The sequence below is a fragment of the Amphiura filiformis genome, chromosome 2, assembly GCF_039555335.1.
Source record: "Amphiura filiformis chromosome 2, Afil_fr2py, whole genome shotgun sequence".
Classification (NCBI taxonomy): domain Eukaryota; kingdom Metazoa; phylum Echinodermata; class Ophiuroidea; order Amphilepidida; family Amphiuridae; genus Amphiura; species Amphiura filiformis.
This window is the reverse complement of record NC_092629.1, coordinates 20,692,189-20,764,277: the sequence shown is the minus strand read 5'-3', so window position 1 is coordinate 20,764,277 and position 72,089 is coordinate 20,692,189. Positions and strand designations below refer to the sequence as shown.

Genomic DNA, 72,089 nt, shown 5'->3' with positions numbered 1-72,089 from the left:
ATGGAAATGACTTGATGGATTCATCCGTGAGGTCAATTTGGGCCAAAATGCTCATTTTTAGAAAAAATCCCCAAAACAGGTTTTTGGCCCAAATTTTTCGTGCAACGTAACAAAAAAAATTGTTTGGCCAAAAATTTTTTTTCATTAATTTTTAAAAACTAAATAAAAATATCTAGGGACCGTTTTTTCATTTTTTTGAATTTTGACCAACTTCACCAAAAATATTTGAAATTTGGGCGAAAATCAGGCTTTTTATGATTTTTTTGATAAATTTTGCATTTTTGACCATTTTTGGTGCAAATTTCTCAAAGTTGGTCAAAATTCAAAAAAATAAAAAAAAAGGTCCCTAGATATTTTTATTTAGTTTTTAAAATTAATAAAAAATTTTTTTTGGCCAAACAATTTTTTTGTTACGTTGCACACGAAAAAATTTGGGCCAAAAAACCCGTTTTTTTGGATTTTCTCCAAAAATGAGCATTTTGGCCCAAATTGGACCTCACAGATGAATTCAGCAAGTCATTTCCAGTCTAAAAATGTATACTTTTATATTCTTTAGACTAATAATTTAGCAGTTATGAAGCCCGAAAGTTTCCATAATTCCAGGGTTAAGACCACCCTTAAGTACTTCCCATCGTGCATTGTAAAAGTTTTATGACCAGAGTTTCAACTGCAACTTTAGTTTCAAATTATTACAAAAGATGTAGTTTTAAAATTGTGCGTTTTTCATTATTACTTGGTCGATTTCAGAAGAAAAGTGATGTGTGTATAAAGGATAATTCAAACATTCTGTAAATAACATGAAATGTGAAATCGACCAGCATATTGACAGTGTTTGTATTGTAAATATAACTGTACAAATTCAAATTTAACCATGTACCTCTATGCTGTAGAAGAGCGTCATGTTCACTGCTATGCTAGCTGCAAGTTAAATCAGTGGGGTGTTGGGTAGTACTAAAATCATCCTCTGCGCAAGCTCTATACAAACTAGAATTTTCCAGAAAAATAATGGAAAATAATTGACGAATTACAAAGATCCAATGGCTGCAGTACTTGACCCAGTACGTTTTGACGTGATTCACCAATTCCAACGATGACGTAAGGCAGAACAGCCAATCATTAACGTCTGTAACATTATACCCATAATGCTACGGGCCAGTGTTAAAAGCCTATATATACAGGCGTAAATACTGTGTTAGACAGCTCGTAGATTTCGGGACATCCGTGGCATAAACACGTGTTTTATTTCTTCATCAGCTAGTCCTGTCAGCAGAGTCAGATTAGACTTCGCACGGAATAACGTCAGTAGCAGCAATCATGTTGTTTCGTTGGATGCAGAACAATGGTAAATATGTTTCCTTTTATTGTTTATTTTCCCACATGTCGATTTTATCTTGTTATTTATAATCAGGCGATCGAGTAAGACAAACCTTGTGTGTGTGTGGGGGGGGGGGGCTAACACTAATCATCCATATTGTTATTAAAACTTTACTACTGAAATGTACAATTATAAATAACGGCTTTTAGAAGGAAAACCTGGAAACTATGAACAATTTACTGCATATATTAAGGGACAAACCATTAGATAGATATCGAGGGGGCTGGGTAGTTGGGTCGTCACAATTTTTGCAGTTGAGCACTTTCTGATCTCCGATCGGACTGACTCTGGGATAGACTTTGGCAGTGTTGACACCATGAAATGTATATTTATTCACATTCCAAAGAGATGGTAGTCCCTCCAAAGCATTTCATCGTGTCGTCTGACGATTGCCTTCTAGGCATGAAACTCAGAGTAACGACTTCCTATTCTGAAAGGTCTTTTCTTTGAATTCTTAATAATGCCAATAATAGAAATATTAGTAAGAGTAATAGAATCTGAAAAATAAACACTTGCCAAAAAATACGTTTTGAATAATTTATCATTTATCATGAATATTGACGTAGCTTTACACAGCTAGGACGAACAAACAAGACGTAAGACGAACAGCTATCATGGCTATAGGTACACAGTGTATTCGTCAATACGTATTTTAAGCACTTAAGGCTTAGTCTTTCTGATAGTATTTAAAAACACCATTCAGTTAGCAGCCTGGACAACCGATTCTTTAGAAATGCTTAGTCGCGCTGAAAGTCGATCGATACATGTTAAAATCAGCACAATTCAGAGATACACCTTTTTGCTATGAAATTAATTTTCTCGGTCAAATATAAAGCAATATTTTTTTTCTTCAGTAATGTCAGTTAAAAACTTGGTGCTTGGATATACATTTTTTTTACAAATCCTGGTGTTAAAATTAAGCATCAAATTGTGTCTTTTAGTGTGATATTTTTGATTTTTATAGGCCTTCAGTTCGCACGCGAGCTTTTTACGGAATTCATTTTTTAGCATCTCAAACTAATATAGTTTGCTAAAGAAAGATATTTCCCACCTCTGTAAAGCACATCGTGTGGGTCTATATATTATAGTTTTGTTAGAATTTCCGTTTTTATTTTACCCTTTTTCCCTTCTTACTCCGAAGATGTCTAACTCAGTACTTTTATCTCGAGAGCAACCAACAGAAATAGTCGATATTTCCTTTGTTGTTTATCCAGGTCAATTTTCCATTGAAAGCAAATTGCCCGACCAGCGATTTGGTAGCCCAAATCCCCAATTGAGTGTTCTGGTTAAACATGATCAGTAGGAGCGCTATAGGCCTGGGAATTTCTTTGCTATATTGAAGTTCTAGCAACACTGTAGCCATGCCGGTATTCCTATTAAACCCAGGGATATCGATCCACAATGCTAGTATTAGCCTTAGATTTCACTCGTTGATTTTGAAAAATGGTCAGCCGGCAGTTAAAATAGTGAAATGAAAACGCAAATTCTGACAAAACTATGATATATCGCTCACGGTGATGTGCGTTAGAAAGTTGGGAAAAATCCTTCATTAGCGAACTATCTTACTTTGAAAAGCTAAAAGGTTGAGCCAAAAAAGGCTCGCGGACAGAGTTTAAGCCTATCAAAATCGAAAATCTTACACTAAATGACTAAATTTCACGCCTAAGTTTAACACTAGAATTTGAAAAAAAATACAGTATCAAGCACTACAATTTTTCCTGACATTTACTGAAAAAATGAAAATGATTGCTTTTCATTTGGCCGAGAAAATTAATTTTACATCGAAAAGGTGTAACTAAAAATTTAGCTCATTTCAACACCAAATTCGATCGTTTGTATTGCCTCATTAAATGACTGAGTGAGCCTTGCCAAACAAAAGAATCGGTTGTGCAGGCTGCTAACTGCATTGGATATTACAGTCATGAAGTAACAATTCAATAAAAAGTAAGGGCGTCGCTGTGGAGCAAATTACGCATGGCTTTAAACGTATGCAAAATAAAAACCAGCTTAAAACTGCAGCGCAAAGAGAAATGTATATAGTTATTGTGAATTTTAGATGTTCATTTTGGTGCGATATTACCATATATCAGCATGAAAAATGCATCAAAATGAGTACAAACAAGCATAGTATTGGTGAAAAATCTTTCAAAAGACTTTTATGTTGAGGTCTATACGACTAGCACGCAGATCTAAAGAAATATATGCCCAATGAAAACTTTTTTAACACAAAATAATTCTGAATTGTTTTTGTTACAGCTTTCTGGGGCTTACTTTGTCTGTCAGCTTTAGCTACTATGGACTTGGGACATACAGCATCTACCAAGAGAGGAGTTGGATCTACCAAGAAAGGGGTTGGTATGTCTTCGCTTTACTACAATTGTAACGACGTGGAGCAGTTCACAAACATCGCATGGTGGTAAGAACAATAATTGATTTAATTAAACTAAGTTGAAGATTAAATAGAACTGGTTATACAATAAATAATGATACCATGCGTGACACTCAACAATTTTCAGGAATGATAAAGAAAGACAGGATTAAAAAGAGAAGTTTGCGTCTGACGTCATCTGTCAATTCATCTCGGGCACGATTTGTTTACGAGTGTCTTGATGGCAGAGTTTCTGAACGCAGCGGTAAAAAGTGCCTTATGGTTAATGAATAATACACAAACCGTCTCAAAAGTTTGGTCTTAGTAATAGGAAACTTTTTTCCTGTTGGCACCATATCAACAATGCCTAGAAAAAGTACCGCAATGTTTCGCCATTTTCTGCTATTCCTTTTCTCCTACCGGTCAGTGAATGTTTTATCAATATTCACCAAACAAACTGGTACAGTTAATATGTAAAGGAGTGTTTCGTGATCCTAGCGCACCCTTATTTCCTCACAGGGAGGATGGCAATTTATTTCTCGCATTTACGGCTCTAGCTAGCGCTACTATGGGCTATTTGCGGGGAGGAGATAAGTTTAAGTGACCGCTTATAGGTTCAAATTACAACCAGCCTAATCATGAAGCTCCCGTGGCCAAGTGGTTAAGGCATAGGTCTCGTAAACCTGAGGTCCTGGGTTCGATTCCCAGGCGGGATCATTTTTTCTCCTTGTCTCCTTTATTATTTGCGACGGCGAACCTGGTGAAAATTAATGTTTGTTTATTATCCTCTTCAACAATGGGATTATTGATTGGTTTAAAGGTGTTTAACTGGCGCTACACCACATTTCGCCATAATTAATTCTAGAAACGCTTGCTGTTAGAATAAGAAAAATTTTAATGCTAAATTATTGCACATTCTAGGGAAGCGTGAAGGTTTTCAAGAAAATATTTTTCCTGTCAAAACTGAAGCATCCTCTGTATAAAAGAAAATATGAATATTAACTGCACATCATATATAACTATTCGTGATACCCAATTGTGGCATATTTGAGGTCGTTTATGAGGCAGAGAATTTTATTTCAATTTTATATACGCCAAAATATTTTTTAATTGAGCAAGAATAAGGATAGAAAAACGTTAAAAATTCCATGTATAAATAACATTAGACCCGGCAAAAGATTACTGGTTCGTTTTTATGGTATTCTAATCTTTTATTTCCCGAAGAAACATTTGGGGTCTAAAATGGATTTTTATGTAATTGATAAAAACATCGAACGTGTATACAAGAAAAATGGTAGGTTCCTCTATAGTATTTTACTGACCATGCTAATGTACTGACACCGTGCGAGCACATGTCAAAATCGATATAATGTATTGACCATATAGACGCGCATTTATCATTTATTATTGTCGGATTAACAACAATTGAGCGCTATTAATACACATTAATGTTTTTAGGCAAATAAAATTCCAAAATATGGTACGTTTTCTGCTTTTGCTTGTCACGTGGTAGGCCTATATTGAAGTTGCGATTATATCTTCAAATAAGTTTCAAATGGATTCCATCAAGACAAGTAGCCGAGTGGTCTAAGGCGCTGGGCTCCAAAGCGGCGTGGTCCGCCGTGAGTTCGAACCCCGCCTCTGCCAAACTTTAATAGAAGTAATATTAAAATTTAACTTTTTTTAAATTTCATATTGGGGAAATGTGACTGGGAGAATTTATGTATGGCGTGGAGTGGTGTGAACTGGCGCTATCAAAATGAGATACATGTAGAATCTAATTGAGGTACCTATGAATACGACCTTCATGCACATTTTACACTGTGACTCAGAATACAATTTGCGACTTTACGGCTCATTCGTGGTGTACGCATTATGTCAATGTTTGCACGGGATTCTAAAGCTGACTTGACAATCCAGATGAATCAACCTTCATTTTACGCGCTACTAACCAATCAAGGGTAGTGGAATGTTTGATTAACAGTGACGTGTAGACGCAAACTATTTTTTAAAGTTATTTCTTAGACTATAAAAATTATCTCGTAGATACACGAGTAATGATGGGTAAAGTAGGGATCTAGCAGGTAGTCTGTAGATTTTAACGAATAATATAATTTAGATTTATTTCAAAAATATTCATTTAGGTATTATGACCTGGGGGTGTATCCGGAACGTATTAAATAGTAGCCGACGACATCGCCAATACATTTATCCATGATCAATTGATAGGCAATTATCCTCGATGCAATGTACCAAGTTCAACATAAATTAAGATTGAGCTGCATGACAGAGCACCACTGTACGAAATTGACAAACTTTGACACATAAAATATACAATATTACGATTTGAAATGAAATGTCCCCTAGCCGCTTTTTTCATAGGGGTGCACGGAGAGATTATAACATAGCCCAATTGGATAGTACAGCATTCGGCTCTGGCTCGGGTCATATCATGTTAAAGCAGTATGAGCCTGTCCGAGGCTGGCTATTATTTTTCGACGGAGGCCCTGACATGTTGCCACTATAACTAGCCGTGACGTACCGTCCGCCGAAATACGAGGACAAAATTGACCGAATCTGTGATGCTCAACTTCCATTTGGCCTTTTTAGACAACAAGTATCATTATTTCTGCATATTTCAGAATTGAAATTACAAATTCTCGCGCGCTTCGCATATACACGTCCAGGTGAAGTCATTTTTAGCGGATCATCTAACGGATTTTTCAATTTTGCCCAACTTAGAAATTTGCCCACTGCTAACTTGGACACTTCGGCTACGCCTGAACACCGATACATATAGTCTGTCAACTCCGAAGTACAAATTAAATAGACCTCGGAAACTGGAGGATTGAGAATAATTATTTCAGTGCAATGCGTATGTAAATGCTTCTTTGGCGCGCTAACTGCTGCATGATTTGTACTTGCCGAGGACATCATGCTCTTTATGCGTCGCGTTTTTCTTTTATCACGTAGTGCGTGTGACGCAAAGCGTCGATCCCCGATGCCACATATTTGGTTTGTACGTTTAGGTTAATGCAGTAGAGTACATCAAAACTAAAGTTACACAAATATATGGACTGGTTACTTTCTACATTGACATGCTACTTTTAGAAGCAGCCAGTCCTACGGACTAGTTGCTTTTGTGCTGAATTTTACACACTGTCAGTATAGTTCTTGACTCAATATACTTTGCTTTATTAACCGGGATTAGTATGTATTGAAAAACAAATGCAGCATTAAGATGTGATTTGAGTTTCCTATGATAAATTATATTGTAAAATACAGTGGAATTTGACGATGTTCCTTTTTCTAGGATGCTGGAGAAAAAATGTTTTGTTATCATTTTGTTTTTCGGGTATTTTTTTTACCACGGTGCAGGTACAGTTGGGGAATTTCGACCGCATTTCACTCAGACCGGGATCATATGTGTTCCAATGAATTACAACAAAAAGACAAATATATCCCAATGTGTTGGGGATATTGGCCACAACCTCCTACAAAGAAAGAGTTTAACTTCCTTGCACCCTCATCTGACATTAACAAACACGTCCTTGGTTTCTACGAGCCAAACCATATGAGACAAGCATTCATGAAACCAGCAGAGGCTGCCGATCGTTGGAGAGAGCTAGAAGCAGCAGGGAAAGCAAACGGTGCAACAAAGTTTGTGAGTCCAGCCGCGGCACCTGGAGGCATCTATGATCATTTCCAATGGTTCGACGAATTTTTTCAAAGTTGTTCAGATTGTCAAATTGATTACATTTCTACTCATTGTTATTATGAAAAACCCACTGAAGTTATGGATTATCTCAAAAGTTTATGGGAAAGATACAATAAGAAAATATTTTTGACAGAGTTTGCCCTTCCCCATACTGACGATGAAGACAAGCAGCTTGCATATATGAAGGAGCTGTTACCTATGTTAGAGGACGCGGAATATGTTGAAAAGTATGCTTGGTTTGCTAGCCGAAAAGGCACTGGCACCGGCTATGTAAAGTCCTCTTGCTCCCTTTTAGATCACAAGCTTACAACAGATGGAAAGTATGAGTCTAAGCTTACACCACTTGGAGAATATTACAATAATTTTTAAGTGTCATATATTGTCAACCAAATTTCAATTTGAATTAAAGAAAATATAAATCTTTGTGGACTTCGGGTGTCCCAAAAGTCATTAGAACGTGAAAGTCATAAAAACGTGAAACGTTTATTCCAATTATAAAAAGGCAAAGCAACAAAACAGGTTTTGTTTGATATTTTCAAAAAATAAAACCTTCTCCCCAACCTTGTATCAAAAACAGTAATCTACAAAATATTGTGGTGTCTAACAAATAGTTAATAACTTTTCTTTACACAGCAGCAAGAAATTTTGAAATCCATTTTGTATTTTGTTGAAGCTGTTACCAAACCCATGGGTGTGATAACTTTAAGGACACCTGTGTATTTCATTTTGTCTCCTTAATCAAAAGAATAATATTAAAGATAATTTGCTTCACCTCAAGTTCGGTTGTGACGTACGTGCGTATTTCGCTCCCGGCATTATCAAATCTTGCGTGTAAAGTTAAACGCACTGAGTGTAAAATCACGCGTACGTGGACGGTTTGTTGGCACGCTTGCTGCGTAACCGCGAAAAAGCATTTATGTCACTACCGAACTTGCGAAGAAACAAATTATAGACCCCTGCTGCTTTTGTGGTTCATTGGTTTGAGATAATTCAGTGGTTTTGGGATAATTCCTTGATATATTAAGGGCGTACTACACCCATATATTGGTTTGATTGGTCTAAAAAAATATTTTATCATTTCAAGCTAGGCGATATATGCACTGATCATGTGAAATTAAAAAATATGAAAAAACATCGTGAAAGTGTCCTTTTCACCTATTTGTCTTAAAGTTGACTGGTTGTTAAGGACGCTACCACGTAGTCTCCGTCACAACCGGTTTCTGCCGTTTCTAACATTCATCGATATTCACATACAGTATTAGACTTGCTACCAGTCCAAAATACGACCTGCCTATGTATGTTTAGGGCTGACTCGTCAATTTGTATTACCAATAGGAAATACACAGGTCAGACATTTGAGAATAATTCTTTAAGATTTGGTAAAAAAAATTGTAGCCGCCTCATTAATATGCTACCTAATCAAAATTTTGTTGAAATAAAATTAAGGATCGAATGCGTTTTAGTGTCAAAAAGGCAAAATTACCGTCAAACTTTCGCCGAATTCTGCACCCTTGCGAAGCCCTCCGGCGGTGGCACAGTTAAATCGGGAATAAAAATATCCGACCTTTGCGATCAAAAACAACAAATTACAACATTGGACCATGTTTGGACATACTATAGGCAAAAAAAACACTATTGCCAAATAATATAGAATAGAACATTTGACATCAACTTGACAAACTAATGAAGAAAATGTGCTCCATAAACATTAGGTAAGTGCGCAAAACAATTCCTATTCAAATGCGTGTATAAAACTGAACAGGGCCGGACGGCTACAAGACTACTGCATAAGTTCAAAGTTGCCAGATTCAAACATGAGCATGTATGCCTAGCACCTTCTCTTGGTAAAATCCCTGATAAAATCAAGATTGTGACCGTCGTGTTATTAAAATTGAATTTTAAGCGTTGGAACTTAACACAAAAGACCATACGGGTATGCTCTCCCGGAAAGACCCCCCCTCCATTTTTTGGATTCCGCAGCTCCAAAAGACCCGTGACCAAAATAGAGCTATAGGCGCAGGCGCAGGCATACGGAAACACGGAAACTTGACAATTTCAGCTCTAAGACCTACATCGCTCGATCATTCTTCACATGTCTTGTTTTTTTTCAGGCGTTATTCACCCTAAAGCCAAGAAAGACCCAATTTTGACTATTCGCAGCTCCAAAAGACCACCTTTTATATTTATTGGCAGCTCCAAAAATGATCCCTTTCCGGCATGTAGGCCTACCCCGGTACGCCGTCAGCACCCCCGGGAGCTCAGTCCCCGGACCCTACTAAATTCTGGGGGAGCATATACCCCAGGAGCATACCCACCAGAAATGTATGTTGTGCCCCCCCCCTCCCCGTGAAGTGGCGTCATGGGGGATCATGGGCGTAGCTAGGACTTTTTAAGGGGGGGGGGGGGGGGGCAAATGAGTGAAAGGGGAAACCCTCATTCAAGGGGGAAATCTTTAACGAAACAAAATAGGCTCAAAAGTACAAAAAAGACCCCAGTAAAATTCTTCAGGGCGACCGCATCCAAAGGGGGGGTTAGCTTCCCCCATTGCCCCCCTTATGTACGGCACTGGACGTATGAGAAATTTGCTCATTTCCGCAATTTTAGACATTTTAAATGGTAGGCCCTAATAAAGTGAGTAGAAAAAGTGAATAATAAATAATAGTAGACCTAATTACACCCATAGATATTGGCCAATGTCAATGCACATGTGCACGTGGCATCACTCTGCTACGGTATTTCTTTTGTGCCAGAAGAGGCATTTTAAAGGAGTATATTAATACTTGGCTTTTGCAATAATATAGGCCTACGTGTCAAAACTTGCTTGCCCCTTCTCGGCCTGCCTAAAACTGAATACCGGACAATGTTTTGGTAGGCCTATGTCGATAGAGGGGGGTTGGCATGTCCGAAAGTGGGGAGGACAAAGATTTGTTGGCATGGGGAAAGAAATTCACCACCCCAGATGGCGAGTTGCGATAATATAAACTTAATCAGCGGTGAAAAGCACGAGTAGGCCTATAGGCCTACAATTCCGCAAAATAATAGGCGTAGGCCTACATTTTAAAGGTAACACGGAAAAATGAAAGTTGCAGGTTATAGCCCGGGGCAGTCATAATTAAAATATTAGATGATGAAATAAGCATGATAAGGGGCTCACTGGGTGATTTCCAAATGGTGTAGGCCTACCAACTGAATTTCTTACCCCTTCCCCGGCCTTCATAATCGCCTTTGTTGTCCCTGTTTGTTGTTATAGTAGGCCTAGGCCTAGGCCTATTAGTGGTTTAGCCAAACGCTGAGTATTAAAGACAAAATCTCATCCCGGGAAAAAATCATCAGACATTTTACACCAATCTGATTACTAGCCGGGACCCGGGAGCCGGGATAAGCCTATGATAGGCCACCTACATTATATCGGGCTTCAACTTTGTCAATGGCCTACTGCTGTTAGGATCCTATGCCAAATACATTTCAAAAATATTAAATGACAATTTAAATGACTTATCCTTCACTTTTAGACATTTATATATAAACAATTTTAATTTTTCACACTTTGCTGGGATCACTGGATAGGCCTTTAAAATTGTATAGATGGGAATGTCTAAATTCGAGCGTAGGGCCTACGTTATAGGCCTGAGCGTGCCGGATAACGTGCAGGAATTTTGTCATGATTTTGACTGCGTTTCTATTCTGTAGGCATACCCGTGACGTGATTCCAAAGCCTTGTGCGTGTTATTTAAAAATCAGTCGTGTCCAATTTTATGCCAAAAATTCCCCCCTTCGATCTGCCAAATTTTCCCAAATTCCTGTGCCCCCGGCCCGGCCCGTCTTGGCTTGTCTAAAATTTGTTTTTCCTTCTCCATGGCTCCGTATTGGGATTGCCACATACGCCGGAATTTGATCTTAAAAATACCTAAATATATACCAAAACTCGGCAACTCGTATAACGCAATGGATTGTGGGTGAACACTTGTCAAAATTGTCGTGTGTCAAAATTCGGCTACCGTATATCGTGCAGAACTCTATGGAAATATACACAATATTTGATTTTTTGCCTTGGATAGCGACAATCATAGGTAAGTTACAAATGATATGACTCCGCTTAAAATATGCTATCACTGTATCAATTTTGGAGTTCCTAGTTGAAATGGGTTAGAAAACAAAAGGTAAAATAGTTACCAAAATCGCAAATTTAAGCTTAACGCACTTACGAAATATGGTGGGTATAGGTGACGAGAAATGCAATTTTTTTCAACATTGCTGTAGTATGGTTGTGGTAACCTGTTACCTATGGCTTAATTAAGTTTCAGTGAAATAATGTCGCTAGTTAAAAATACAAAATATAGCTCAACATTGAAAATAGAAGCATTTTAACCAGTTCGTTTTTGATAGATGTGGAGCACTGAAAATCACCAAGTTCATGAAGCCATCAGGAACCACTTATTCCCATTTTACATATCAACATTATTTCTCTAATGCGTTAGCAACACATATCCAAAATTTTAACGAAATCCGTTGATAGCAAGCTTTCCAAAATGAAGTGAATTTAAAACATCAGTGATGTACCACCTTTTGGCTTCTACCTTCAAAAGCATGTAAGCTACATTGATACCGATGCCACCAATAGAACGAGAAGATTTGCCCCTTCATTTTGCATACCACTATGTCCAATTTTTTTTTCTCATTTCTTCACAAAATGCAAAAGACCCGTAAAAAAATGCGATGGGTGTAGTACCCCCTTAAACGATTATGTTAAATCATCTTTGACCTCTGTCCCCGGGCCTCTGTCTCTCATCCGGCTTCCATATCTTTCCCACGTCCTCCTCCTCTCTTTCAATTTCTGTCTCTCCCTCCTCTTCCCTTCTCCCTCTCCCCCTCTCTCTCTCTCTCCGTCTCCCCTCTATCTCTCTCTGTCGTTTCACCTCTATCCATTGTTTCATCTCTCTCCAAGTTATTCGGCATTTAATTATTTGTTTATTTAGGAATTCAAGTATGCCATTTCCCCACATTCGTTTCATGGATTGTAGATTAACGTCATTGAGTAAGTGACGGTACGGTAATATGTTTAAGGGTGTTGAAGGAAAAATAAAGAAAAATTTGGAAACGTATTTTCCACTCTGTTGCCTGTTTATTGATGCCTTTCACTTTTCTTAAGGAAAAATGCTCTTGTATACTATGTTTGATTGATCTAAAAACATTTACATGTGAAATAAAATATAATTTAAACTAGATGCAAGATGTGGTCAGACCACAAACCTAGCTGGGGCGTGTTGGTGTTTTGAAGCTATGACCTTTGATCTGACCCCCAACACTGAGCTTTATCATATCAATTTGTAAGCGCTCTTTAGCAAAGTCATAGTTCATTGAATTTACAACCGTATGACGAAACAGGCGAAAATAGTAACTTTTTGCACAAGATTTTCAATTTAAAAAGAATTGGCCATTGCTCATTCTATTGACACTAGTATATGGACAATATAAGTGTGACCTCACTATTCAAGTCTTAGTAATTTTGAATTGGAATAGTATTTTTGACCGCAATTTTGATAGAAATTAGTGCATTGCAAATTTATTAAATATTATGTGATCTTAATTTCTTCGCAATATCATCAAAACGTAATTTCAAAAATATCTATCTACGGAAAAAAATATTTATCTACGGAAACTCTTACCATAATATTATTAACTTGCGACAAGTAACTTATTTTGCATAAAATCAGGAATTCTTCCTATTCAAATACATTGGAAGAACATCCGCTGTGCTCGGGGTCACATTCCATAATGCTAATATGTCTGCGCCTATGGGTGTCACGTGTCCAGAAAATTTTCCCGCATTCGCCTTGCTATAACATTGAATTGCTTTATCTGTTGACCTAGTGACGAAAAGTGTTTTTATGGAGAAGTGTTTGCTTTCGTTTGATATAAAAAAAATTGATTGGATGAAGGGAACACTTGAGGTTTCGACAAAAACCAATCAAAGGGGCCCATTTTTTAGCTAGAAGCTCCACAGCTCTTACATCGCTATACACTCAACCGTGTAGTATAATCAAAGACTGCGGAGACAATTCACTGCTTGCTTGAGAACTCTTGGACGAAAATGTGTGCTCAGGTATATCGAGGTGGAAACGGCATATGATGGTTTTTGTATAGAAACCTTTCCATATGTTGTCATCAAGACTGAGCCACAGAAAATGCAGTTCTCAGATTTGGTCACAGATGACCTTTGACCTGACCCCTGCAGAATGTTCTAAAATGTTCCCCTGGTCATGAGGTTTGTTGTCACCGAGTTTGAGCTTTGTATTCCTTATGTTTAAGATGTCCAGGACATGCAATTCTAAGATTCGACTCCAGATGACCTTTGACCTGACCCCTTTGAAATGTTCCAAAATGTCCATTGGGTTATGAGGTTCGTTGTCACCAAATTAGAGCCCGGTACGCCTTGCAGATGTCCACATCATGCAATTCTAAGATTTGACCTCAGATAACCTGAGCACTGCAAGATGTTCCATAATGTTCATCTGGTGATGAGGATTGTTATCACTCAGTTTGAGCCCCATACCTCTTCCAGATGTCCAGGCAACGCAATTCTAAGATTTGACACCAGATGACATTTGACCTGACCCCTGCAAAATGTTCAAAATTGTTGTCACTCTGATTTGCCATACCTCGTTGTTTGAAATTTTACAAATTTTGACCTTTTGGAGCTGTGACCTTTTCACCTGAACACAACATTGAGGTTTGTTGTCACCGAGTTTGAGCCCCGTTACAGATGTCCAGGAAAGGTAATGCTAAGATATGACCTTTGACCCAATCCCTGCAAAATTTTCTAAAATTTTCCCTTGGTCTTCACATTGTCACTCAGATTTGCCATACCTCATTTGAAATTTTACACATTTTGACCTTTTAGAGCTGTGACTTTTTGACCCGACCCGAACACAGGTTTGTTGTCACCGTGTTTGAGCCCCGCGCCCCTTACAGGTGTCCAAGATATGCAATTCGTAGATTCAATCCAAGATGACCTTTGACCTGAAATATTCCCCTGGTCATTAGGTTTGTTGTCACCGAGTTTGAGCCCCATGCCTCTTACAAATGTCCAAAAAATGCATTTTAAAGATTTAGACCTCTTAATGACCTTTGACCCCTAATCATTGACCACCCTAAAGGCACATGTAATGATAATGCATGTTTGCAAATGAGATCACCCTGTTATGATGTTGTGTGGCAGAAGCATTTTGAAGTTTATTGCCAGAACGAAGAAAAAAGTCAATAGAATCTGGGTACACATCTAATAGCTATTTCTTTAGCGCGACTGGTCTTGAGGTTTGTTGTCATCAAGTTTAAGCTACAAACCCCTAACAGATGTCGAGATAATTTAATCTTAAGATTTCAGCTTAGATGACATTTGACCGGACCCCTGCAAAATGTTCCCCTGGTCACGAGGTTTATTGTCACCAAGCTTATGCAAATTGTTTATAGCCATGTAATTTCAGGAAAATATAAATAAATGAAAAACAGATTTATTATATACATGTCAATTTACATCGTTCAGCGTCGTTTGTTTCCTTTTGAGTGTGATTCCTAGCATGGTGTTCAGTACCGATCGGGGGTAGATCCTGCATAATAAAAAAATAATAATATTTAAATAAATAAAAATTTCTTTATTTCATTTCATTTCATTTCATTTCATTTTATTCGCCAGAAAAACATTATAAAATACATATATTGCACATTTATAAGTACTACATCAAAAACAATTAGATATTTAAAAAGATTAAATATGAGCCCCTTGAATAAGTACATCAGGACTGTTAGACGACATACCAATGAAAAACCGCTTCACAAGTACAACAATTCACTCCCTCTCCAGACGTGCCACCCCCCGATCGGAGGACCCCCTCAGCAACACGACGAACCAGCAACACCCCACCCCCATCTCCTGAGCGCACAGCTCCCCACAGCAGCCAGCCACACACATGACCTAGTGGTCAAGTCCCCTCATAAACAAGTCCGCCATGACAGATCACGCTTCACATCAAAACCAAAGCATCGAATGGATGCTAACGCCAATAACGGTGATGAAGGGACACACTCACCAAATCCTGCATATGACCAACCACCGCAAAGTCCGCACACTCCGGAACGAGAGTAGGACTGCCGCCAGCCCAGCATCACCAATGACGTCCCCCGACCGGAAGATGAGACATCCAAAACGCAAGCAAACTACCGAACCCCCAAAGCAAAATTCACCAATAGTACTACATGTATATAAGCACTACATATGTGCACATCCACATCAAAACGATGCACCCGTCGGCCGCCATACACGTTCCATTCCACATAAACAGCCAGGGACGAATACCAGACCCGTCCCAAGCCTAAGCCACCCCAAGCCATACCGAAGTCACCTGATTCAGGAATACAGAAACGTATTCCCAAACCATGCGACCCGTGGACGGCCCGAAGCGACCCCCACCTGAGACAAGCCCGGCACCCACCCCAGCTATCATGCGAAACGAGACACATGCAGCAACCGACAAGCGCACCGCCCCGATACGGATGTACACATATGGGAATTGAGCAACATGGCCTGCTGGGCAGATAGCACCAACCCCCGGGAGGGTGGGTCGGAGCAACAGATTAACAAAACAGGACGGAAAACAAGAGAACCCTGGCAGGGAAAGCCAAACAGTGACAAAAAGTCAATTTTCAAAGTGGCTAACCGTATGGCTCTCTACAAACACAAAACAACAAAAAGGGCTGAGATGAAGAGCAAAAACTCCCACCAGGCCAGGCAGCTCATATGAACATCTAAAAATGTAAATAAAATATTATGTAAAATTATAAAAGAACAAAAATACAAAAGTACAGAAAGGAAAATTACAGTTATTGCACCCAAAAAGGTAAAAAAGAAATCAGGATTAGTTCTGGACCTGCCAGCTGATTTCATTTAAATATTTTTTGTACCTTGTAAAAAACTAGGAAGACTCATCAAGAGTTGGTCCTTGACATAAGAGGGTAAATTGTCAAAATAAACAGGAAATCTATTAAAAACTGTGAATTTAAAACTGTCAGTTCTGGCATATGAATGATGAAACTTGAGAGTGTCTGCATGACGCAAATTAATCTTGATATATTTGAAGAGAACAACATCGTACACACCACAGAGACACTTGGTTACATAGGCAATGGCAAGATATGTATATCTGTTCTCCAGTGAGGTGAGACTAAGTCTTTGAAGGCGCTCATTATAAGACAACTCGCCCCTAGGTGCAGGGATACAAGAGCGTGCTAACCGCTTCTGAATATTTTCAAGTTTTTTAAGATGACCAGACTGATGTGGAATCCAAGCTGGGGCCCCGTATTCAAGAATGGAGCGGCATAATGTATTGTAGAGCCTAACAAGGATATCAGCATCATTACAGCGAACAAGACGTCTGATGAAACCAAGGAGCCTTGAAGCCCTGGAAGTAATATGCTTAATGTGATCCCCCCCATTTCAGATTAGAAGAAATGATAATACCCAAATATTTGTAGCTTTGCACAACACCCAAAGGCGAGTTGAGAATATTATAAGAGGGACTGCGATGCGCAACACCAACTCTCCTACTTAGACGCATAACTTTGCATTTATCAGGATTTAAAGACATTTTATTGATTTGACACCAATAAGTAATATTATCAAGATCACCTTGTATGATGTTGATGTCATTTTCAGAACGGATAGGCCTGTAAAGAAGTGTGTCATCCGCATATTGCGGAAGAGAAGATTGCACATAGTTTGGTAAATCCAAAACAAACAAATTGAATAAAAGAGGACCCAAGACCGAGCCTTGGGGGACCCCTGATTGAACAGGGATCCATCCGGATGAAGCCCCCCTAAATTGGACACACTGAGAACGATTCATAAGAAAGGATGAAATCCAATGCCACAAAGAGCCACAAATGCCATAATGGTGCAGCTTTTTTAAAAGAATTTGATGACTCACTTTGTCAAAAGCTTTGCTCCAATCAAGAAAAATGACATCTACATCAGGAGGTGATCTTTCATCAAGAATCTGAGCCCAATGATAGCAAACAGAACTGAGAAGAGTGGTACATGACCGACCAGAAACAAAACCATGTTGCTGATGAGAAATGTACTTGACCATACGGCCAGTAACCACCCTCTCAAGCAGTTTGCCAACCACAGAACACAATGAGATAGGCCTATAATTTTTAATACTTGAAATATCACCAGCTTTGTGAATTGGCACTACGATGGCTCTCCTCCAGTCATCAGGAATTCTACCTTCGCTAAGAGATAAATTGAAAAGCAGGGTAAGTGGCATCGCAACTTGACCAGCAGTAATTTTTAACATGGTAGATGTAATACCATCAGGCCCCGCGGCCTTACCTGACTTTAAACGATTGATAAGCTGAAATATCTCATTAGCGTCAGTACTGATGGCCACTAGAGGTGAGCCAACGTGTCCATCACAGGTGGTATCAACATCGGAGTCTACATCTGTAAAATTTGAACTAAAAAAGGTGTTAAAGTTAGTAGCAATAATTGTGGGGTCTGTAATAAAAATATCCCCATCTTTAAAAAGGAACAGGGCGAACAAATGAGGAAGTGTCAAGATAAAGGTGTAGTTATTTTATTGTTTGAACTGTTTCTATAATTCACATCGATCATAATGAGTATGTTTTTACGTACCTCAAATGACAAGGACTACGGTACTTAGCCTATGTAGCTATGGGTATACAATGTTTACAAAATAAGAGCGTTAATATTTTGTACATGAAGTTAACGTCTTTGCTACATAGCTAGTTGTTAATACATCGAAAATGTGACTCGAGATTTACAATTTGATGACATTCAAAATAATTTAGTATTGAAGAATTTCAACAAATTACAGAACTTTCATTTGTTGACATACTAGCAATATTGTTAACAATGTTGAAAATCATGTTCATAAGCGTAACATCCTCTATACATCTATTTATTAATGTTCATAAACGTATAACAATTTGTTACATCTATGCCTTAATGCTCATAAACGTAACATGCTCGATACATCTATTTATTAATGTTCATAAACGTCCTTGATACATCTATTTCTATTTCAATGCTATTTTATCTCCGTGTTTTGACAATAAATTTGACCCGAATAACATTTGTAAGAGGTATAAACCTATCAGGCGGCGAGTGGCATGTTAGAGCCGGTAACTTGTGACACCGCCCGGCCGTATGGCATTTTCCAATATACTCGGTTAATTTTGTGGGGTTCATTATCGAACCCCAACGGTTTTAGCTTGTATTTATATTATTTATTAACATAGGCCTATTTGTTTGTGATATTTCAAGCGTTTTAAAATTTCAAAATAATCCCATTCAATTACACGGTTGACGGTGGAAATTTACTGAATTTAGAGAATGCACTGCGACCACCGCCTGAAACCTGTCAAAATAATATTATTAACTAATCCCATAACTGTTCAAATAACAGCCCTCACTTCACAGACATTAAGTCTCAATTGACAGGATCTATAAGTGCTAAAGTAAATATATTTTCTCTTTATCGCCTGCCTAAGTTTCCCCATTTAAGTGATGGGGTATGAACGTTTGGACAGTATTTATTGTGGGACATTAGAGCACATCAGACATGTTGAATTGCATTCTGAATACGAAGAATCCTTTTGATATAAAATAATTTTGATTTTTTGAAATTCGCAAATGATGATTTTTACTTCAAGTGTATGTAGGTGGGATGAAAAAAGCCGACGATCAATTGAAAATGTTGACCTTTCGTATTGAAGATATGGATCTTTTTCCCAAAACAAAAAAAAATTAGGTCATTTTGGGAAAAAAGTCCATATTTTCAATATGAAAGGTCAAAATTTTTCAATTAACCGGCTTTTCCTCCCAGCTACATACACTTTAAGAATATGTCATTAGATTTATAAAATTTACTTCGAGGATGGTTACATATCAAAATATGAAAAATATCAAATTTTAATAATTTGTCATAAAATTTGTATTACATCGTGATTTTCAAAAATGAAAATTATTTGATATCAGAAAGACATTCTTCGTATTAGGAATGCAATTCCATATGTCTGATGTGCTCTCATGTCCCACAAAAAATACTATCGAAACACCCATTCCAGATCCCTTAAGTACTCTCTTTAATTTACTCAAGGTTGTGTTTGTATAAATGAATTCAGTTATATAAACACAGCCTCGTGAAATGGACATGTTGACATAAATTAATTGACTGTGTGCTTATAGTATCATTAACAGATTCTATATGCTATAGCAGAACAACAAGCACATACAGGCAAGCATTTTGCCAGTATCAATAAAACTATAATGAGGCTATTAATGTAGCCCAACTGTACGTACAATCTGGCAATACCGCTAAATCTTAAAGAAATGAAAAATATCTGTTGCAATTTTCGGATTTGCATAAAAGTAATTCTAGTTCATCCAAGTTGTAAAACAATTATTTCTTTTAATACAAACACATGCCTTGGTAAGACAACTTTATAGGACTGTTTGAATATCAACACGAAGTAGTAATGACAAATTTAAATGTACTATCGCCTCTGTAGTTTCCTGATTACATAGACAGCACGATTATTTTATTTTTATTCTGCAACGCTGTGAGGAAATAAGTATGCCAAAACCCATCGCAATAAGGACGAAAAGAAATAATACGGCAATATATTTATCTGCATTTAAAATTGGCGTTTTGTGCACAAATAATAAGTAACCAAAAATATAAATAAACCGCCATGAATTGTGTTACTAACCCAGCAAACACAAAACGTTTTTGACATCATTCGCCAAAGGTTAGAAAAGCTCATTGCCAGAAAACCTTTAAATGTCGGGTTATATAAAGGGTATAAAATGTTTTCATAATAATCAAAAACATCTTTTGATAACTTCCTGTAAATATTCTAACATATAAGTGTTGACAAAATATTTGCCAAAAATATTTGTTAATAACATTTGGAAAATATTTGAATTTTTTTGTAGTGTGTTTTAAGGGATCTAAAATGAGCGTTTATTGCGTTTCGACAGTATTTTTTGTGGGACATGAGAGCACCTCAGACCTAGCAATTGCATTCTGAATACGAAGCATGTCTTTCTGATATCAAATAATTTTCATTTTTGAAAATCACAATATAATACAAATTTTATGACAAATTATAAAAATTTGATATTTTTCACATTTTGATATATAACAGTCCTCGAAGTAAATTATATAAATCTAATGATATATTCTTAAAGTATATGTAGCAGGAAGGAAAAGCCGACAGTCAATTGAAAATTTTGACCTTTCATATTGAAGATATGGATTTTTTCCCAAAAAGACCTAATTTTTTGGGTGTTTTGGAAAAAAATCCATATCTTCAATACGAAAGGTCAAAATTTTCAATTGATCGTCGGCTTTTCATCCCACCTACATACACTTTTTAAAGTGTAAAGTATAAATCATCAGATTTATAAAGTTTACTTCGAGTACTGTTAAATATCAAAAATATCAATTTTAATGATTTGCCATAAAATGTGTATTAAATTGCGAATTTCAAAAAATCAAAATTATTTGATATCAGAATGACATTCTTCGTATTCAGAATGCAATTCGATATGTCTGATGTGCTCTAATGTCCCAAAATAAATACTGTCCAAACGTTCATACCCCAGCCCTTAATACATAACGTTTTGAAACGTTTTCATGACTTTATATAACCCGACTATAATCCGATTTAATGTTACCAAATCGTATGTAGAAAACCCAAAATATAACCCGTTTAAAACGTTTTGTGTTTGCTGGGAAGACACTGTTTACAGGATCATTCTCCGATAAAATGCCCAAGCTTGCCGTTTTGGTGTCGCCAGGTTTTGGTGTCGACACGTTGATTTCCAACACGTTTAAATAGTTAGAACTGAGTTATATTTATTAAAATTTATACTAAGCATATAGTTTTTCGAAAATAAAAGATTTAAGGGTAGAGCTTGCATATAAAGTTGAAAAAATATGACACAAAAAGGCTCATCACCCAATTTCCCCTTGTCGCCAGGCCTAAAGCCTATTTTAAAATGCGCCCTTTACTAACTCCACATGATTGCATATCAAATTTTGTGTGTATTTTAATTGGCTCCTGTTTTGCCCTGATGAAAAATCATATTACTTATGAAGACCGAATACCTCTATGTTCCTCTATCCATTTGAGTGCGATGTCACCAAATTGTGAACAGATACGTTACCCGGGACGTTACCACTTCTTTGAAGGATATAGAAGTGCGAAAGTGTTACATGATGTTAGAGGCAAATACTAAAAAGAATCAGTTATGGTTGAAATCGGAAAAGTCAAAGTTCCTGCCTGTTACGTTCGTGCTGCAACAAATACGTTACCTATATTCCGCCACCATCTGCTAAGCTAGGTAAATGACGCCGACTGTAGTAAAAGACTATTTGATGTCGGGCGATGACTGACAGCGTATGAGAGTTTAATCGACAAGTTCCTCAATTTTGTAAATACTGAATGGTTTAGCAAAAGTCCAACATATACGTTATAACAGATGCATTACAAAATATACGTTACGGATTTGATGCCGTGTGCAAATGCACAATACGCCGCAGTGTATTCAGACAGTCGGTACTGGGTAGTCTTGCAGATCGATGACGATGATCAGGACGCAAAGATAACTTTTAGTGTAGTATGGTATGTCAAGAAAACAGCTCCCGCAGGATTAGAGTGCTAAAATTGATTTGTTTGCAGTTCTGGGTTCTAGAGGGTCCAAACTATCAGAAATTGATGGGGTTCAAATTTTCCCGACCCCCTCCCTCTTTCTGGGTGGTCATCCATTTTGGAACCCCCAAAACATCATTTTAGCCAGTTTACAACCAGTTTTCGTAAAACTAAAGTTATTTTGTAGGTTTTGAAATATTCTGAGTTGATTTATTACACTTTTAAAGCAATCAGAACTGTATTTTTCTGACTTTCGGAGCAGTAGCTAGGGTCTCTATTCAGCTGGGACCCCCTCTGCCACTGTCGTCGGCCCTCACAGAAAGACACCGATAACACTAGATCATGACCTGGACTCCTGTGTATTGAAGATCCATTGTATATTTAGAGCGGGAGGTCTCCACATTGCATTTGCTGCCTTTCATACTCTTGGTAAAACAATTGATGGAAGTGGCCTCCTTAACTATGCTCGTCTGATGCCAGCCCATCTTGCTCAAATGAATGCTCTAGAAAAAGATGACACAGACATGCACTGAAGTCTGGTGAATTTGTAGTGGCAAGATCAGAGGATACCCGTCACCCATCTCTTCACTGATCAAGCCCTCGAGCAGGAAATCAAGAAGCTAAAGGGACATGGTGGAATGGTTGGACTCAGTAGAGATGAAGCCGCTCTAGACCGACTAGTCACTACCACACTTCATCTTGCTGGTCTAGTGAATCAATACCTCATCTCAAGAGCTTCCCAAAAGCTTCAAGATCTTCTGTAAGGACAGAACATTATCAGCTCTCAGGAGAGATTGCAATGAGGTCAAGAGCAAATGCTCTGAAGCTACCTCACATGATTGAGTTGCATTGTGGAGACAATCCGTTTAAAGAGAAAATACAATTGAAGAGTCTGGTTTCATCGGCGCTTGTATCAGATGAGGCAAATAATGTTATTCTGCAGTTTGCAGAGAAGGGCCGGAAGCACTTTGAGGAGTTTGTTTCTGAGCGTTTGATTTCTACATCAAGACTCTCAGTGTGGGACAAAATGAAGAAACTCAAGTTGAAGACCTTTTCAAACTGGATGGAGAAAAGTAAAGTGCGTGAGTTGCTGGGAAGATTTCTGATAATTCATGGTTGCCAACCAAGTTTAGTACCTAAACTTGAGGAAACAATCGGCGAGCACGAGATGTCAATGGTGCCCCGCTCACTGTGTGCTGTTGATGGAACCCTGTACATCCCCAAAGACAAAGCCAGTGTGATGCACGCTGTTGGAAATGCCAAGGCAGAGCTCATTGAAATTGTCCCACAGCCTGACTTGGTACAGGAAGATCCTCCAGTTGCCCTACCGCCTGGCCTGATACAGGAAGATCCTTTATTCTGTTCCCCCACAGCCTGACCTGATGCAGGAAGATCATTCAGATGTTCCACAGCTTGACCTGATGCAGGAAGATCCTTCATGTGTCCCACAGCCTGACCTGGAGGAGGAAGAATCATCTGTTAAAGTTCTAATAGTTGACGCCATGGCTATTCTTCAAAGTATGAAGAAGACACCAACCATGCTCACGCTGTCGGATTTTCAGAATGCATTCAACAAACTCATTGAAAAGAGGATGGATGGCTATGATGAGGATCGATTTGTGTTTGATCGAAACATGGATCAGTCATTAAAGAATAAGACTCGACAGAAAAGAGTAACTATATACATCGGTAGAATACGAAATCCAACCAGAAATGAGCCTTACCATGTCCATTAAGGAACTCAGTCCAATCTGCATCATCGACCAAGAAGAAGCTGACATGTATGTTAGGCCAGGGACTGCTTCAATATTTCGCAAGTGAAAGTTCTTTCCTGTTGGTCGTCGTATATGACACCTTCATCAAGGGAAATGATTTTGAGAAGGTGCGCACACATGAAGAGGCTGATTCCACATCAAGTCTTTGCCTCGGCTGCTAATGGTGCCTTGCGAGAAATATACGTTTGGTTTAGTATCTTGTGGACGCATTGCAGCTCCAACTTCGCTGAAATTGTCAACAGGCAAGGGTACAAAGAAACGAGAAATAGATATATTCAAGCGAGCTGAAGTTGTTGGACATCACAAATGTCAAGGCCTACTTGGACTACACAATTTTTCTGGTGCTGACTGGGGAGGAAAGTTTGTTGGAATCTCCAAAAAGACTTGGATCAATGCCTACCTGAAGCTTGATGATGATGATCCTGCCATTAATTACTTCAAGGAACTTGGTAAAGGTTACATTTCTCCTGAGCTTATTCATGGTGAGCTTTTAGCTTTGGTGAAGGCATTGGAGCACTTTGTGTGCCGCGTTTACAGTTCAACAGGTCCAACAATCCTGCCATCACTCAGATGGGAACTATTTCTGTCAAAGAACTTGGATGGTGAAATGCTACCTCTGTCTTGTGCTGCATTGCTGCCTCATATCCACCGTGCCAACTACGTCACAATAAGAGAAATATCACACAAGACTAATTTGCCCTGAGCTGCTACCGATCAAAGCGAATGGTTGGGATTCAGAGAATGGAGGGTACGTTCAACATGTTCAAGTTAGATGTCTTGCTATGCTATTCCTGCTCCACAGGCAGTACTTGAACTCGTCAAATGTGGCTGGAAAGCAGGTGGCAAGGGACGGTGCAGCTGCTCAAGCAATGACCTGCCTTTCACTCCCCTATGCAAATGCTATGGTGGAGAATGTGCAAACACTATAAGGGAGGACATTGCAGATGATGCCATGGATGATGAAATCGATTGAACTAACTTGACTGGATGACTGCTGAGAATAGATCACCCTGAACTTGTGAAAGTAGGCTTTAACAACACCTATCAAACAAAACTTTCTCTTACAAAAATGCCACAGATAAACTGAGAATACTAAGAAACCAACAACATGACTTTGTAAATTGGACAATGGCATACATAGCTGTAAGGTATCTCCAAGGGGTCCAATGAAGAAGACGGACCATATAAATGGGAAAAAGAAACTTCAAGTGGCTTAGAAAGGGGTGGAGTGTCCCAAATTTTCCAAAAGTCGGCGTCAATAAAATGGACCCCCCTGTTTCGGCAACAAAATTTTATGACCCTCCCCACCACCAATACACCTTACCCCTTAAACAGGCTAAAATTGTATTGGTTTGAATAATATAAACACACTATCTGTGGTCTTTCCAAAAAAATATATATATGACCCCCCCCCGTATATTTGCGACCCCTACGAAGAAAATGATAGTCCCTAAATATATTCAGTATACTTTAACAGATACAAAAAGGTTTCAAACATTATTAATATTTGTTAACAAATGTTAGAAATAGGTAAAAAAATAGGTTAAGGGGCCAAAACTGAGGTGACCCCCCAGAAAGCGAGGGAGGGGTGTGAAAATTTGAACCCCGTCATTTTATGACAGTTTGGTCCATATAGAAGTCAAAACACCAAAAAAATCAATTTTAGCAAACAAATCCTACGGGAAAACATACCATACCGCACTATTTCCTGGTCACAAAAAACTCTAAGCAGGGTACGGCCCAAAATCAGTAACGTATCTGCTGGACCTTTTCTAAATCATTCAGAATTTACAAAATTTAAAGGTAAATAGTAAAGTTTACAATTTTAAGTGTTTTTAATTAATTGCTTTTGGATGATTTTTGGTCATTCTTGACTCTCACTTTATCGGAGAATGTGCCTACAACGCGCCTATGCAGCCGCGAGCCTGCATACCTCGCTTGGTCGCACTACTGTCTGTTCAATTAGCTAATATTCTTGTATTTTTAGGATATTTGAAAAAATAAAAAATTGTGGTCAAGTTCATCAAAGAAAAGTGTTAGCACAGCCTTAGACCCAACGTGATTTATACTTTTCTAATTCCAAAGTTCAATTTAAAACCCCATTTCTGTTCAATTTTGCCTCATTTTAGGCAGTTACTTGGGTCCACCAAAAGGGTTCGCGACCTTTTCACAAATCGAGTGGGACGGTCCATTCTCAACTTAGGGTATAGACCTTATCGAATATGTCCACCAATTAATCTGTCCTGCCATTTCAATTGTTATACATGTACCGTTCCGGTTATTGAATAGGGTCTATTAGTGATGAAGGTCCGTCGGTTTTTGTTGCACGAAATTAGGTGATCCGATCATTATTTTTTCCTAAACAATGACATTATGTATTTCGATTTTATTTCAACTGGTTTCATCGATACAATGTAAATTGAGTTTTGTTTAATACCATCATTCCTTCCCAGGAATATTAGCATTCGCTTGACATTTTCAGACATACAGCCCCGGCATACAGCGGCTTTTCAAGAATTGTTTCTATAACCTAAGTCATTGTTTTATATACTATTTTCTTGTACAAAAGTTGTTTTGTTTCCAAATGTCCTTCTCATAGTGTGTATTTAAGAAACAAAACGAAATACAAATTGAAAATAAATGTGTAATTTTATAATAGGCCTAAGCCCCACACCTTCTCAGACCAATCCACCATCAGCGCATCTAATTATTATGACTTTCATCCCCATTGCACTGAATGGATTGATTCAAAAAAGTTTATGGTACTCGATGTTCTGCGGCTTTTTATAAAAAAATATCGCGGAAAAGACCAAAATTGAAACGAAACGGATTGGACCTTGGAATTTGAAAAGAATAAATCACGTTGAGTATAAGGGTGTGCTAACACTTTTCTTTGATGACTTTGACCACAATTTTTTAAAACAAATACAAGAATCTAAGCTAATTGAACAGTAGGTTTGTCGATCGTGTGTTGTTTTGATTTTCCGAAATTCGTAGTATCATCTGCCATGGCGATACTAGATTCAGCAACAAAATGTGTATGCAAGATCGTACAAAGCTGAAATTTGGAATACATATGCAGTTTTTTAAGCACAAATATACCTTTTAACTACACAAGAAATGTCAAAGGGGACCGAGTTTGACAAATTAATGTTGGAACACTTTTCGATACGAAGGTAAGATTTACATGTATCCAGCATGTCCAATGAGGGCATATTTGCACCGATTGCGATGATTGGGAGGGGGTCACTTTAATGAGTGCACAAGTGAAAGTGTCGGTGTTATGTAATCGGATTAATTTTGCTTAACAACATGCAGTGTATCGCCCTAGCAACTTGCTGACTATTATTATTATCGCCGATCGTATTATTATCATGAATATTGGCGTAAATCCACACAGCTAGGACGAACAAACAAGACGTAAGACTAATAGCGATATGCAAACAGTTAATACGTCAGGACGTAAGACAAAAAAAAGCGATATGCACAGTTACACAAGAATGTGATGTGTTTAGCCACCCGAGTGAACTCTGAATAAAACCGGAAAATACTTAAATTTTACTGTTATTAATGCACTTCAGACTTAGTTTTTAATGGTATTTTAATTATAGGCACCTGTGTGCATTTTAAGCATCTTTACAGAGTTTGTATGCGTCGTGTAATTTCATCGAGATACCGCTAGTTCAAAAACTGACAATAAAATTAAATGGCTTTACATTTTGAAGGAAAAACATACCCTTCTAAATAAATCCAATTATTATTTTCTTTTCTGATTAGATTAGATTAGATTAACATTTTACATAGATTAGAAATATTATGATATTGTATGCACCTGTGCATACTGTATGCATTGTTACAGAGTTTGAATTAACTTTAGGAAGGAAAACATACCCTTCTAAATAAATCCAAATAATATCAATACACCTGTATTTTTTGTTGCAAAATTACAGGCTTTGTATGCACCTGTGCATACTTTCAAGTTGTAGGTATAAAAACGCAATTAAAGGCCCATTCAGTGATCCCTTCGCAGGTGTAAAAACAATTAAAATTGTTTCTAAATTGCTTAAGTGAAGGATAAGTCATTCAAATTGTCATTGGGTAATTTTGAAATGACAGAAAATTAGCAAACAACGAAGAAAACAGCAATATTGACGAAGTTGAAGCCCCATTCAAATACATGTAGCTAATTTGTATACTGTCAGTAGAACTGGCTCAGTTCCTCGGACTATGAGGCCGCGAAGCGGCCGAGGGTGCGCGAAGCGCGCCCAACTAGGCCGCGAAGCGGCCGAGAGGGCGCGCGAAGCGCGCCCGGCGAGGCCGCGAAGCGTTCGCCACTTCAGAGGACTACTTCCAGCGGGTACTGGTCACTGGCACTGGGTCCAGGGCTAATACTGTCAGTATATAAATTACAGATTCATGTATTAAAAGCTATTAAAATGCCTTATTTTGTCTTTAAAACACAGCTTTCGGCCAAACTACTAGCAGGCTAGGCTAGCACATCTATGACAATGACAATGATACCACAATCTGAATTTTGATGATTTTTACGATATCCTGATGAGCAAATCACTGGATGAGCTTATAAATTAAATGAATTAACATTTTAAATGAAAACCTACCCTTCTAAATAAATTCAATTAAAAATTTTAAACATAAAAATGCCGTTCAACTTGACATATGTGAACCAGGTGTGTACTTTCATCAAGTTTTAGCTTGGTTCAAAAACAATCTAGTCATTATGTACTTTCAGATTCATCTAGCTATTTAGTTATTTGTTTATTTGTAATATTCTTAATGGGGTGACAGATCGTGTAAAATAATCTTAGAAAGAAAAACAACCTGTTCTTCCGATGCTTTTACGCCAACATTTGGAAAAATTGTATATTATCTTTTCATGTTATTGTTGTCGGTACTTCATCACACTGATATTAAACTTGTTAATATTAGGATCTTTTGATGTGTAGTTCATCAAAGTGCATTACAATTGGTGTAAAAATCTAGGTTTCTAGGAAAATTGAGATCCTGAAAAAATGTTGCAATTGGAATATATTGTCTAGTCACATAACGTGGCGCACAAAATCGAACACTATGGACAAAGTTCGGAATATTCTTAAAAAAGTGAAAATATTGAAATACTAAGGAAAATATTTTCTGATCTTCAAATTCTTTTTTCGTAAAAGAAAAAAAATGTACATCCTAATTCCCCAACAGCTTTTGATGAAACGAAAACCTTGTTTGAATTGTAGTCTACTTGCCATACTTACGATACCATAAGTTCCAGAGGATGATCTAAGTACTTCCCATCATGCATTGTAAAAGTGTTATACCCAGACTTTCAACTGCCACTTTAGTTTCAAATCCCATTGAATTCTGTACAAAAGATGTTGTTTTAAAATTGTGAGTTTTCATTATTACTTGGTCGATTTCAGAACAAAAGTGATATGTGTATAAAGGATAATTCAAACTTTCTGTAAATAACATGAAATGTGAAATCGACCAGCATATTGACAGTGTTTGTATTGTAAGTATAAATGTGCAAATTAAAATTTAACCATGTACCTCTATTCTGTAGTAGAGCAGTGGTGCCATGTTCACTGCTATGCTATAACTGCAAGTTAAACCAGTGGGGTGTTGGGTAGTACTAGAATCATCCTCTGCGCAAGTGCTATACAAACTGGAATCTGTCTAGAAAATGAATGGAAAATAATTGACGAATTACAAAGATGCAATGGCTGCAGTACTTTGACCCAGTACGTGGTTCACCAATTCCAACGATGGCGTAAGGCAGAAAAAACCAATCATCAACGTGTGTAACATTATACCCATAATGCTACGGGCCAGTGCTAAAAGCCTATATATATAGGCGTAAATACTTTGTTAGACAAGACAGCTCATAGATTTCACGTGGCATAACACGTCTTTTATTTCTTCATCAGCTAGTCCTGTCAGCAGAGTCAGATTAGACTTCGCACGGAATACCATCAGTAGCAGCAATCATGTTTTTTCGTTGGATGCAGAACAATGGTAAATATATGTTTTGTTTTATTGTTTATTTCCCCCTCCCTTGTCGATTCTTTTGTTACTTATAATCATGCGATCGCATAAGACAAACCTTGTGTGTGTGTGGGGGGGCTTAACACTAATCATTCATATTGTTATTAAAATTTTACTACTGAAATGTACAATGATAAATAACGGCTTTAGAAGGAAAACCTGAAAATTATAAACAATTTACTGTCTATATTAAGGGACGCACCATTAAATAGATATCGAGGGGTCGTCACAATTTTTGCAGTTGAGCACTTTCTGATCTCCGATCGGACTGACTCTGGGATAGACTTTGGCAGTGTTGATACCATGGAATGTATATTCATTCACATTCCAAAGAGATGGTAGTCCCTCCAAATCATTTCATCGTGTTGTCTGACGATTGCCTTCTAGGCGTGAAACTCAGAGTAACGACATCCTATTCTGAAAGGTCTTTTGTATTGAATTCTTAATAATGCCAATAATATAAATATTAGTAAGAGTAATAGAATCTGTAATATAAACACTTTCCAAGAAAATACGTTTTGAATCATTTACCATTTATCATGAATATTGAACAAACAAGACGTAAGACGAATAGCTATCATGGATATAGGTACACAGTTTATTCGTCAATACGTAATTAAAGCACTTAAGGCTTAGCCTTTCTCGTGGTATTTTAGTACACCATTGGACATTGGATATTACAATCATGCAAAAAGTAGCAATTCAATAAAAAGTGAGGGCGTCGCTGTGGAGCAAATTACACATGGCTTTAAACGTATGCAATATAAAAACTAGCTTAAAACTGTAGCGCAAAGAGAAATGCATAAGTTATTGTGAATTTAATGTTCATTTTGGTGCGATATTACCATAATCAGCATGAAAAAAGCATCAAAACGAGTACAAACAAGCCTAGTATTGGTTCTTGAGATAGGTCTTGATATTTTGAGAAAAAAATATTTTAAAACTGTGACTTTTATGTTGAGGCCTATACGACTAGCACGCAGATCTAAAGAAATATTTGCCCAATGAAAACTTTTTTAACACAAAATTCTGAATTGTTTTTGTTACAGCTTTCTGGGGCTTACTTTGTCTGTCAGCTTTAGCTACTATGGACTTGGGGCATACAGCATCTACCAAGAGAGGGGTTGTATCTACCAAGAAAGGGGTTGGTATGTCTTCGCTTTACTACAATTGTAACGACGTGGAGCAGTTCACAAACATCGCATGGTGGTAAGAACAATAATTGATTTAATTAAACAAATCCTTGTTCCGGGCTTTTGTGTCTTTTATTTGATATTTGGGGAGCGTTCATTATTTACATCAGGACGGGGATTGAGGAAAAATAATTTTATTTGATGATTATGGGGCCTACATTTTCTGTAAGTCAGGGTGGTGGACATGATTTGTTTTTTAAATATTTGAATCCCCCCGGCGTAAATAATGGATTCTTGAATGATTATGCAATGTCTCAAAAACGTTATATGTAGAAAAATAACCACTCATACGAGTAACTTAACACTTAAACTTAACACCGTCATTTTTTAGACATAATTTGTTCATCCTTTCTCTTTTATTAGCAAAATTTAAATTCATATCTAAAACTAACTCCGGGGGGGGGGGGGGGGTACTCAAGTTTGGTTTTGGTAGGGACGTGCCGCTGAGAATTTGAAAGTGGACCCATAAATATACCAATTTTTCAAGAAATTTGGACCCATTGATATACCAAAAGTCAAAATTTTCGGCCGAATTTAACCCAAATTGTCATAGTTTTTACAAATTTTCCCAAAATTTTGGGAAAATTTTGAAAATTTTAGCTAGATTAAGGAAAAATTGGGCTATTTTCCGAAAAAATTGAGAAAATTTTGAAAAAAGGACCCATTCATATACCAAAATAGGCTTTGAAAAAGGGGTCATTGATATACCAAGAGGCTGAAAATGCTACCCATATTTGCGGCACGTCCCCGTATGGTCATTTGTACTGAGTACCCCCCCTCCCGGAACTAACTTAGGTTATGATCTCGAAATAGCAGGTGAATCCAAAAGTAACTTTCCATGAGTTTTTCTCTCCATTCCTCAATCGACCTTTTCGGTAAATCCATAAGCGTTTGCAGGTAGACATGTGATGACGTCACGCTGATTCGCACATCGTTACTGCGCACTTCACGGCTTTGGTATGCGCAGTAACGATGTTAACTAAACGATGTGCACATCGGCTCGGCACATTGCAAGTCCGCAAAGGCTTCTGGGATCTAAAGAAAATGTCAATCATTAGATATGCAAAATTGCTATGTGAAATCCAATTTAGCGCTTAGGCTGAGTTCACATAGAAGTATACGGTATACGGTATTCGCTATACGAAATACGCTCATTCGATCAGACTGAGTTCATATAGGAGTATACAATGTGAACTCAGCCTGATCGGATGAGCGTATTTCGTATAGCGAACAGCAAGTATGTCAGTTTACCCATTTTCTTCGTCTTATCAAATGCTTGTAACTTGACTTCTTGAGGTCACATTGCATTCAATGAGGTGTCATAATGTGCAGAATTAGATAGTGCATCTATTAAAAAATGAATTTACCCACATATGCACCTTTGTTCCATAACCATTAGGGTATAGGACATTTTTTGTTTTTTATATAGCCCCCTAATGAAATGTATTTAATTATGTTTGTACTCACTCAGGTAGCATTGTGTGTGAATTTTACATCCGAACTAGAGGCTATTCTTTTTTTTATGGGCATTTTAGTGTCTAAAATGGCCCAAAATGAGGGTTTTCAATATTGCCGTCCATTTCTAATCGTCACCCCCATAGGCTTTACATGTAAAATAAAAAGGCTCGTAAAAATTTAATAGCCTCTAGTTCGGATGTAAAATTCACACCAAATGCTTTTTGAGTGATTACAAAGATAATTAAATACTTTTCATTCGGGGGCTATGTGGAATTTTTTTAATGTATTCCTTGTACAATGACATTTCACAATAAAATGTCCATTGGAAACAAAGGTGTATATGATTTAGGTTTTTAAAATTTGGACGGTATACGCTGCACTAAAATCGAGCACGCGCGATTCCCACTATACTATACTAAACGCAGGTATAGGGCCTTTTCGAATAGCTCTTATGTGACCCGGTACTATGAAATTACCTTGCTCGATTTAAACTATACGCGTGCACCTGCAAAACGTGCATCGTATACCCGAATAGTATACTTCTATGCGATCGTCCCGGCGATCGTAGCCTTATGTGACCCGGTACTATGAAATTGCCTTGCTCGATTTAAGCTATACGCGTGAACCTGCAAAACGTGCACCGTATACCCGAATAGTATACTTCTATGTGAACGCAGCCTTAGCGCTACGCGTTGGCCGTAGTTTTTTTTTTTGTTGTTGTTGTTTTTTTTTGTTTTTTTTCCCATGTTCATTATTTCAGTATCGTATAGCGATCCAATTTTTTTGCAGTTTGGTTGTTGTTTTTATACACATTTCGCCATGATTGTAAAAGAGACAAACAATACTATTCATTGTGCTTATTATATTACTATAATTTATGTTTCTGTATTTGAATATCAAAAAGTACATAAATATTATGCCTTGACTGTAAAAAAATAATAAATAAAAATATCGCATATCGCATAGCTCATATGTGACACGATCAAGGGAAATGAGTCGGAAGTCGCTAATATTGATTTGAGATATTAGCAAAGAAAGTCTTAAAATTCTTTTGTTTTATATTGTATTCAGCGACTGATTAAATGACGTAACTTCACAAGAAAAAGTCGTATCAACATGAGGTTTTCAGCTCTAAATGTCCTCTTTAGAAACATGTGTAAAACTCATTTTCGACCAGGGCCGACATGTGACTCATTCCCCTTGATCATGTCACATATTCTTTAAAAAATTAAAAAAAACAAAAACCCATAGCACTATGTGTCTGAGACATACTTTCTTTTTTATTTGGCCTAACAGTGTCCCTTATTCCTTCAGAAACAGTTGAAGATTAAACAGAAATGGTTATGCAATAAGGCACGATACCATGCGTAGCACACAACACCTTTCAGGAATGATAAAGAAAGACAGGATTAAAAAGACTAATTTGCGTCTCCCATCATCTGTAAATCAAAAACGATTTGTTTACGAGTGTCTTGATGGCAGAGATTCTGAACGCAGCGGTAAAAATTAATGGCAGAGCCAAGGTCCATGGTGCATTTAGCCCTGAAATGGAAATACAAGGGGTCACCACTGATTACAAAAGCCATCATAATTATTATAAGGGAGACTTCGTTATAAAGAGAAATTATGAGTATCTAAGTCAATGTCAATGTTTGCACGGGATTCTAAAGCTGACTTGACAAACCAGATGATCTAACCTTAATTTTACGCGTTACTAAGCAATCAAGGGTCGTGGGGAGTTTGATTGACACGTAGACGCAACCCTATGGTTTTTATTTATGTCTTAGATTCACAAGATTTTGAATTAAATCAAATACTAGACTTATATTTTTTGCAACTTCTGAAACCATCAGGCTTCATCAGGCAACTGACCCGCTGGGCTGGTCATGTGACACTTTGAGACCGCTGGGGATCGTCTTATCTCACGCATGGGATCGGGCCACCAAGACAATCCCTAGCCGTCTCAAAGTGTCACATGGCCAGTCCATCGGGTCAGTCCCAGGGGGGGGCACATAAAAATTTTGGTGGGTATATTCCCCGGAATTTTGAGGTGGTGGGTCTTTGGGAGCTGACGGTGTACCGGTAAAAGGGGGTCTTTTGGAGCTGCGAACCGGACTGCGAACAAGTAAATAAGTCTTTTGGAGCTGTGAACAGTCAAAATGAACGGTCTTTCCTGGCTTTATGGTTGAAAATCGCCTGAAAAAAACCCCAGAAATATGAGGAATGAGCAATTTTGGGGTCTTTTAGAGCTGAAATTATCAAAATCAAGGGTCTTTCGGAGCTCTGTTTTATTGAAAAACAAATGGATCGTTGAGATGTGATTTGAGTTTAAATTATAAAATACAGTGGAATTTGACGATGTTCTTTTTTCTAGGATGCTGGAGTTCAAATGTTCTGTTATCATTTTGTTTTTCGGGATTGTTTTTACCACGGTGCAGGTACAGTTGGGGAATTTCGACCGCCTTTCACTCAGACCGGGATCATATGTGTTCCAATGAATTACAACAAAAAGACAAGTATATCCCAATGTGTTGGGGATATTGGCCCCAACCTCCTACAAAGAAGGAGTTTAACTTCCTTGCACCCTCATCTGACATTAACAAACACGTCCTTGGTTTCTACGAGCCAAACCATATGAGACAAGCATTCATGAAACCAGCAGAGGCTGCCGATCGTTGGAGAGAGCTAGAAGCAGCAGGGAAAGCAAACGGCGCAACAAAGTTTGTGAGTCCAGCCGCGGCACCTGGAGGCGTCTATGATCATATTCAATGGTTTGACGAATTTTTCCAATGTTGTTCAGATTGTCAAATAGATTATATTTCTACTCATTGTTATTATGAAAAACCCACTGAAGTTATGGATTATCTCAAAAGTTTATGGGAAAGATACAATAAGAAAATATTTTTAACAGAGTTTGCCCTTCCCCATACTGATGATGCAGACGAGCAGCTTGCATATATGAAGGAGCTGTTACCTATGTTAGAGGACGCGGAATATGTTGAAAAGTATGCCTGGTTTGCTAGCCGAAAAGGTACTGGCACCGGCTATGTAAAATCCTCTTGCTCCCTCTTAGATAACAACCTTACAAAAGATGGAAAATATGAGTCTAAGCTTACACCACTTGGAGAATATTACAATAATTTTTAAGTGTCACATATTGTCAACCAAATTTCAATTTGAAATGAAGAAAATAAAATATTTTTTGTTGGCTTCGGGTGTCCCAAAAGTCATTAGAACGTGAAAGTCACAGAACGTGAAATGTTTATACCAATTATAAAAAAGGCAAAGCAACAAAACAGGTTTTGTTTGATATTTTCAAAAAATAATACCTTCTCCCCAACCTTGGATCAAAAACAGTAATCTACAACACAATGCCGTGTCTGGCCGTGTCTAACAAATAGTTAATAACTCGTCTTTACACAGCAGCAAGAAATTTAGAAATCCATTTTGTATTTTGTTGAAGCTGTTACCAAACGCATGGGTGTGATAATTTGAAGGACACCTGTGTATCCACAATGAAAAGTATAATATTAAGGTGGCTGTGTTTTCTCAGATACCCATGTAGTAAAAGTGTCATAACTTTTTAATTATTCACGCAAGACATATAAAAGTATACATTTTATAAAGGCAAGACATCCACGAATCTTAATATAAATACAGATTTGGTGTAAAAACAACAATTATGAGAAAGTGAAAATAAAGTGAATTTTTGGCATTTTTTTTTGATACATCATAACAAAAAAACACTCTTTCCCAAAAAGGCTCCATTCCAAAAACGGTTTTTTATGTTTTGATATTTTTGAGATATTGACCATATATGGCATCAAAATGAACTGTTTAAAATTCACAAATGCTTATTTGCACAAAATGATGCCTAAAATCGGAAATAGACCAAAATATAAAAAAATGAGAAAACGGTTTCTTGAGTCGACCATGCTATAATTTGTTGACCTCAAGTTCGGTAGTGACGTACGTGCGTATTTCGTCCCCGCAATATCAAATCTTGCGGGTAAAGTTAAACGCACTGAGTGTAAACTCATGCGTACAGGGCGGTTTGTTGGCAAAGTTGCTGCGTAACAGCAAAAAAGCATTTACGTTAAAATACCGAACTTGAGATGAACCAAATTATAGACCCCCTGATTTGTAGTTCATTGGTTTGAGATAATTCAGTGGTTTGGGGATAATAAATATATAAATAATTATGTTAAAACAAATAATATTGTATTAAATTAAATATTAAGTTGACAAACAATAATAGATTAAAATACCCCTTTCAACTGTTTAACTATCTGTGACCGCTGTCTCTAATCTCTGTCTCTGTCTCTAAGGGTGTTGAAAGAAATATAAACTAGAGATAATTTGCGCTCACAGAGCGCATACAATCGCAAGGCATGTAACCCTTTAATGGCCGTTTGACCTGACCTTTGACCTTAATGTTTCCCGGGTCACGAGGTTTGTTGTCACCGAAATTAAGCCCCCATACCCCTTACAGACAATGAAATTACGGTATAAGATTTGACCCCAGATAACCTTTGACCTGACCCTGCAAAGTGTTCCAACATATTCCCCCTTGTCATTAAGTTTGTTGTCACCGAGTTTGAGCCTCGTACCCTTATCAATGTCCAAAAATGCATTTCTAAAATTTGACCTTTGACCTGACCCCTACAAAATGTTCCCCTGGTCATGAGATTTGTTGTTACTGAGTTTGAGCCCCATATCCTTACAGATGTCCAGAAAAGGAAATTGTAAGATTTGACCCAAGATAACCTTTGACCTGACCCCTGCAAAGTGTTCCAAAATATTCCCCTGGTCATTAAGTTTGTTGTCAAAGAGTTTGAGTCCCGTATCCATTACAGATGTACAGAAAATGCATTTCTTAAATTTGACCTCTGCATGACCTTTGACCTGACCCCTGTAAAATGTTCCCATGGTCATGAGATTTGTTGTCACTGAGTTTGAGCCCCATACCCCTTATGGATGTTGAGATAATGCAATTGTAAGATTTTACCCCCTTAATGACCTTTGACCCCAATTCTTTGTACAACTTTTAGACACTGGCTAAAGGCGATGCAGGTATGCAAGTGACGACATTGTGTTATGTAATTTGTGGAAGAAGAAGCATTATTAGTGAAAATCACATTTTGGTCATAATGACCTTTGGATGACCTTTGACTCCGAGTATATATTGCATCCCTGTAAGGCTGCGAAGTCCAGCCGTGACCTTGAAGTGACATCTGATGACCTTGAAAAGATTTGAAACAAAATTGCATTTTCGTGAAAGATGTAGGCATTAAGTTTAATAACAATCTAGCTAATAAAACAATTTGACCTTTGTTGACCTCTGATGACCTTGAAATTTTGTTTTAAATCACATCAATATTATATATTCTAATTTAAAGTTAATTTGGACGAATTTTGGAATTTTACTCCTTTTAACCTTTAGGTGACCTCTGGTGACCTTGAAATGACCTCCATCATATTTTGAATTATATCGTGATCACATATACTAATTTTCATTCGAATTGGACAAATTTGAGAATTTTACCCTTTTGACCCCAAAACAGACCCTCCCCATGTTCAAGCCAAATCTGATTATAACCCTATATACACCCAATGTTATAGTCATTCTGGCATTATTCTGATGATCAGAGCACTTAATATGCAGCAAATAGTGAATTTTAAGGTAATTTTCAGTAATCTAACCTATTTGACCCCTTCATGACCTTGAAATCCAAATCTGTGTTTACCCCATAGACACCAGCTAATGTCAATGCATATGTGTCAATCGTATCTCTGTACCATGTAATCAGTAGGAAAAGAAGCATTTTGAAGTTATTTTGTTATGTGCTGAAAAAATCCCCTTAATGACCTTTGACCCCAAATCTGTGTTTACCCCATAGACCCCAACTATAGTCCATGCCGATGACCATTACTCATGCGTGACATTTGACCCCAAATGGGTCATGTCAAATGTAAAGGCTGGGGTAGTGGAGCCTTTGCCCAAGTTTGGTTAAAATCGGTCAAATAATTAGGGAGCTAGAGCCAATTATGTCAAATGTTGACAGAAAGAAGAAGAAGAAACCACTGAAAAACAGGAGTCCAGCCGCCGCTCGGCTGGACTAAAGAAGAAGAACTGACCAAAAACAGAACACTCGCAAATTGGAAATTTGCGATTGTAAGAAAAAATTGGAAACGTGTTTTCCACTCTGGAGCCTGTTTATTGACGCCTTTCACTTTTCTTAAGGAAAATGTCTTGTATACTATGTTTCATTAATCTAAAAACATTTTACATTGATTAGTATTGATCATGTGAAATAAAATAAAAATTAAACTAGATGCAACATGTTGTCACTGAGCTTTATTGCCATCGAGTCTGAGCCCCGTACTTCTTACAGATGTCAAAAAATGTACATAATTCTAAGATTTGGCCACAGATGACCTTTGACCTGAACCCTGCAAAATGTTCCTCTGGTCATGAGGTTTGTTGTCACCGAATTAGAGCCCGGTACGCCTTGCAGATGTCCAGATCATGCAAGTCTCTAAGATTTGACCTCAGATGACCTTTGACCTGAGCACTGGAAGATGTTCCTCTGGTCATGAGGATTGTTATCACTGAGTTTAAGCCCTGTACAGATGGAAATGCTTGTTTTACAGATGTCCAGATAACGTAATTCTAAGATTCCAAGATGATATTTGACCTGACCCCTAGAAAATGTTCACATTTTTGTCACTCGGATTTGCCTCGTTTGAAATTTTACACATTTTGACGTTTTGAACTGTGACCTTTTGACCTCATCCCGACACTGAGGTTTGTTTTCACCGAGTTTGAGCCCCGAACTCCTTGCAGATATCCAGAAAAGGTAATTCTAAGATTTGACCCTGGATGACCTTTGTCTCGACACCTACAAAATTTTCCTTGGTCTTCACATTGTCACTCAGTTTGCAATACAACGTTTACACATTTTGACCTTTAGGAACTGTGACCTTTTGACCTGACCCTAATACTGAGGTTTGTTGTCACCGAGTTGAGCCCCGCGCCCTTACAGATGTCCAGACTATGCAATTCGTAGATTTGACCCAAGATGACCTTTGACTTGACCCTTGTGCCCCTGTGCAAAATGTGCCCTTGGTCATGAGGTTTGTTATCACCAAGATTAAACCCCGCGTCCTTTAGAGATGTACAGATAATATAATTCTAAGATTTGACCCAAGATAACCGTTGTCCGACCTCTGCAAAATGTTCAAAATGTTTTTCTGATCAAAAGGTTTGTTGTTACCGAATTTGGGCCCTGTACGCTTTGTATATGTCCTGGTCATGCCATTCTAAGATTTGACCACAGATGACCTTTGAACTGACCCCTGCAAGGTGTCCCATAACGATCCCCTGTTCATGAGGTGTGTTTTCACTGAATATGAGCCCCTCTTACAGATGTCCAGATAACTCAATTATAAGATTTGACCCAGATAAACCCGACTCCTGCAAAATTTTTCAAAACGTTGCCCTGGTCATGAGGTTTGTTGTCATTGAGTTTGAGCCCCGTACCCCTTACAGATATTCAGAAAATTAAATTCTACGATTTTACCCCTTAATGACCTTTGACCAGACCTCTGCAAAATGTTCCAAAATGTTCTCCTGGTCATGACGTTTCTTGTTACCGAGTTTGAGCCCCGTGCCCCTTCCAGATGTCCAAAAATACATTTCTAAGATTTAGACCTCTTAATGACCTTTGACCCCAAATCGATGACAACCCCAAAGGCACATGGTAATAACAATGCATGTTTGCAAATGGCGTCACCCTGTTATGTTGTTTGAAGTATTTTGAAGTTTATTGCCAGAAAGAAGGGGAAAAAAGTCAATAGAATCTGGGTACACAGCTAATAGCTATTTATTTGGGGCTCCCGGTCTTGAGGTTTGTTGTAATCCTAACAGATATCGAGATAATTTAATCTTAAGATTTCATCCCAGATGACCTTCGACCTGCAAAATGTTGCAAAATGTTCCCCTGGTCATATTAGTGGGTGATCTCGTGGGGTTGGACCGTACCACTTTGGGGGAGCAAAGCTGCACTTTTACCTTAGGTAGTTGACATCATGGGCTACACAAAAAAGACTGATAGCAATTGAACCGGAGCAGCTTTTGGCAGGAAAAGGTCATCGAACTTTACACGCTGCAAAATAGGTCAAGGTCAATAGGCCTCAATGCTACTTGACCTATTTTGTTGTGTTACCTAGGTAACGAAACATCCTAGATGGTGCAATCCTATCCTTATTTGAATTGTTTTATCAAAACAAACAATTTGACGGCTCTTTTGGTAAAATCGGAGCACTTTGTTTTTGACCCCCATAGAGCCAACATCGTGACCTTTGACCTTTCGGCTATAACTCAAGAACGATACGTCCTAGATATGTCAGATTATTCATTTTCTGAATCCTTATGACTAGAGGAACGCATAACAACCACAAGTGTTTTTAACATGAAACGTTTTACCTTGCTGAATGGCTTAGGCCATGAAGGTAGTAGAGAAGGAGTGAGCTCGCGTTAAGCTCATTACGTGAATCCTATTGTATACACAATAGAGACAGATATACCTTTGATCTAATGATCATCGCCGATAATTTCTGGAATGACTCCGTCTCATGGGGGGTTCATATTTAGTAACAAGTAAATCACGTATGCGCAAAACATGTATTATGGATGCGCATACATTTACTTAGCTGTTGAACTTGAAAATTCATATTTCATTTAATATATGATGTTTTTTACGATTAATATGTTGAAACATGTTGTTCCAGAATGTTTCTAAACAGTTTATTATGGAATAGTGCAGTTCACACACATTTTAAGGACGGGTAAAATTGTTTTAACCACTGTTTTAAAAATACGAAGATCTTATTAAAATAAATTGCGCATTGATGAGTTGAATTATACTCCCATCAAACGAGATGTATCTCAGTGTTGCCCGGTACTGCCCGGGTTGGTCCGATTTTATTTGTTTACCCAAAACTTTAACAATTGTTCCTCCCCCGAGGTTTCAAAATAAACCGCATCCTGAGCCCTCTTTTAAACTAGCCAATAAAAGAGATGTAACGCATAATGTGCATCATTTTCATCAAGTTAGAATGACTTATGCTGTTTCATTATATTTATAGCGCACACAAGTGTGCGACCATGCATGTATACAACACAAACGATTATAAGTGATAATCGTGTTACATACTCAAAACGTTGATCTGGAAACCTCAAAGGGCGGCAATTATGATTGTACAATAGAATGTGTGCGAGCTTTCTCCTTCTCTACTACCTCCATGCTTAGGCTAAAGCCAAGAATTTTCCGCGTTGCGGAAATTCCGCGAAAATCGCGGAATTCGGAGGTAAAGCGGAAAACGCATTTCTGAGAAAAAAATAAAAAATATAAGCAAAAATGACCTAGAAAAATGAAAAAAAAATGAAATGGGTCTTCAAAATTCATCAAAATAAAGTAAAATCCGTCACAGATTTACCGTACAACGCCTGTCCTACCTCCCATTGCAGCCATGAAACCCAATCACCCATCCCAACTTTGCAAATCGCAATGATCGTCACAAGATTCTTGTGAAAGTTTATTATGTCCGAAATGTGCTAAAATTACAAAGCGGAGAAAAGCGGAATTTAGCATTTGTAAAGCAGAAAATTCTTGGCTTTAGCTTAGGCCTTTAAGCCTAATAGTGTAACACAAACATGATAACAAATGAGACTTTTGGTATCGATATTTATTACTTCGGAATAGTATAGTTTGTGTATACTGCTCAATGGAAATGAAGACAAGTTCTGTACGTTGCATGTTTCACACACTATAATAGTAATTATTATTATAAGTCTTAGAAAGGTATTAATAATTTTAAACATGTCCTTTTTAAGGGTCTACTAGTCTTCACATAATATCAAAATGTCCGAGAAGGCCTATGCGTGCGGCGCTGACATATCTTTTCACATCCGTGCCCCCTCCATTTTCAGAACGGATCGACATTACATGACAGTAGGCCTGACATAATCTTAATAAATAAATAAACAACAAACCTCTATGCTACTTGAAACGAATTCATTCATTTCTAGTTTTATTTAATGTACAAGGTGACTACTTGCTCACAAATTGAAGTGATGGATTATGTATCATGTTTAACATTAATAATAAAATAAAATGTTACACACTTGAAACAGATTCATCAGGATCGTTCATACATGTAGTTCATAAGATTGATAAAGGTTCTTGTTCAGATCCAATAAAATGATACTATCCCAGCAAACACAAAAACGTTTTAAAAACATTTTAAATAAGTTATATTTTGGCTTTTGGTTTAGTTAAAAACGTTTTAATAACATTAAAATGTCGGGTTATATAAAGGCCATGATAACATTTTAAAACGTTTTGTATGAAAACACACTACAACAATATTCTTAAATGTTTTCAAAAAAATGTTATTGTAAACTATTTTTGCAATCATTTTTGCCAAATATTGTGTCAATACTTAAATAACTTTATGTTAAAATATTTGAACACAGTAAACACAGAAATGTTCTTAAAATGTTTTTTTCAAAACCTTTTAATAACATCTAAATGTCGAGTTATATAAAGGTCATGAAAACGTTTTTAAAACGTTATTGAAAATATTTTGGGCAAACATTTTTCGCAAAATATTTTTTCAACCCCAAAATAACATTCTGTTTCGAATGTTTTGTATCAAGTTTTCAAGAATGTTTTTGGAATGTTATTAAAACGTTTTTATAACCTTTATATAACCCGACATTTAAACGTTTTCTGTAAAACATTTTGTTTGCTGAGCAGTAGATTATCAAAAATGTTTTTAAGGTTATGAAAACGTTTTATACTCTTAATATACCCTTTATATAACCCGACATTTAAACGTTTTCTGACAACCTTTTATAACTTTTTGCGAATTATGTCGAAAACGTTTTGTGTTTGCTGGGATACTCACTCAGAAATATTTCAATTCCTATCAGGAATCTTGTTCACTCTGGTGAATCTACATGATCTACACAAACAAGCGACCAGTTTCCCCGATGTACGTTTTGGGGCAATTCTGGCACGGGATCTCATAAATAACTTCAGCCGATTGCAAATGGTCACGCTTGTCTTTTGGATGGACAAACATGTTGCGTATCGTGCGGTGGGGTTTCATGCTAGTGGAGAATCCGTGTTTCTTAAAAATTCTTGTTTGAGACTAGGCTAACAGAACATAAATCAGAAAGTTAAAAAGTGAGCGCAAAGAGCTTCATCAGGTCACAAAGAAAAGCATCAGCTTCAGAAATCCACAAATCGGCTATTGCAGAACATGTTGCACACCAATATCATGTGATTGGGTGGGATGAGGCTCAGGTCATTGATCAAGAATCAGACAAAACAACACGCTGGCTAAAGGAAGCAATCTGGATTAGAAGTAGAGGAAAAGACACCATGAACAAGGACGAGGGGGCTTACAGACTGGACAAAATTTATGACCAAGTCATAAATTCTCGACAACAAGAAAGTTTGGTGACGTCATCAAAACCAGACAGAAGTGTTGCCGGTTCTAAAAACACCTAGAAACACCAGTACCAGAGTGAACAAGATTCCTGATAGGAATTGAAATATTTCTGAGTGAGTAGTATCATTTTATTGGATCTGAACAAGAACCTTTATCAATCTTAATATGCTACACAGTTTGCACTTTTTATTATAATAGGTCAGTGTTTTGTTTTAATATTTTATATCTAAATTATAGCTATTTTATGCCTGCAATAGGATACACCAGGCATTTTCAATTATATAGGCCTACCCTCTGCGCTGTCCGTAAAAGAGAGAACCATGTGATGCCTCCTCGATAGATGTAACGAACGAAATAAACGGACAGCGCGAACTCCGCGAAGGGTATTCCGTAGGCCCAATCCTCAGTCCTTGCGGAAATTTCCAAACAACATGCCACTTTGAATGCAACTCTCAGCCTGACAAAAATTGCTTGTCCCTCTCGGCCTGCTAAAAAATTGCTTGTCTCGCACTCCCCCACCCTTTTGGCCTGCCAAAATCTTTTGCGTCACATTATGTCAAATTTGTGGGAACCCAATTTGCAAATTCCATCGTAGCGAGCATATTGATCATGTGAAAAACGGAAAGAACGTTTTCATACTCTGACGGATAAGGCCCCTTTTTAGAGCGTTTTATTAATAGGTGGCCCGTAATGCGCAAAAATAGCTGGGTAAAATATGCTTGCTCTTCTTTTGGCTCCCCCAGCTTCATAATTATAATTGCACCGGTATTATAAGTGCAAACTCAAGAAATGAAATTTAGAAAATACCATTTCAGCTTAATCACTGTTAGGCCTATAAATACAATGATGCAACGTGGGTGTTGTTAAAAAAACCCTGGGGAAATCACAGGGTTTTTTAGTAGGCCTAAAATAAAACTGAGCTTTCGTGGATTTCATTTGGTTTTTAAAAAAATAATCATTTTCATCAATAAACTCAGAAACATGAAAAAGATAACAAATCTAGGCCCTGCTACCTGCTGTTTATTCACAATTTCCTACGCAAATGCCTATTATAGCCTTTAAAATTAATTGGAACATCATACCCATGTACAAAGTTCCGTGTAATATGCATAATAGTATACACCACAGTTAGTACTATGCGGCTACGAAACCAGGTCTAAGTTTAAACCCAGGTTTAAACCCAAGTCTAACTAGTCCGAGCTTTCGGAATCGTAAAATAACTTAAACCTAGGTTTAGGCTTAAGGGATCCAAAATGAGCGTTTATTGCGTTTCGACAGTATTTTTTATGGGACATGAGAGCACCTCAGACCTATCGAATTGCATTCTGAATACGAAGCATGTCTTTCTGATATCAAATAATTTTCATTTTTTTAAATCACAATATAATACAAATTTTATGACAAATTATAAAAATTTGATATTTTTCAAATTTTTGATATAATACAGTCCTCGAAGTAAATTATATAAATCTAATGATATATTCTTAAAGTGTATGTAGCAGGAGGAAAAGCCGACGGTCAATTGAAAATTTTGACCTTTCATATTGAAGATATGGATTTTTTCCCAAAAAGACCTAATTGTTTTTGGTGTTTTGGGAAAAAATCTATATCTTCAATACGAAAGGTCAATATTTTCAATTGATCATCGGCTTTTCATCCCACCTACATACACTTTAAGTATAAATCATCAGATTTATAAAGTTTACTTCAAGTACTCTTAAATATCAAAAATATCAATTTTTAATGATTTGCCATAAAATGTGTATTAAATTGCGAATTTCAAAAAATCAAAATTATTTGATATCAGAATGACATTCTTCATATTCAGAATGCAATTCGATATGTCTGATGTGCTCTAATGTCCCAAAATAAATACTGTCCAAACGTTCATACCCCAGCCCTTAAGCCGGGACTAGTTAGACCCAGGTTTAAGTTAGCACCGGTTTAAGTTAAACCACCTTTCGGAATTCCAACCTTATAGTACTAGTAATATGCAATTTTGAAGTCATTTCTAGACACTTTGAGGGTGCTGCTTTCAATTGGAACAGTTCGTATCCGAGTCATATAAATATTTCTTCAACTCTAATATCATCAATAGATAGAAACTTCACCAACGCTGCTATCAGCAGTACATAACAACCTCACACGGTTGTTTGATGGGATCATTTATTAGTTTATCAAACAAAACATCATGTACAACCAAATTTTAGGATTAAACAACTAGATGTGGTATCATGCTAATAATACATATGCTTTTGAGTCATTCTCAACTTCGATTTCCCCTCTCTTACAAAATTATTCACTTTTATAGCATTTTTATAGCCTTTTCGGATATAAAATGTGTCTATTAATGACAAAATTGATGGCGCTATTTAACTACTGGAAATTACTCTTTAAAGCCTTTACAAATAATTCCTTTTATTGTTTGAAGAAATATGCTTATAAAATTTCCTTGTTGCTTGTTTCACCTATTCCAGCTGTTTTAATGGCAGTATTAATCACCTACCCCTTGCAAATAAAGAATTATGATTTAGGATAAATAGCGCCATCTATAGTTTGCATTTAGTTAATAATGGAGCCAATTCTATATACATCAAACAACCCAGCAAGCACAAAAACGTTTTTAAAACGTTTTAAATAAGTTATATTTTGGGTTTTGGTTTAGGTAAAAACGTTTTAATAACATTAAAATGTCGGGTATATGGTCATGAAATAGTTTTAAAACGTTTTGTATGAAAACACACTACAACAATATTTTTAAAATGTTTTCGAAATGTCATTGTAAACTATTTTTGCAAACATTTTTGGCCAAATATTTTGCCAACACTTAAATAACATTATGTTAAAATATTTGCACCCAGCAAACACAGAAATGTTCTTAAAATGTTTTTTACAAAACGTTTTAATAACATTTAAATGTCGGGTTATATAAAGGTCGTGAAAACATCTTAAAAACGTTATTGTAAATATTTTGGGCAAACATTTTTTGCAAAATATTTTTTTTTGTTTTGATTTGTAACAAGTTTTCAAAAATGTTTTTGGAATGTTATTAAAGCGTTTTTATACCCTTTATATGACCCTACATTTAAATGTTTTCTATAAAACATTTCATGTGCAGTAAATTACCAACAAATGTTATTTAATGTTATGAAAACGTTTTATACCATTAATGTACCCGTTATATAACCCGCATTTTTAAAAACGTTTTCTGACAACCTTTTGCGAATGATGTCGAAAACGTTTTTTGTTTGCTGGGCCCAGCAAACACAAAAACGTTTTAAAAACGTTATAAATAAGTTATATTTTGGCTTTTGGTTAAGGTAAAAACGTTTTAACAACATTAAAATGTCGGGTTATATAAAGGTCATGAAAACGTTTTAAAACGTTTTATATGAAAACACACTGCAACAATATTTTTTTAATGTTTTTAAAAATGTTATTGTAAACTATTTTCGCTAACGTTTTTTGCCAAATATTTTGTCAACACTTAAATAACAGTATGTTAAAATATTTGCACTCAGCAAACACAGAAATGTTCTTAAAATGTTTTATTCAAAACGTTTTAATAACATTTAAATGTCGGGTTATATAAAGGTCATGAAAACGTTTTTAAAAAGTTATTGGCAAATATTTTGGGCAAACATTTTTCGCAAAATATTTTTTCAACCCCAAAATAACATTCTGTTTAGAATGTTTTGTATCAAGTTTTCAAAAATGTTTTTGCAATATTATTAAAACGTTTTTATACCCTTTATATAACCCGACATTTAAACGTTTTCTGTAAAACATTTTGTGTTTGTTGGGCAGTAGATTATCAAAAATGTTTTTAAATGTTATGAAAACGTTTTATACCCTTAATATACCCTTTATATAATCCGACATTTAAACATTTTCTGACATCCTTGTATAACCTTTTGCGAATGATGTCGAAAACGTTTTGTGTTTGCTGGGAAGGTATATAATAATAATATTTGAGTATTTGTTAGCAATTATAAGGACGTAAGCAGGACTTTAAACACATAGCATATCTAAACTTCACTATGTTTGCTTGTAACGCTCTTCTTGAGCATAGTTAAGGTATAGGTATATATATGTGTGATTTCCATAAAAAAAATTCTTATTTGTTTTTATACAAAATGTTTGTTTTCACTGATTTTTTATTTTTATTTTTTTTCATTTCGAAGAAAACAAATAGGTAAAACGTAAAACATTGCTGTTTCATTCCAGGGCCTATAATTATCGTCAATATGTGTATTAGCCCGCCGATCGTTGTTGAGCGGATCTTCGCGCAGCTGGGCCATATTTAGAAAAGACTCACAATAAAAGACGAATAGCGAGCGATATACACACATTTTATACAGGGTGTCCCAAAAAAAAGAGGCCCCTCATTGCGCCCTCTTTTTCTCCTATTTCTGATAAGTTGCTTAAATATATTTTGGTATGTAAAGAAACCTTTAATCGTTAGCTTTAATAAACCAAAACAATTATTTCAATCGGCTCACAACTTTTGAAGATATGCCCTTTTGAATAAAAGTACCCGTTTTTCACTCTGTCCACGGATAGCAAACAGAGTGGTTGGGATGGCTTGTGCTGTGGAGTGGCCTGCACGATCACCAGACCTCACACCACTTGATTTTTTTTTCTTTTGTGGCAAAATCCAAGATCTTCGCAAACGTATTACTGAATGCATTCGCAAGTATCCGGCGCACAAGAATGGTACGCAACGTAATTGATGCAAGGAGGACCAGGGCTGAAACCTGTATTCGCCAAGGAAGCAACCAGGTAGAGGGCAGAGCAGCACAGTAAACTCACTTTAGAAGAACCAAAGACAAACCAAACATACTTTTAGGGCTACCTTTTATCCTAAAAAGAAAAATGACTTATGTTGTAAATAAAAAGAAACCAAAAACAACAAAGAAAGAAAATAAGACACATACTAAAACCAAAAGGCATAAATAACCAAGAAAAAATAAGTAATTGCAAGTAAAGCAAAAGAAGTCCCATTCGGCATCCATTTTACCCACAAATTAATGACACTATTAACAAAATCCATTGCCCATAAACCCACCGGTAAAGCCCATTCCATAAATAAAGTTATTTTATTAATTAAGTTATCATTGAGGAATGTTTGATATTCATGCATGGTATGTGTACTCCTTTTCCATCCTTGAAGTAGCCAAACCTTCTTCGTGGACAGAGTGAAAAACGGGTACATTTCTTTAAAAGAGCATATCTTCAAAGGTTATGAGCCGATTGAAATAATTGTTTTGGTTTATTAAAGCTAACGACTCAAGGTTTCTATACATATCAAATTATATTTGATCAACTTGTCAGAAATAGGAGAAAAAGAAGGCGCAATGAGGGGCCTCTTTTCTATGGAACACCCTGTACGTCACTAGTTCAATGATACACATGCACGAAACGTGTCAACTATCACTGGATCGGTGAACTCGGAATAAAACCGGAGATCTCCGGATTTATTATGAAAACTGAAATTTCATTGTAATTACGGGCGTCGCTGTGTATGGATGGCGGATACCTTCTAAACACGCCTAAGATAATACGCCTAACCGTAGACGTCAAAGATTGCATCTTAGACGTGTAAGGTTAGGCGTTTTATCTTAGGCGTATTTAGAAGGTTTCCGCCATCCATATAGACTACCCCGTAGTCCACTTGCCCATTGTGCGTACTCTGGATATTGTATTTAAGCTTAAAACTCTGATTTAATTAATGTGTGCACAATTGATAGATTTTCACATCTGATCAGTCACCCTACCCCCTCTGTTTGTTAGCTTCCCAAGTGGACTACTGACATTGCCTTGCGGTTAAGATTTTTAACACGGGACTCTATGGAGAGTTAGGCCAATTTCTGGCCTAACTAAAATTGTCCATGATGTAATGCATCTTTAAATGGATCTGCCTTGTGATTGGTCGCCCATACCTCGCTATGGTTTAAATCGTCTGGGCCCGCGCCATTACCATTAACTACACCGTAAACAACTGTCTGTGGTATTTGCGGCCCTTTTGTGTTGACGCGAAAGTTAATCTCTTTATCAAACATCTAGCGCGTCCATGCTTAGTACTTGTGGTTAATGGACTGATAAACAAGTATGCTTGACAGTGTGTTTTTAGAGAGCAAAGTCCAGGGGGTAAAGTTCTGCTTACAATTCAAAGTTCATAGTCGAAATTTCGGAGATTCCAAAATCAGAATTGTTCAGTATTTAAGTGAGCCGTTATAATTATGCAAGATAATGTTGCATTCAATCACTTTTATTGTCACTAATCGTCTGATATTTTTAACTCTTTATGACCATTTTACTATTGAATACTTTAATTTTAATAAACATCAGTATAATTTTGAGTTCAACGAAATGGATTCATCATGACTAATAATAACATATTTTTAATAAAATTCGACTATGGCATAGTCTACCATCCATAGCAAATACCTTCTAAATACGCCTAACTTTAGACATCTTAGTAAGATGCAATCTTAGACGTCTAAGAATTTCGCGGTAGACTTACATCAACGAATCACAGTGCCAGAAATCCCAAACAGGCAATCATCTCAAGCGTGTTCAATTATTGACCAATGAAATCGTAGACGCGTAAGATTTTACACGCCTAAGATTACTTACACGTCTAAGATTGATAATTGTAGTGATGGACGGTATCACCAATGTGACAGCTCGCAAAAACACCTCGAAGACTACTAGCAGCTCGTACTACAGATACCGCGTGCAGTGATTGCCCTAGTGATTGATCATAAAGTACGGCGGGATAATCAGTTCAGTTCAGTTATAAGTAACGAAGAAAACCACCTGAAAAATAATAATCATATTCACTATTATTGTCCGGCATAATTATGGCAAATCATAATGGGGTTGGATTCAGTCCCTTCATTTAGAGACACTACAAGTAGGGTAGCTGCAGGTAATATGGGACAGCAGGTAATATGGGACACCTGTTTTCATTTTAACAAAAAGTAGCTTAGAGAAGGTAAACACTTTAAGTTGATTTGTTAAGTGTTTAGAGACATCAATTGTGCTTCTAGAAATGCAGTTTTGGAGTCTGTGTATCAAACTCTTGGAAATCAATGCCAAAAGAGTGAAATTGCCCAAAACATTATGTCGTTTTTTTGGCCTGATATAAAATCAATGACGTCACATTTTATGATTGTGTATCCAAAAACTCTGGTACTGAGGGGCATTTGTCATTTTTATGATCTTTAGGTGATGGGTTAAGCTTATCAGCAGGTAAAATTCCACTGACAAGTGGCACTTTCCTTTATAAATGATTATTTTCTCTGATTTTCAACTGAATGGGTGCAGGTAATATGGGACACATAGGAAATTGTGTGCATTATATTGTCAATGCGAAAAGCAAAACTATTTAGAAAATTGAATTTTCTTGTAGAAATTTGCATTTAACATTCAAAATCATGTAACAAAAATGTTTTTAAAACAAAAGAGTGATTTTCTGAACTTTTTGATTTTCACCATAGAGATAACACAGTGTCCCATATTACCTGTACATGCAGGTAATATGGGACACTTGAAGATGACGTCATTTTGACGTCATAGCGTACTCCATGTATGTACATGATCCACCAGTGGAGCTTCTGCGACCCCTACGCAGAACTTCCGATAGTGGATTAACTGCGCACGGTGGACGCAATGAATCCACTGACGGATTTTCTGCGCACGTGCACTGAAACAATCCTCCGTATAGCTCCGCTGGAGCATTTCTGCGCACGGTCGCAGGGAATCCACTGACGGATTTTTTTAGCACGTGCGCAGAAACTTCCTCCGTATATAGCTCCGGTGGAGTATTTCTGCGCACGGTCGCAGGGAATCCACTGACGGATTTTCGGCGCACGTGCGCAGAAGCTCCCCTCCGTATATAGCTCCGGTGGAGTATTTCTGCGCACGGTCGCAGGGAATCCACTGACGGATTTTCGGCGCACGTGCGCAGAAACTCCCCTCCGTATATAGCTCCGGTGGAGCATTTCTGCGCACGGTCGCAGGGAATCCACTGACGGATTTTCGGCGCACGTGCGCAGAAACTTCCTCCGTATATAGCTCCGGTGGAGTATTTCTGCGCACGGTCGCAGGGAATCCACTGACGGATTTTCGGCGCACGTGCGCAGAAGCTCCCATCCGTATATAGCTCCGGTGGAGTATTTCTGCGCACGGTCGCAGAGAATCCACTGACGGATTTTCGGCGCACGTGCGCTGAAAATCCCCTCCGTATATAGCTCCGGTGGAGTATTTCTGCGCACGGTCGCAGGGAATCCACTGACGGATTTTCGGCGCACGTTTTTCTTGAATTGTTATGATTTAATCCACCAGTGGAGCTTCTGCGACCCCTACGCAGAACTTCCGATAGTGGATTAACTGCGCACGGTGGACGCAATGAATCCACTGACGGATTTTCTGCGCACGTGCACTGAAACAATCCTCCGTATAGCTCCGCTGGAGCATTTCTGCGCACGGTCGCAGGGAATCCACTGACGGATTTTCGGCGCACGTGCGCAGAAACTTCCCTCCGTATATAGCTCCGGTGGAGTATTTCTGCGCACGGTCGCAGGAATCCACTGACTGACGGATTTTCGGCGCACGTGCGCAGAAGCTCCCCGCCGTATATAGCTCCGGTGGAGTATTTCTGCGCACGGTCGCAGGGAATCCACTGACGGATTTTCGGCGCACGTGCGCAGAAACTCCCCTCCGTATATAGCTCCGCTGGAGCATTTCTGCGCACGGTCGCAGGGAATCCACTGACGGATTTTCGGCGCACGTGCGCAGAAACTTCCCTCCGTATATAGCTCCGGTGGAGTATTTCTGCGCACGGTCGCAGGGAATCCACTGACGGATTTTCGGCGCACGTGCGCAGAAGCGTCCATTCCGTATATAGCTCCGGTGGAGTATTTCTGCGCACGGTCGCAGAGAATCCACTGACGGATTTTCGGCGCACGTGCGCAGAAACTCCTCCGTATATAGCTCCGGTGGAGTATTTCTGCGCACGGTCGCAGGAATCCACTGACGGATTTTCGGCGCACGTTTTTCTTGAATTGTTATGATTTAATATTGGCCTACCCTAGAATAAATACTCCACCGTATTAAAAATAAACTCTAAAAATATATACATTTCATACTTTCTAAGTTATTCTTTTTAAACACAAGACAAGTAACTTCTGACTCTAAAAATATAGGCCTAAATAATATTTCTTACTTTCTACCCTATTAAATCATAACAATTCAAGAAAAACGTGTGCCGAAAATCCGTCAGTGGATTCCCTGCGACCGTGCGCAGAAATACTCCACCGGCGCCTATATACGGAGGGGAGTTTCTGCGCACGTGCGCCGAAAATCCGTCAGTGGATTCCCTGCGACCGTGCGCAGAAATACTCCACTGGCACCTATATACGGAGGGTTGTTTCAGCGCACGTGTGCCGAAAATCCGTCAGTGGATTCCCTGCGCACGTCAGTGCACGTGCGCCGAAAATCCGACTGTGCGCAGTTATTCCACTAACGGAAGTTCTGCGTAGGGGTCGCAGAAGATCCACTGGTGGATAGCTTACATAACTCCGTCCAAACAAACATAAAAACAAGGTAACATTGCCTGTTTTATTAATCTTAAAGGACAGGTTGTTCATCATAACAATCTCTTGTGGGCATATCTTCTTTAGTTTTTATGCAAATAAGCTAAACGTCCTTAATGGTCCCATATTCCCTGCAGGTACCCTATATGAATTAATAGAAATATGTCATAGATAAGATTTTGTTAGAATTGGTAGGTAATTTATTTGGTATTGGAAAATTGAATGGAATCGGAGATATAAGAATTGACCACATTCAATTTGGTCCTATAGAACAAAGTGCACTAATACTTAGTTGTCCCGAAAGTATGCGTTTGTATTTTCGGGACAATTATGTGTTAGTGCAGTATAAATTGCCAAGAAATTACTTTTTACCAGTTAGGACGAATAAACAAGACGTGAGACGAATAGCGATATTCAAACAGTTTATACGTCAAGACGTAAGACGAATAGTTATATGCACACAGTCTACTTATTCAATGATTCAATAATATACACGCACGCGATGTGTTTAGCCACCACTCAATCGGTGAACTATGTATAAAACCGGATATGTACTTAAATTTTACTGTAATTAATGCACTTCAGGCTTAGTCTTTCACATGGATCATTATTGTGCAATTTTGCAGAGTTTGTGGGCATCGTGCACTTTCATTGAGCTACATGTACCGCCAGTTCAATAACTGACAATTAAATTAAATGGATCGACATTTTGAAGGAAACATACCCTTCTAAATGAATCCAATTAATATTTTCTTTTCTGATAACATTACACATAGATTACAATATTATCATATTGTGTGCACCTGTGCATACTTTTTGTTGCAGAGTTTGCATGCATTAAAATGATAATTCAATTAAATGGATTAACTTTAGGAAGGAAACATACCCTTCTAAATAAAACTAAATAATATTAATACACCTGTGTGTATTTTTTTGCAACATTGCTGGGTTTGTATGCGCCGTGTACTTTCATCAAGTTATAGCTAAAAAAAAATCGCAATTAAATTAAATGAATTTTAAACATTTTAAACAAAAACCTACCCTTCTAAATAAATTCATTCAAATTTTTGAACATAATGCCGTTCAACTTGACATTGAACCAGGTGTGTACTTTCATCGGGTTTTAGCTAGGTTCAAAAACAATCTAGTCATGTGACTTTCAGCGTCTATTTTATCTAGCTAATTAGTTATGGTAAAAAAAGTCACACAATATTAATATTGTGGTCTAACGAACCGTTTGTTAACATGTTGTTTATTTGTAATATTCTTAATTTTGTGACAAATCGTGTAATATAATCTTTAAAACAAAACAAAAAAATGTTTGTCCGATGCTATTGGAAAAATTGTAAATGATCTTTTCATTATATTGTTGTCGGTACTTCATCGCTCTGAATCTGTAATCACATCGACCCCTTTGGGACCTTTTAATGTGTGCAGTGTGGTCCAAAACAACTTTATATACCCAATTTCAAACGTTGATTTCTCACAGTTGAAAATTCTGTTCCAACTTCCAAATTTTTGTTGCATATCCTTAAAGAACATCTTTCTAAAAGCATTTGGTGAAAAATTAACTGAGAAAGGATGTAAATTACAAATTTGGCGCCAGTTTGAAGGTAAAGGGTCAAAATAATTTTTTGTGGTGCAATTTTGAACTTGCGTGAATAAAAATTGATACTCAAAAACACATCATACTCATCTTGCAAGAATCAAGAGAATCAACTTAACTTACTGCGTTTTGAATAGGGATCGATTTGGAAGAATAAGATTCTCGCAAACTAAATAATTTAGAAGAATCGTCACAAGAATCGATTCTCTGTCTCAGACCGATTCTCGCAAGGACTCTCCTAAAGTTATTCCGACTGTGCATGCCCTGTGTCATTACCAATAGTTCAGGTCTACATGCATGAATAAAATCTTTTTTTTTAAATTATATTTTATGGTGTTATATAAAATTGGTGAAGGAAATTTGTGAGTATTGTTAGTGGTTTCATTTTACCTTGAATTTATCGTAAGTGCAGAATTCACTTACACCCGCTAATCATGCCTTCATTATCATATGCCTGTATTTTGCCATAAATCATGCATTAGTATAGGGCCTAAGTATTTTAGAAAGCAAATGAAATAGCGTTGTAACATAAATTATGCCCAAAACATAGGTCTTGTACATTAACAACTTGCAGTGATGCAACAAGTTTATGTCAGAAGGAATGACGTTCGTGTAAGCCATTACGAAGTATAACATGTGTATGTGCATATAGCTTTCCTCAGAATAACGGAACAAATTTCTACCTCTTTTAAATAATATGTATGATGTTAGCTTTATTCTAAAGCTGTTTTTTAAATTAACAAGCCGCGCAGATGTATACGTATTTTACATCCCGCTCCGGAATTCCATCTGAAAATTGCAACGTGCCTGCGTACCATCACGCCCGTGAGGAAAAAACGCTCGATGTATAATGTATTGTGACGCAGCAGCCACATGCGTACGTGTGGACAAACTAAATTGTGCCCTTTGAATTAAAACTGCCATCACATTTGTAATTTGAATTCTTTTTCATTAATTTTTTCACCGATACTCTTAGAAAGATGGTCGTTAAGAATTTGCAATTATTTGAAACAGACTTTTCAATTTTGAGATATGAAACTTTGAATGTGGGTAAAGTTGTTTTTGGATCACCTTGTAGTTCATTACATTACATTTGGTAGAAAAATTGAGTTCGAGTTCGTGAGAAAATGTTACAATATGGCTTTATTGGGATAGAATGTTTTAGTCACATAACGCGCAAAACCAAACACTCTTGGCTTTGACACGTCAACTACATGGACAAAGTTCTGAATATTCTAGAAAAATTAAAGTATTGAAACAATAAAGAAAATATTTTTGGATCTTCAAATTCTCATCTTTTTTTCGGAAAAAAAATTGTCCATCCTTATTCGCCAACAGATTTCGGTGAAACAAACCCCTCATGAATTTGAATTGTAGTCTACCCACTATAGCACACGCGTAAGTTATAAATTTATAAAATGGAATTTTCCAGAAAAAGATTAAAAAATAATTAACGAATTACAAAGATGGAATGGCTGGGCTACAGTTCGAAGTACTTTGAGATAGTACGTTTTGACGTGGTTCGCCAAGTCCAACGATGACGTAGGGCAGAACAGCCAATCATCAACGTGTGTAACATTTTACCCATAATGCTACGGGCCACTGTTAAAATCCTATATATACAGGCGTAAATATTGTGTTAGACAAGACAGCTCATAGATTTCGGGTCATCCGTGGCATAAACACGTCTTTTATTTCTTCATCATCTAGTCCTGTCAGCAGAGTCAGATTATACTTCGAACGGAATACCGTCAGTAGCAGCAATCATGTTTTTTCGTTGGATGCAGAACAATGGTAAATATGTTTTGTTTTATTGTTTATTTGTTTTAAACCCTTTGTTGTTATTTAAAAAAGGCGATCGCGTAAGACAAACCGTTTGTATGTGGGTGTGTGTGTGTGGGGGGGGGGGGGGGCTTGGTCCGGGGGCGTGGCCTTATCATATTGTAATTAAAATTTTACTTCTGAAATTTACAATGATAAATAACGGCTTATAGAAGGAAAGCCTGAAAACTTTAAACAATTTACTGCCTAAACATTAAGGGACGCACCATTAGATAGATATCAGGGGGCTGGGTAGTTGGGTTGTCACAATATTTAGCACCTAGGCAATTGTACTTTTTAGCACCTGGATGAAGCAATTGCGAAACAATTTTATTTACTCCTCGGTGAGACAATGTTTTTAAATCGTTAAGTTCTATACATGTATTTCAACCATTTGTCTTTGGATTTGTGAAACAAATTTTGTCCATATTTTTACCATTTTTATGTTTTGTAGCACCTAAATTTCGCGTGGCACGAAAAAAACATTATTTTTCTATTGAAATGAGTTTATATCATGGTGTAGCCAGCTTTCTTCGTGGTGGAGGGGGGGGGGGGTCAAATACAAATTATGGTGGAAATTATGAAAATAATTCATCAATTTGACTCGGTATTATCGGTGGGACATACGTTGTTTAGAGAGAATGTACATGAAAACTGTCAAGACTTGGAGCTTCCATAAAGGTTATTTTGGGACAATGTGGGCGGGGAGCGGGCAAAAATATGGTATTTTACACTCATTTTAGCACATGATCGGGGTGTATTTTGGTGGGAAGTGGGCTCCTTGTCCATTTTCTTTTCCGTTGCTTTCCCGATTTTCTCTTTCATTTATGATAGGCGGGCACTCTTCTCTTTCATTTTAGGCGGGCACTCTTCTCTTTCATTTTACTCTTTCACTCTTCCCCTCCTGCCCACCCCGCCTGTTACGCTACTGGTTCACGTGTTGAGTTCTTAGAACGTAACGGGAATTTATTCAAAGGAGATCTATATCTTAGGATTATTTTCTTCAAAACAGGGATTAATGTGAGGATATCTCGCAAAAAACATACCAGATCCATACCCACGTATGTGGCATAGATTTCTTTATGACATTGGGGTGGACTTTGGTGAATCGTTGCAGTAGAGTGAATCAAGTGTTTTCGTTTAAGATATCCATTAACCAGTTAACGAACAATAATATTGCACATAATTTTTAACAGTTAGTAGCTAAAATAAATATAATGAGGAAAACGGCACAAATTCGCGCGAAGCTATATGAGGTTAATTTTTCTTCAATAACTGTACATTATTGTTTTTCACCCTTGACATCAATTTGTTTTTTTCTGGTCCGAGATGGAGGTTTTTTTTGGTCTGAGGTGGAGCAATTTTATCATCAGATGGCATGAAAATATTTGTTCAAAAAAGTTTAATTTCGTAATTCTGCCGTTAGTTAAGGATATGCAATGCCCACTGTTGAATATTCAATGCCGATACGGATACTACACACAAGTGATGCAGTATTTCAAATGTTAAAACGACAATCAAAATACATAGAATCGGTTGTGTATATACATTTAGCAGGAGAATCATTGGTTGGGAATAGTTTAGCGTTAAAATCTCTACGTTGATGAAAATTAGTATAAAATTACAAGGGATTTTCTTACAGCGGTATTTTCGATACCCCGAGTATAAGTTCTCTACCTCATATGATCCCTAATGCTAACTTCAATTGGGTACAATAATATTGTAACGCTAGAGGGCGACATCTCGCCCTCAAGCGTTACAATATTGTTCAATGTTATGAAATGCTGATGTCTTCAGTAATTTCCGAAAAAGGTTCCAACATTGATGATAGGGAAAGGTAAATTATTGAAGTAGATGTTCCGTTTATAAGTAATTTTCATGATCATGAAAAATACTGCACAGAATTTAGAGGAAGTATGCGCAGTGTTCCAAGAGTTTTTTTCCCAGGAATATGGATATTCCCCACCATCTAGGCATTGCGCGAGCTCTACTTGGTGTGTATAGACCCTATCTAATAAACTTAACTGTAAAACAATTGAAAATGTTGGTTCTAATGTTGGGTCATCTAAGTGACAGAGGGACAGGTCTCCAGTTCGATTCCAAACCATTCATACCTATCACCTGTTTTATTATCATGCGACTTTCTCCGTGGTACCTTACGGAGGGCAACATTTTATTTTTTAAATATCCAGCAAACACAAAACGTTTTATCATTGGGTTATAAAGGGTAAAAGAACGTTTTAACAACGTTCCAACAGCATTTTTTTGGAAATTTAATGCAAAAATTCTAACACATAATGTTACTTAAGAGTTGACAAAATATTTTGCAAAAATTATTGCACAAATATTTTGCAATCAAATTTTCAACAATGTTGTTGTTAAATTTGCTCATATAAAACATTTTAAAATCGTTTTCAAGAATAGATTCCTATTTAAATGTTAATTTTCATTGATCACATTGTCCTTTTTTTAATTTCGAGCCAAACAAATGAGGTAAATGTAGAAAATGCTATTTCATTCCAGTGAATACAATGCGTGTATTAGCTCGCCGATCGTATTACTATCATGAATATTGGCGTCAAGACGTAATTAAAGCACTTCAGGTTTAGTCTATCACATGGTATTTTAGTACACCATTGGGCATTACAATCATGCAAAAAGTAGAAAGTCAAGAAAAATTGAGGGCATCGCTGTGGAGCAAATCACACATTATGGCTTTAAAGGTGTACAATTTAAAAACTAGCATAAAATTTTAGTGTAAAATATCAACAAAGATAAATGTATTGTATAGTTATTGTGAATTTTAGATGTTCATTTTGATGGGTGGAATCAGCATGATTGATATTTTAAGTCTAAAAAACATGTATGCCCAATGAAAACTTTTTAACACAAAAATTTCTGAATTTGTTGCAGCTTTCTGGGGCTTACTTTGCCTGTCAGTCTTAGTTACTATGGACTTGGGGCATACAGCATCTACCAAGAAAGGGGTTGGTATGTCTTCGCTTTACTACAATTGTGACGACGTGGGGCAGTTCACAAACATCGCATGGTGGTAAGAACGATAATTGATTTAATTAAATCCTTTTGTGGATTTTTTTTGGATATTATTTAGCGTTCATTATTTACGGGGATAGAGGAAAAATTTTGAGAGGAAATTTTTATTTGATGATTAGGGGCTGACATGTTTTGTAAATCATGGTGGTCGACATGATTTATTTTTAAATATTTGACCCCTCCCCTCCCCGCCGTAAATAATTGAATGATTATACAATGTTTCAAAAAGATATGTAGAAAATTAACCACTCATAAAAAACCATTAAACATAACACCGTCATTTTTCAGATATAATTTGTTCATCCCTTCTCTTGTTATTAGCAAAATTTGATAATTTTCGATAAATCCATAAGCCTTTGCGGGTAGACATGAGATGTTGTCACACCAATTCGCACATCGTTACTGCGCACTTCACGGCTTTGAAATGCGCAGTAGCGTTGTTCACTAAACGATGTGCACATCACTCTACACGCAAAGGCTAATGGGATTGACCGAAAAGGTCGATCACTAGATTTGTAACCTCAACATCCGGCATAACAACATAACATTAACAGTGTTCTTTTTTCCTTCAAAAACAGTTTAAGATTTGAAAATTGAATAGAAATGGTTATGCAATAGGGATTGATAACATGCGTAATACACAACACCTTTCAGGAATGATAAAGAAAGACAGGTTTAAAAAGACTAGTTTGCGTCTGACGTCATCTGCCAATCAAACTCGGACACGATTTGCTTACAGTGTCTTGAGTTTCTGAACGCGGCGGTAAAAAAGTGCCTTATGGTTAATTTTACACCTTCAAATATACAAACCGTTTCAAAATTTTGGTCTTAGTAATAGGAAACTTTATAAGAACTAGCGGGACACCCGCGCTACGCGCGGGTCCCCGCTAGGTGAGTAAATGGGAGCGTTCACTAAAACGGATGGAATTACTGAACAGGTAGAATCATTGAAAAGGTAAATTTCATTTATCTGAGTCTGACCCTCGTTAAGCCTAAGTTTCCATTTTAGCTTCTTTCTTTCTTTTTAGTTTCTTTTACATGGGCCAATTTTGTTCCATTTTTTTAAAAACATTTTGCTGCTAAGCATGTTTTTTATTTACTCAATCCCGTTCCCGTTATTTTCTAAATCTGTCCTTTCTTACATTTCCCTGTTGGCTTCATTTTTTATTTGCTGCTTAGCTTGTGATTTCCCGTTTTCATGTTATTTATTTAGTTCTGTCCTCAGTTTAATAGCTTTTTTTTATTTAAATCATCTAATTTTATTAGATTTTATTATTCTTTCCTTCTTTAGCCTATTTTATTCCCGTTCGGACGTGTTCACCCGTTATCATAATCCCGTGACCCGTCCATGTACCTTTTTGTCCTTTATTATTTTTCCTTCTTTCCTATTATCATGTCCACTGGTCTCTGGCTCGCAAATCGTCTGGCTCTGCGCCGTTTACTGCGCATTTTAATTTTATTTTTCTTTATAGTACCGCTTCATGTTGTTTAAACAACAAACATCTTTTTCCCGTATTTATTACGTCCTCTCATAGCGTGTCTGCGGACGTGTTCACCCGTTATCATAATCCCGTGACCCGTCCATGTACCTTTTTGTCCTTTATTTTTCCTTCTTTCCGTATTATCATGTCCACTGGTCTCTGGCTCGCAGTCGCGTGGCTCTGCGCCGTTTACGCGCCCATTGGCGTAGTGCGCATTACGCACGAGGCGCCGACGCGCTGCCGGCCAGCTGCAGTGACGCGTAGTCTGGCAAAGGATTTTCATAACAAAAAACCCGTTTTTACCCATATTTTCACTGTTTTTGCAGCAATTCTTGACCGTTTTCAACCAAATAAAGTTTAAACACGTTCCCGTATATTCATCGATCTCCCGTATGAATTTGGCGACATTTGGATCGAAACTGACAGAGCCTTTATAGGCATACATAGATAGATAGATACATACATACATACAACATTCCCCTATTTATAGTAAGATACTTTATAAAAATAAGGCACCATATCAACAATGCCTAGAAAAGTTGCCTTTTACCTTGTAACAGTACCGCGATTTTTCTACATTTTCTGCGATTCCTTTTCTCCGATTTGTCAATGAATATTCTATCAATATTCAGCAAACAAACTGGTACAGTTAATAAAAGAGTATTTCGTGATCCTAGCATCCACTTTATATGACATTTTTCAGTAGATTTCCAAGAAAAAAGCTTATTCGAATAAAATTCAGTCGATTCCGATTTTTCGTTAGCCGTTAGCGAGTTATGCATAATTAATTGCGTGTATTACATATACACTGCTCCATAGGCCACTGTTTTAATTTCGTTCTGGTGTACCAGAACGGAATTCAAATTTGACAATATTTTTACAATTATTATAAAAGAAAGAATAAATATCTTAATAATAGACAATATTAATGGCGGTGCCAAGGCCCAGGATTTAGCCCTGAAATATAAATACAATTGGGTCGCCACTGATTACAAAAGCAATCATAATTATAAGGGACACTTCGTTATGAAGTGAAATTATAATTATAATTATAGTGTCAATGCTTGCACGGGATTCTGAAGCTGGGGGTTTGATTAACAGTGACGACGCAAACTATTTTGTTTAAAATTATGTCTTAGATTATATCTCGTAGATGCACGAGTAAAACTTACAGGGATCTAGTAGGTAGTCTGTAGATTTTAACGAATAATAATTATTAAGATATATTTCTAAAATCTACATGTAGGTATGGGGGATATGTATTTCAAGGACGCTATATCCTGTTTTTCTGTACTGGAACTTGTGGCATTGCTTCAAGATAAAACTTTTACGCTGTTCACTCTCAAATAATTTTTGTTATTTTGAGGTATGAGAAAATTGTAGGGCTTATGAATAAAGACTTTTGAAATTATAATAGCCTAGGATAAAAAAGCATTCGGCTCTAGCTCGGGCCATATCATGTTAAAGCAGTGTGTCAATAGAACCCGTCCGAGACTGGCTACTTTGTGTTTGATTGGGCGTGCTATTTGTCGACGGACAAATGTTACCACTATAACTACCGGCAAAATGTGTTCGAACGCCCACTGTAATTCCTATGTTCTTCTTACTTGCGCACGCTATATGAGTCACTGGAAACTAAGAATTATAATAGTGTTCTCTCGATGTTCATCTTTAGCATATCCCTCCCCTTTCCCCACCAATCAATGTTGGGAGAAGATATGATGAAGATGAGCACATTGCCAACATTGTACGGGGGAAGAAGGGGGACCATTTCCAATGAGGTCTTTAAAGTGTTCGAACAATTATTTCTAAGATTGTAGATAGTGACTTACCGGCCGCCGAAATGCCAGGATAAAAACCAAATCTGTGATGCTTATCTTCTATTTGGGTTTTTTTAGGGAGCGATCGTTATTTATGGCAGGGGGAATGGGTAAATTTAGGGGGGAACATGAAATTTTTTGTGGTCTTGAGGGGGGAACCTGAAATTTTTAGTTGAACCAGGAGGGGGGATTGTTAAATTTTAAATGGAGAAAATTGGGAAAACAAGGGGGAACGCGAAAATTTTGAGCGGACGCGAGGGGGGAACGCGAAATTTTTTGTCAATATTTTTGCCAAAACACCCATTCCCCCCCCTGCCGTAAATAACGATCGGTCCCTTAGGCAACAAGTATTTATTTCGACATATTTCAGCATTGAAATTACAAATTCTCGCGCGCTTCGCACGTACACGTCCAGTTGAAGTCATTTTTGTAGCGGGTCATCTAACGATTTTGCTATTTTGTCCAGCTTAGAAATTTGTCCACTACTAACTAGACACTACGGCAGGGCCCGAACACCGATACATATATGTATAGTATGTCAACTCAGACATTGTCAGAAGTACAAAGTAAATAGACCTCGGAAACTGGAGGTTTGAGAATAATTGTTTCAGTGCAATGCGTGTGTAAATGCTTCTTTGGCGCGCCAACTGCTGCACGATTTGTACTTGCCGAGCACACCATGCTCTTTCTGCGTCGCGTTTTTAACACACAGCGCGTGTGACGCAAAGCGTCGACCCCGCCGCGATGCCACAGATTTGGTTTGTACTTCTAGGTTGAAGCAGTATAGTCCATCGAAACTAGTTACACATAAATATATGGACAGAACTGTTTATTTTCTGCCTTGACATATTACTTACTTCTTTTTTTTTTTTTTTTTTTTTTGCTTTGGGACAGAATTTTACACACTGTCAGTATAGGTTCATGGCTCAATATACTTTGCTTTATTAACCGGGATTGTTTTGTTTTGTATTCAAAAACAAATGCATCATTGAGATGTGATTTGAATTTAAATTATAAAATACAGTGGAATTTGACGATGTGCCTTTTCTAGGATGCTGGATGGAAATGTTTTGTTATAATTTTGTTTTTCGGGTATTTTATTTACCACGGTGCAGGTACAGTTGGGGAATTTCGACCGCCTTTCACTCAGACCGAGATCATATGTGTTCCAATGAATTGCAACAAAAAGACAAGTATATCCCAATGTGTTGGGGATATTGGCCACAACCTCCTACAAAGAAGGAGTTTAACTTCCTTGCACCCTCATCTGACATTAACAAACATGTCATGGGTTTCTACGAACCAAACCATATGAGACAAGCATTCATGAAACCAGCGGAGGCTGCCGATCGTTGGAGAGAGCTAGAAGCAGCAGGGAAAGCAAACGGCGCAACAAAGTTTATCAGTCCAGCCGCGGCACCTGGAGGCGTCTATGATCACATTCAATGGTTTGACGAATTTTTTCAAAGTTGTTCAGATTGTCAAATAGATTACATTTCTACTCATTGTTATTATGAAAAACCCACTGAAGTTATGGATTATCTCAAAAGTTTATGGGAAAGATACAATAAGAAAATATTTTTGACAGAGTTTGCCCTTCCCCATACTGACGATCCAAATGATCAGCTTAATTATATGAAGGAGCTGTTACCTATGTTAGAGGACGCGGAATATGTTGAAAAGTATGCTTGGTTTGCTAGCCGAAAAGGTACTGGCACCGGCTATGTAAAGTCCTCTTGCTCCCTGTTAGATAACAAGCTTACAAAAGACGGGAAATATGAGTCTAAGCTTACACCACTTGGAGAATATTACAATAATTTTTAAGTGTCAATGTCATGCAACTTTCAATTTGAAATAAAGAAAATATAAATCTTTGTGGGTTCCGGGTGTCCCAAAAGTCATTAGAACCATGTATTTGGATAACACTAGTAAATATGTATATATTTTAAAGGAAATTAAAACTGCACCTGTTTATTTAAAATCAAATGTAATGAAATTTCTCTAAAATGAGGCTTTAACAATTATGTCCCAGCCTCAATCCGTTTTCAAAAGCCCATCAGAAATTCATTTCATTACCTTAAGACAAATGGGTAAATTTAAAAATCTCGGGGAAATATACCAACATGGTTGTTAGATAGAACGCAGGGCTGGAACCAAACCCATGGGTGTGATAACTTTAACGACACCTGTGTATTTCATTTCGCATCCTTAATAAAGAGTACAACATTAAAGATAGACTATAGGAATCCTGAGTGCCTCTCTCAAATTTGTATCGCACTCTGGTTGTACCATCTTTCCTGCCATCAATTTACTTTGTGGTACTGTGGAATTGACTCTGGAATGGATGTATATATATGTTGTGTCTTTTATTTAGATGCTTTTCCACAGCTTCACATTGTATTTTAATCGAGTGCCTGGAGACCATGGGCACAGGGTACGTTTGCGGCTATGGTACGGAGGGGTTGGGTGCGTTTTTCCATCTTTTCTGCCTTCAAGTCCCCCGTGCTCTATCCTCTGCATCCCGATGCCTTTACGCTCCACGTATTCAATATCTCTCTTGCCAAGGGCTCGCTGGTCGAGTATCCTTGTGTGTAGGTTTTAAACTGCGGCCGTTTATTTCTAATGTTTTAAACTATTGTATGTATATGTATATTTTGTCTTGTGTATTATAAAGCTTGCTGATGAAATTAAATATATATCTACCTCCAGTCCTCGACACTAGCTTCGTTCAGTGTGTTGGGGTGTACTTGGTGCGTGTACATACTTTTCCGCGCGCGATCAACGTGCAGCATTATGTACACTGAACTTCAAAGCTAGTGCCGGTGGTACTGGAGGTAGATACATATACTATAGCGGGATCCCCCGATGCTTTTGCTGTTCACTGGGTTGAGATAATTTAAGTGGATTTTGAATAATTCTTTGATATATGTAAAAATAAAGAATACTATGATATATTAAATAAGTTGACAAAAAATAGATTAAAATACTCGTTACAACTGTGTTTAATTATCGTTGACCTCTGTCTCTCTTCCGGCTTCCATATCTTTCCCCCGGTCACTCCTCCTCTCTTTCGTTTTTCTTTCGCCCTCTCTTTCCCTCGCTCTTACCCACTTCCTCTCCATTCTCTCCCCATCCCTCTCTCTCCGTCGTTTCACCTCTCCAAGGTTTCATCTCTGTTCAAGTTACTCCCATATTTATTGTTATAATGAAAGACAGAGATAAAAGAAAGAGACTAAATCGCGTCTGACGTCAGGGCAAAGCCGCGCCGTGATTGGTTGCCTACCTGCGCAGAACGGCATTTTATGTCTAGTTGTCAGAAATTTAGACGCAAAATAATAGTCTTTTTTTATCTATGTCTTTCATTATAATTTGCATTTAATTATTTGTTCATTCATTTATGAATTCACGTACGCCAATTTGTCCACATTCATTTCATGGATATAGTAGTTAAACGTCATTGAGTAAGTACTATGTTTAAGGGTGTTGAAGGAAAATAATAATAATGAAAAAATGGAAACGTGTTTTCCCTCTACAGCCTGTTTATTGATGCCTTTCAGTTTTCTTAAGGAAAGTGCTCTTGTATACTAGGTTTGATTAGTCTAAAACATTTTACATTTGTGACCCAATCTGATCCACTCAGGCTTAATTAAAGATTTTGAACATTGAGTTACTACCACTATTAACTTGCTCAGTAATTACTGATTTTGAATCCCCAGGTCTTGAATACTTGGTTGCAAAGTTATGAACCTTGCGCTGTATCTACAATTACTGATGTTGAATCCCCAGGTCTCTTGAATACTTTATATAAAATTGTTCTTAATAAAGGTGATGTTAACATACCTCAATAACGTTTCGTGCTGTAACACAGCACTTTCTCGAATTGAATGACCAGATTTGACCTTGGACGTCGCCTTCTTCATATTGGAGAAAAAGTATACTTTTACCTATCTGTGACATACCTTTCTGGACTAATAAGCAGAAAGCTCAAAGGTCAAGATTTGACCTCCACATAGGTCAAAACCTGAAAAATGCTCCGATCTATACCAAATTAGTCTCAAATTGTACATCACTGAAAATTCATGCAGAAAATAATAGTTTGTATTGTATATGATGTTTTCTTACATGGTAACCATGGCAACATAGCAAAAAAGGGCTTGGTCTATATTTTCATTTTCTATTTTCATAAACAATCAGCGTGTCTTTCAGATTATGACCCCTGTGAAGGTCAAATGGTGACCTTTGACCTTTCTGCGTATAACTCAAGAAGGGAATGTCACAGATAAGGTAAAGGTATACTTTTTCTGGATCGTCATGACAGGAGGAATAACTTAGATAACTTTTCAACAGGTTGGTGGTCTTGAGAAGCAATATCCATCAAATACAAAACTATGGACATCGAAACAACGTCATACTCACTGGCAAACCAAACTAGCAGATGAAGAAATAAGATGTGTTTATGCCCGTAGTATCATGGGTATAATGTAACACACGTTGATGATTGGCTGTTCTGCCCTACGTCATCGTTAGAGTTAGTGAACCACGTCAAAACGTACTGGGTCAAAGAACTACCGCCTTTGCATTCCTTTTCTGGAAAATTTCAGTTTTTATAGAACTTCCGAAAAAGATGTTTTCTGTTTTCTTTATTTTTTCAATATTTTCTTTTTTCTAGAATACTCAGAACTTTTTTTAATGTAGTTGACGTGTCAAATATAGCCAATAGTGAATGGTTTTGCGCGTTATGGAACTAAACATTATATCCCAATAAAACCATATTGTAACATTAGTGAGATTGTGATTTCCAAACGTACGTATCGAACGTACGTGGAATCTATTCAAAACCGCTCTCCTGTGACGGGATTTTGAAAAGATTCCACGTACGTTCGATGATACGTTTGGAAATCGCAATCTCTCTATTTTCTCACGAACCTCACCTCAATTTTTCTAGAAATCTAGATTTTTACACTTAATGTAATGTATTTTGATGAACTAAGAAATCTTTCCTGTATTTATGACAAAATCTGTGATTTAATAATTAACTATTGTTTCAGATGTTTTATTTATTTTGTATTATTTTGATCGAAACATTAGTCGAACGCATATGTGATACCCATATGTGACCGTACACCACGAATGAGCCGTAAATGTCCTCAATTGTATTCTGAGTTACAGCGTAAAATGGGCATGAAGGTCGTATTCATAGGTACCTCAATTTGGTGCTACGTGTACCTCATTTAATGAGATACACGTAGCACCAAATTGAAATACCTATGAATATGACCTTCATGCCCATTTTACACTGTAACTCAGAATACAATTGAGGACATTTACGGCTCATTCGTGGTGTACGGTCACATATGACACTGCATACAAGGCGTGTGGGAAAGTAATAATACTTGAAAAGAACCAAAGTCAGTCGCGATAAAAAGAGTGACGCGAATTGGTGACATGCGCTGGTATTATTTCAGGTATATTAAAGGTATATTTTATTAAATGTCACAGCAGTATAAAAACTGAATTGCGACACAACTTACAATTTACAAACATCAAAATTTACCCATCAATTAATACAACATAAAAATATATATCTCTGTACAATTTCAAAGTAATACATTATATACTATATCAAAAGAAAACATAAACGCAAGAGCAATGCCTTCTCGCCTGTCGCTCAACACGCTCAAGCCGCGAAACACACCATCGCGTGGAAGGATGTTAAAGTGCTTGATCAGGATTCCAACTGGTTTAACCGTGGTGTAAGGGAAACCATCAACATCAGACGCCACCCCAGTTCACTCAACAAGGACAAAGGCCGCCACCAGCTGCCTCCGGTCTATGAACCTGTTCTGTCACATGACATCGTCAGCTCGTCATGTGACATCCCAAATCAATAACTCAATCACCATCAGTTTGAAAAAGCTCACGTAAGTGAACAATTTCAGTTGTGTGTATAGGTTTAAACTCTACCAATATAAAAGAAAACATATTTAAAAGAAAATAGGATTACAAAAACACAATTTAAAACATTTTGTATTAATTGGAATGATACATGAATATTGCACACTGTTTTGGTAAAAGATTTTCATTGAGCATATACAAGCTAAAAGGCACTTTAATATAAGTTAAAAAGACACTGATGAAAATCATGAAAACAGCTAGCACATCAAAATTGAGTGATTTAAGAAGTATAGGAGGGTAGTTCATTTAAAAGACTGGTAAGATAGGGCAGTGGGCTGTTCTTGAAACGGTCAGTTTTAAATCGGAATGGTTTGAATTGTGCTCGTTTCCGGAGTTGCATACTTGACCTGAACTAGAGCAGGGGAACCACCTTGAGAAGCTTTCAGAGCTGCTAGCTTTGATAGCAAATTCCTTGCAGATATGAATTCTGCGGTCCACAAGAGATTGAAGGTTGAGGACTTCCAATGCATCAGAGTAGGTTGTATAATCTGATGAAAGGATGCAACGGCATAGACGCTTCTGAATCTTCGCAAGGTGGCTCACCTGCTGCTGAGTGAGGCCAGCACTCCAGAGTGGTGCAGCATACTCTAGACATGGACGGACATAACCTTTGTAAACGGTAAGGAGATCTTCTTTGTCAAGCCCGGCTCCTTTCAGTTTTCTGAGCATGAACAGCTTTCTGTTGGCCTTACTGTACATTTTATTTACCTGACCCTCCCACTTCAAATCCTTATCAATGATAACTCCAAGTAGTTTAACCTTATCAACAACCACAAGATTCCGACTAGAAATACAGACTTCCACGTTGGGAGCAGGTTTTCTACCAAAATGGACTTGCATGACCTGACATTTTGTAGGATTCAGCATCATCCAGACTTTTCTGGATCTTACTAGGTTTCCCATAGCCCCTGCTTTCATCTATGGTCAGGTCATCAACATATTTCCATACGCGGATGTCCGATTTCTTGTCATTCTCTTGGGCACTGTTGATAATACTTAAAAATATTATTGGGGCCAAGATTGTACCTTATGGAACCCCTCCCAATAAAGTTTGCCATTCAGACTTTACTCTTTGTTGCCTACCACAAATGAAGTCAGCCACCCATTGCACAATAGATGGTGACACACCCATGCTCAGGAGATTTGAAGCAGCAATGCTGTGGTCGATGACATTGGCATCAAAGGCTTTTTGAGAAATCTGTTAGTACCAACGTACTGATTGTACCAGATTTCACAGCCTCCGAGACCAACAGGTGGTAAACATCTATCAAGCAGTGGGTAGTCGACATACCTTTCTAGTTGCCATAATTGCCTCTCATCAACCTGAGATTGAATAGAATCAACAACAAATTTGAAAACCTTGCCTTCAGCTATTTTGGCCAAGTTTAATGTAAGTAACACTGGTCTTAATTTGTCAATTGAAGGGGTGTCGTCTTCGGAAGCGGATGACATTTGCTTGTTTCCACTGTGATGGCACTACACCTTCTTGAAGAGAAGTGTTTTGATGTCTGTGACAGGTGAGCTAAGCTCATAAGCAAATTCTTTTAAAACCTTCTGAGGGATGTTGTCAGGACCACCCGCTTTCGAAACCGACACCTTCTTCAAGTCCCCATAGATCTCCCATGGCTGGAATTGAGAGGGAGGATCTTTACTCGGGAGGTAGGCAAGCAATTCATCACAATTGAGGGGTTGTTGAACCCCGGTGTTGAACTTGGGAAAAACTTGCCAGCTGTTTGTTGGTAACATTAGAAACAGCAACATGATCAACAGGGTCTACACCCGGCACATGGATGGTGGGGTTTAATTTGTTCATGTTAGCAAATGATTTTATTTCTTTGTACCATTTACCAGGTTCAGTCTTTTGCAGATACTTGACTTTATTTATATTATGAGTATGTTTAGCTTTCTTGATTTCATATATGACTTGATTCCGCAGTTTATTAAATATACGTTTGTCCCCCGAGGCAAATGCCTTCTGCCTTCTCTGAATAAGATTCTTGACTCTGTCCGTCATCCAGGGCTTATCAGTGGAGTGCAGTCGGACAGTCTTTGTTGGAAAAGACGAGTCAATACCCTCATTCAGAGTATGATAGAAGGCATCAGCCTTGGATTGGACATCAGGAGCATTGTGCACATCTGACCAGGATTGTTTTTGAATCCATCTACCAAACTGACACATTTTAGATTCAGTTACTGGTTGAAGAGTCTTGTATTTCAATGTGTTCAATGGTTTGGAATGCTATTAAATAGCGATTATCTTTGCCTGATATCATATAAATAATTTTAATATTATCTTGCAGATTTTTCTATGCGTAAAGAACTATTTTTATAGCTAAAGAGGGCACTGTATACGTACACCGTTATTTTTCATATGATATTATGATACTTATCAAGAGAGGGCTCTCTTTTTGTAAATGTAAGATTTGAGTTCGCTCTCGGGTGTGGGGCGTTTTGTGGACAGAGAGCGATACAGATTAGCGATACTCAAAAGCTCTCAAATTTAACAGTAACAATAACAGTAACAGACCTCGAAATCCAAGGGCCCTCCGG

The 72,089-nt window shown here is 37.4% G+C and overlaps 3 protein-coding genes and 1 non-coding gene across 4 annotated transcripts; all 4 read left to right on the top strand.

Annotated features, from left to right (window-relative positions):
- Positions 1 to 1,203: 1,203 nt before the first annotated feature.
- Positions 1,204 to 8,479, top strand: LOC140145976 (uncharacterized). Its single transcript, XM_072167711.1, has 3 exons — positions 1,204 to 1,342; positions 3,632 to 3,791; positions 7,122 to 8,479. Exons 1-3 carry the CDS (start codon positions 1,315 to 1,317, stop codon positions 7,828 to 7,830), a joined length of 897 nt encoding a protein of 298 aa, XP_072023812.1. The 5' UTR covers positions 1,204 to 1,314; the 3' UTR covers positions 7,831 to 8,479.
- Positions 4,387 to 4,460, top strand: Trnat-cgu (transfer RNA threonine (anticodon CGU)). Its single transcript has one exon. It is a non-coding gene; the product is annotated as a tRNA-Thr (tRNA).
- A 21,385-nt stretch (positions 8,480 to 29,864) lies between the features above and the next one.
- Positions 29,865 to 37,259, top strand: LOC140145973 (uncharacterized). Its single transcript, XM_072167708.1, has 3 exons — positions 29,865 to 29,996; positions 31,076 to 31,235; positions 35,116 to 37,259. The coding sequence occupies exons 1-3, from the start codon at positions 29,969 to 29,971 to the stop codon at positions 35,822 to 35,824; spliced, it is 897 nt and encodes a 298-aa protein (XP_072023809.1). The 5' UTR covers positions 29,865 to 29,968; the 3' UTR covers positions 35,825 to 37,259.
- A 19,809-nt stretch (positions 37,260 to 57,068) lies between these two features.
- On the top strand, positions 57,069 to 67,089 carry LOC140145975 (uncharacterized). Its single transcript, XM_072167710.1, has 3 exons — positions 57,069 to 57,202; positions 60,143 to 60,281; positions 64,700 to 67,089. The coding sequence occupies exons 1-3, from the start codon at positions 57,175 to 57,177 to the stop codon at positions 65,406 to 65,408; spliced, it is 876 nt and encodes a 291-aa protein (XP_072023811.1). The 5' UTR covers positions 57,069 to 57,174; the 3' UTR covers positions 65,409 to 67,089.
- Positions 67,090 to 72,089: the final 5,000 nt, after the last annotated feature.

Bases quoted from the DNA above. Each gene is read 5' to 3' on its own strand.
- LOC140145976 (XM_072167711.1), top strand. From the start codon at position 1,315: ATGTTGTTTCGTTGGATGCAGAACAATG. The intron at 1,343-3,631 runs GTAAATATGTTT...TTTTTGTTACAG, and splicing joins TCGTTGGATGCAGAACAATG to CTTTCTGGGGCTTACTTTGT. The intron at 3,792-7,121 runs GTAAGAACAATA...ACCACGGTGCAG, and splicing joins TTCACAAACATCGCATGGTG to GTACAGTTGGGGAATTTCGA.
- LOC140145973 (XM_072167708.1), top strand. From the start codon at position 29,969: ATGTTTTTTCGTTGGATGCAGAACAATG. The intron at 29,997-31,075 runs GTAAATATATGT...TTTTTGTTACAG, and splicing joins TCGTTGGATGCAGAACAATG to CTTTCTGGGGCTTACTTTGT. The intron at 31,236-35,115 runs GTAAGAACAATA...ACCACGGTGCAG, and splicing joins TTCACAAACATCGCATGGTG to GTACAGTTGGGGAATTTCGA.
- LOC140145975 (XM_072167710.1), top strand. From the start codon at position 57,175: ATGTTTTTTCGTTGGATGCAGAACAATG. The intron at 57,203-60,142 runs GTAAATATGTTT...AATTTGTTGCAG, and splicing joins TCGTTGGATGCAGAACAATG to CTTTCTGGGGCTTACTTTGC. The intron at 60,282-64,699 runs GTAAGAACGATA...ACCACGGTGCAG, and splicing joins TTCACAAACATCGCATGGTG to GTACAGTTGGGGAATTTCGA.